The sequence below is a fragment of the Phyllostomus discolor genome, chromosome 5 (assembly GCF_004126475.2).
Source record: "Phyllostomus discolor isolate MPI-MPIP mPhyDis1 chromosome 5, mPhyDis1.pri.v3, whole genome shotgun sequence".
In the NCBI taxonomy this organism is placed as follows: domain Eukaryota; kingdom Metazoa; phylum Chordata; class Mammalia; order Chiroptera; family Phyllostomidae; genus Phyllostomus; species Phyllostomus discolor.
In genome coordinates this window covers 99,401,196-99,473,284 of record NC_040907.2, presented here as the reverse complement: position 1 = coordinate 99,473,284, position 72,089 = coordinate 99,401,196, and the positions used below count along the sequence as shown (strand labels likewise).

The 72,089-nt window shown below is 38.9% G+C and overlaps 1 pseudogene; it reads right to left on the bottom strand.

The window, feature by feature from the left end:
• Positions 1-17,331: 17,331 nt before the first annotated feature.
• Positions 17,332-52,939, bottom strand: LOC114496997 (annotated as a pseudogene).
• Positions 52,940-72,089: the final 19,150 nt, after the last annotated feature.

The following is a 72,089-nucleotide window of genomic DNA, read 5'->3' as shown; positions in this document are numbered from 1 at the left end:
CACAGTGAAAGTACTTAAGTAAGAATTGCACATTTAAGAGTAAGACCAGGCCCACAAAAATGTGGGTACTAAATAACCTAGTAATGTAGAAATGAGACAACTGATAACATTAACATGACAAAGAGGAAAGAAATTGACAAAAAATACTATCTTACTTGAAATAGTTGGAGTCAAAGGACACATTTTAAAACTGACATATTTAGTAATAAATGTGTAATACTGAAAAAGATATAAAAACACATGTGGAAAATTTAAGAAAGAATAGTGAAGAAGACTAAAATAGAAGAGCAATGAGCAAGAATTACTGTTTATAGGCATGAAATGAATATAAACAGATAAAATAGTATGGCATTGTTGTACATCTAGAGACAGAAAAATGGAAAACAGAGAAAATAAAGAGTAGTCCAGAAACTGATCCTAATTCAAATTTTGCATATAATAAATAAGGAACGACAACATATTAAACAATTAGGGATATTATTATTGTGCAGGAATGTAGAAAAAAACTGAAGTTAAATCCAATATCAGAAATACAGTTTTGGTTTTACTGCAGTAAAAAGAATCCTAAAATCTCAGTGGCTTCATTTAATTTAATACAGGTTTATTTCTCATTAATGTTACTATTTATTATGGGAAGGTTTATGTTCTGTTTCAGTAATTATCACTCTCACTTTGGCATCCCAGCCTCTATCTGATACATTGCTGCTGCCTTGCTGAAGATAAGAGAGGCTAGAGCAAAGTATGCACCATCTCTTAATGCTCCTGTTCAGAAGTAATATATACCACTTCAGCTCTCATTTCATTGGCCAAAGCAGGTCACATGGTCAAAGCTGATGTCAAGAGGGTGGGGAAGTATGATTTTCTTTAAACAAAGCATCAAATATTGTGAAAGTGTTATATAGTCTACAGTAGATCATTCACTCCAAGCTCAAGGATACATCCCAAACAGACCCAAGAGTTAAACATAAAAATGAAACAAAATAAAAGATTCATGGTGTTACTGGAAAGGGGCCTGGCCTGGAGCCTGTCTGCCTAGGGTAGGCCAGTAGTGTGTTGGATTCTTGACTTCAGGCTGGAACGATTTCACAACACTAGTTCAAGTGATTTGGGGAGGACATTTATTAAATCTGAGGACAGTGAAACAAAGAAGGGTGTAGGATAGAAGAAGCAACAGGGCAGCCTAGGCAGGGTGGCTTAGGCTCACTAGATATGTTACTAGAATGAAATGAGCCAAAGTGGAACTGCTTTGGTTCACTGGGAAGTTAGAGTAAAGGGGACCTTGGGGACAGGTTCAGGAGGTTAGCCTAGGGCAAGCTGTTGTTGTTCACTGCTCCTCTGGTTTCAGGTCTTGTGGAGTCCCACAGGGTTTAGGAGATGCGTACTTGTGGGGAAAGGAAAACAAGGGAAAATTGCAGCTGTGCTCCTGGGAAGGAGAGTGTGTGCTGGGACCTTCATTTTGAGGGTTTTTAAAGGCTGGGAATTTAGGGAGGTCCTAGGGGAGGACCTCAATCAGCTAGTCATCAGCTTTTCCAGGTATGCCCTTTCAGGGTTGTGGTCTCCATTGATTGGTCAGAGCCAGGACAGGGGGGTCATTAGTAATTGCAGCTGGTCCAGCAGTGCTCGCCTGGTTTTGCTGCTTTTCTGGGCCTGGAGCTGAAATACAATTTAAGCCTAGATGTTATCTCTAGTGAGGTGACCTGCATGTTGCTGTAAATTGCTCTGCCATTTTGTTTAGCTATCTGCCTCAATTTCCCCATTCTACTTGCCTAAAAATTTTCCTAGCTTCTTATTATTCTGACTCAGTGGACTGATACTTTCATGACTCTGTAGAAAAAAAGTTTCATCTACCTATAAACCATAACCCAAAGTCATTGTAGAAAAGAACATATTTTACAATATATAAAAACTATAAAAACTTTCTCTTGGAAAAAATAATGAATTCTGTCAAAAGACAAACTGAAGCATAGTTAGAAAATATTTGCAATTTGCAAATATATTTTCTCATATGGTTGGATCCCTTTTAATTTTGCTGATGTTTTCTCTAGCCATGCAGAGCTTTTCATTTTGATGAGATCCCATTTGTTTATTCTTTCCTTTATGTCCCTTGCTATACATTGGTGAAAATATCACTACATGGAATGCCTGAGATTTTCCTGCCTATGTTTTTCTCTAGGACTTTTGTGGTGTCATGACTGATGTTTAAGTCTTTTATCCACCTTGAATTTATTTTTCTGTATGGTGTAAATTGGTGATGGAGTTTCATAATTTTGCATGTAGCTGTTCAGCTCTCTCAACACCATTTGTTAAAGAGGTTATTTTTACTCCATTTTATGCTGCTGCCCCCTCTGTCAAATATTAATTGACCATAGAGACTTGGGTTTATTTCTGAGCCCTCTATTCTGTTCTATTGGTCTATGTGTCTGTTCTTATGCCACTACATACATACTGTTTTGATTACAGTGGTCTTGTAATACTTAGGACAAGGGTTTGATATCCAAAATATATAAAGAACTCACTTGACTCCACTCCAGGAAGACAAACAATTCAATTAAAAAATGGACAAAGGACCTGAACAGACACCTCTCCAAGGAGGACATACAGAGGACCCAGAGACATATGATGGCTAGCATCACCAGCCATCAGAGAGATACAAATTAAAATCACAATGAGATACTTCACACTGATCAGAATGGCCATCATAAACAAAGCAACAAACAAATGCTGGTGAGGTTGTGGAGAAAAGGGAACCCTAGTACACTGTTGATGGGAATGCAGACTAGTGCAGCCACTGTGGAGAACAGTATGAAATTTCCTCAGAAAACTAAAAATGGAACTGCCTTTTGATCTGCAATTCCATTGCTGGGATTATATCCTAAGAACCCTGAAACATCAATTCAAAAGAACCTATGCACCCCAATGTTTATAGCAGCACAATTTAAAATAGCCAAGTGCTGGAAGCGACCTAAGTGCCCATTGTAAGTGAATGGATCAAAAAAACACGGTACATTTACAGAATGTAATACTATGCAGCAAAAAGAAAGAAGGAGCTCCTATCCTTTGTGACAGCATGGATGGATCTGGAGAGCATTATACTAAGTGAATTAAGCCAGGCTGTGAAAGAAAAATACCACGTGATCTCACCTATAAGTGGAACCTAATCAACAAAACAAATAAGCAAGCAAAATATAACCAGAGACATCGAAACTAAGAACAATCTAACAGTAACCAGAGGGACGGTGGGTGGAGATAATGGGGACAAAAGGGGAAGAGTTGTCAGGAACTCATATAAAGGACACACGGACAAGCCAAAGGTGGGTAGGATCAAGGATGGGAAGTAGGGATGGCTGGGGTGGGGGAAAAATGGAGACAACTGTACTTGAACAACAATAAAAAATGTGAAAAGAAGGAAAAAAATACTTGAAATTTATACTATAGTCAATTTCTTAACTCCCTAACATATAAAGTTTTAGCTTCCAGTCAAGATGGTGGCATAGGTTAACAAGATTCTCACATCTGCCCACAATCACATCAAAGTTACAACTGAACTACAGAACAAGCTTCATTCAGAAATGCCTGGGATCTCACAAAATAGAAGTTCTACCACTAGGGGAGTAAAGTAGGAACCATGTGGAGACTGGTGGGAGGGCAGGAGATGTGGAACTGGGCAGGTTAAGAACCCAGGTGTGGCAGTTAAAAATCAGGAGGGACATCTTGGCTGCTGAGGTTTCCCTTGAAGAGTGAAGAGTCCCAGCTACATACCTGGATCCCCAACCCAGGGTTACAGTGCCAAGAAGAGAAGTCCCCATAACTCCTGGCTGTAAAAAACAGCAGAGTGTGGCTGAATAAGAGAGAGGGGAGAGGGCTGCTGAAGTCTCAGGTGTTCATATTCAAGAGTCCGCTACAGACATACACACTAATAAACTCCATTGCTCTGAGGTCCAGCCCTGCAGCAGCAGCTCAAAAGGTGCCAGGGATAGAAGGGGAGGAACTAAATTGTCTGGCATCAGGGTGAGAGCTGAGGGTCAGCTTTCTCCCAGACAGAAGTGTTGGCAGAGTCCAGTTTTCCTTATCTGAGATACCCCTGCCAACAGAGCAGGCAGGCAGACAGCACATCTGAGTCTCCATCAACCTGGCTTATACTTTTTGCCCTTCCCTGGTGGTTCCCTGAGACCCCATCACACCCAACTTGTGGGCCTACCCAAGCCATTTCCAGTGACTTTTCCACACAAACTGCCTGATGCTGTAGCCTTTCCTAAGGTCTCTCAAAGGTTGTTCACAAGCTTTTGGCCTCACCATGTTCCATAAGTCTTGCTAAGTGGGCCCAAGCCACACTAACAGCAGCAGGACTCAGTTTTCATCTTGGCCTAGCCTGGTATAGGGTAAGTGGAGGCAGTATGGCTTCTTCACTCAGGTGTCTAAGGGAAGCAGTGTTTCCATAGCCTTGAATTGTCCTGATAAGTAGTGTTCTCATAGCCTTGAGACTGGATCCGATAAATTTCCCACAAAATGAAGCGAGTTTGTATATGCAGAATTATGCTGTCATACAATTTTATGGCCTTTTGCTGGCTTTGTTCACCTCTAGTGCTTAAGGTGTAGGGGCTTCTTGCTAGAGATATGCTGCTTGCAGCATGCTTGGCTCACCCACCTGTGAATCAAGGCATGCCAAGCATCCCCATGGCACTGTGCATTTTCTTCCATCTCCCCAAAGCTAGAGTGGACGTGCCAGTCCTTGATGGGCTGCAACACAATTGGTGTAGTTGGCAGATTCACACTGTATGGAAATAGAGGAGCCCACAGGATATTCCAAGGGAAGTCTCAATGGGTGGGCTGATGCCATGGGGCTGTGGCAACCAGTGACGAGCCTTCTGGCCTCATGGACCCCACCAAAGGAGTGGCCCAATGTCAGGGGCACATCTAACACTGTGGAGAAAGCCCTACAGGAGGTTGGGGAGACCCTGGAGTGGCCCAGTGCCCATGCGGTCCTGGGGGCTGTGGGGTGGGTGTTTCTTCCAGCTTTATGCAATCAGATGGAGACCATGCTCCATGATGCAGCAAAACTATGCAAGTTCCAAGGACAAGAAGAAGCCCTGGAAGCCAGAGTCAGTTTTCTGGAAGAAGATCTGCAAGTAACACTACAGCAATGCAGATTCCCATCTCCTGCTGCAGTGGACTAGTCAAGTCAGAGGAAGATGAAGTCCATGCAGAACCACATTCCCAGAAGGCCCACCCTGTAGTGATACAAAAAATGAAATCCCAGTGGCCCATGGTGCCTTGGGAGGGACCCTGTGTGTCCTGTGCCGATGATAGAACATACCACTTATAGACCTTACACACAAGTGGAGCTGGTTGATCTCACGAATCAGTTTTGCCAGTGACCTGGGAAGCCCTTAGCTACGTGGCTTTTGCAACTTTGGGACCTAGGTGTGGATGGTATCATGTGTTCTGACTCTGAGATGGAAAAGTTAGCATCCATTATAATACACCCACCCTGCACCAGCAGCTGCAGAATAGTCTGAAGCAAGGTGGGGGGCAGGGCTCACATTCCTTGATGGAATGGGTAATGGTGTATCTGTCTGGGCAAATGTATGGTAAGTAAGTAGCAATCCTTTACAGATTTAGTGCAAATCTTGCGGAAATTGGGCATGTGCCAGGCTATGTTCATTCCCAATACACAGGGCACTGATGATGAATGCTTTACAGCTGGAGTGAGGGATCTTGTACTCCAGCATGCTTGCGCACCTGCCCCCTCCCCAGCTTTGGCTCGTTGATTGTGATTCTCATGCCATTTGTCGACCATTACATAAATGACACACCAACAATGGTGGCTAGTCTGGGAGAGGTGGAGTCTCGCTGCCAACAGAAATCTGTGTGCATTGTCTCTCAGAGTCCCTCTGTTCCCCTGCCGAAGAGAGACCCTGCTTGGGTGACTAGAACACACATGTTGTCAGATCTTTTAGGGGCTGAAGTCGATTGCACTAAGATTGACAGGAAGCCGAACACATATCTGTTAGAGCTCTAGAAAGAGCTATAAGCTGACCAACACTTCCTGTGGCCCTAGAAGAAGATAGTGATGAGAAAAGCAAGGGGTATGCACCAAGGGCCCTGAAAAGTTCGTTTGGTCTGGCTGGAAGATCATCTGGCTGTGTCAACCTCCCAGGAGGAAGGAGAAGATATCCTTTGGGCCTTTGGCTAGGGACAAGATTGAAGGACCTGTCTTCAGGGGGCAAGCAGGGACTGAGGCTGCATGTTGAACTGGCTATTCACTGCTCCCCTGCAAATGTCCAGCTAGTGTTAGCTTTTATGGATACAGGAGCTGAATGTACTTTTTTACATGGAAACCCTAAGAAGTTCCTGGGGCCTGAGGTCTCTATTGATGGTTGTAAGGGACAAAATGTAAGGGTGAAGGCTGTGCAGCTCTCTCTGGGTATCAGGCATTTGCCCCACTGTGAATACACTATCTATGTCTCCCCCATTCCTGATTATATCCTGGGTATTGACATACTGCAGTGTTTGTGGCTACACATGACTGCAGGAGAGTTTTGCCTGTGGGTGTGAGTGGTAAAAGCCATTTTGTGGGGACATGCTAATTACCCTCCTATACAATTGCCACCCCTGCAATAGGTAACAGCAGTCGGTGAAATAATATCAGCTGCCTGGAGGACATGAGGAAATCACAGCAACAATAGATGAATTGAAGAAGGTGGGCATAATCAGGGCCACACACAGTCCTTTTAACTCCATGATAGTTAGGACCATATATCCCATTGCAGTGTGGGTCCAGGGCTGGGTGGCCAAGCCTTGTAGTGGGACAGCTCAGGTGCCCACATTAACTAAATAGTGGGCTTATATGCACCAAAGGTATACTCTGTCCACTTGCCCCTATGGAAGGAGCCACAGGAAGTGTTCAGTCCAATTATTTATGTAGATGAGAAATCTACTGTTCCTGTCCCTATAAAAAAGGTGAAGCTAGCCCCTTCCATGAAGGGCCAGCATCTATTCCCTCAAATGCATGCTACACTGGTGGGTCTAGCAGGGGCCAGTCTGCTGTGTGGACCTCCATAGCAATTCAATCAGAGACAGACATGATCTAGTTTGACACTGGTGTGCGGCAGAGCAGCCAGTTGGTGGAACTCCAAGTCATATGGTTAGGAGAGGCCTATGAGGCACTGTCCTTGACTATTTGAACACATAGTTGGGCAGTGTACCTGGGACTAACATTATGGATTCTACATGGCATAAAAATAAATGGATGGTCATGCATAGACCATTGTAAGGACAAGCTTTGTGGCAAGACTTTTGGAAGTTAGGCCACCTGAAACAAATCACTGTATATCATGTTACTGTACATGGACTTCTTGCTTCCCTTGGGAATGATGAGGCTGATATTCTAGCCAAGGTGTGGTGGCTAGAAACAGTGCCTGCCAGTCCCTCAGGAAGGGAAGTAGCCCAGTGGCTACATCATTACCTCTTATGTGTTGGTCAAAAGACCATGTAGTCTACCATCAAAACTTGGGTGTTACCTGTTACATTGGAAGAGGCACAAGAATCTTGTAAGACCTATGTTGTCTACTTGTGAGAGCATTCCTAAAGGCCTGTGGGGACTACTGGACAGGTAGTGCAGGGGTGGATACAGCTGACCCAGTGGCAGGTAGATGTAATTGGACCCCTATCTAGTTCAGAGGGATATAAGTATGCTATCACAGGTGTGGACATGGCCACAGGACTTTTAGCTGCTTATCCTGCATAGCACCTAGATCAGAAAGCAGTGATTGCTGCATTGGAGCAGTTATGTGCTGCTTATGGATGATCCTTAACCATTGAAAGTGTTCAGGGGACACATTTTATGGGGGCTGTGGTATAACAACGGGCTCAAGACTTGCAAATTGACTGGATATTTCATGTAGCCTATCATCCCTAAGCTGCCAGAATGATCAAATGGTTTACCAGTACAATAGTCTATTAAAGCAGTACCTGCCAGCTGCAGCTGCCATCCCTACACTGAGGAATTGGATGAAACCCTTATGGACTATCCTCTGGACTCTAAATAAGAGGAGTCAGAGTGGGGGCCCAGCTCTGGTGGAAACACTGCTCCATTGAACTGCTACTCCTATTCAGCAGCAGGTACAGACTAAGGATGTCTTGATGAAACCAGGCATGGGAAAACAGGGGAATATTCTCCTGCCTGCTCCAGAGGACCTAGATTGAGGGCAAACAGCTACTTGGACATGGCCTTGGGAAATCAAAGGCCCCCACATGCACTGGGTGGCTCTTGTTGCCCCTTGGGGGCAAGGGGTGGAGAGAGATTTACAAATAGTGCCCTAGGTGATTGGGACATGGCCCCCAGTCTTAAAGGTGACATATTCAGGGCCAGGAGACCACAAAATGCTTCTTCGTGGCACCTTTGTGATCTCCCTATGGGCCATTATAAGTTTTCCTGTTATTACAAGTAGATGCTAAGCTCCCAGTGTCACGAAAGGCTTGGTATTCATGCCCAGGAAGACTCCCTCTGCCAGCCACTGTCTTATCAGCTGACCAGAAGCTGGCTTGTATATTGCCTGAGGGTCGTGACTTTCCTTTCCTGGTGCCCATAACTGCTCTGTCTTTTTGCCCTTAGAGTGCAAAGTAACACCTTAGTGGACTGGGTACATGCCTATGCCTCAGTGCCTAACCAATCAGCATGGTGGGTCTGCACTGAACTTCCCCTGAACATGTCAGACAGCCTCCCATGATGCAGCTCTCTTGCTTCTGTCTCAAATTGGACTTGACTTCAGAACCAGTAGAACAGCGAACATCCCTTGTGGAATGCTACCTGGACTGACATCTATGCTGGGGCAAAGCAGTGATGTGACCAGCCCAAGCCATTAAGTGGCTACTTAGTATGGGATGGCTCAGGGTGGCTCACAGCTAAGGCCGTGGAGCTGGCTGGACCAGCTCACCTTTGCATTGAAAACTCCAAAGGGCAAGCCCATGTGGGCTGGACTCTTACAGGTCTTTGTCAGACTCAGACTTTAGAGCATTTCTAGGAGGCACAGGATGATGCATGGGCTGCAGTTCCTACTGTAGCCCTCTGGGTGTGTGGCTCACATGGGTGGCCTCACCTGCCTGAAAATTGGACTGGCCGCTGTACTTGGGGATGGCCCTATTTGCCTGCTTGACTTCACAAAACTCTTATAAAAGCCCTGGCTGGCGTAGCTCAGTGGATTGAGCTTGGGCTGCGAACCTAAGTGTCACAGGTTTGATTCCCAGTCAGGGTACATGCCTGGGTTGCAGGCCATGACCCCCAGCAACCGCACATTGATGTTTCTCTCTCTCTATCTCCCTCCCTTCCCTCTCTAAAAATAAATAAATAAAATCTTAAAAAAAAAGAAAACTCTTATAAGCCAGCCAACAAATTGGGAAGCCTTTGAAGCATGACACTGGGTAAAGTGTACTCCCTGGTCGTATTATCCATTAGCTGTTTTTTCTCTTCAAACTGCTTCCATAGTCACTGAAATTGAGATAACTGCTTTGGCTTTGCATACCGCTCATGCATGGAATACAACATATGATTCCTCAAACCTGTTAAATGAGGAAGTGTGTCAATTATGAAAAGTAGCCTTGCAAAATTATATGGTTTTAAATATGCTTACTGCATCCCAAGGTGGGTTATGTGCCCTAGTAGGGGCAGAATGTTGTGTATATGATCCTGATGTGTACTACAATGTTAGTCAAGCTTTATGAGCATTAGTCTTTGTGGCCCGTGCCATTGAATGTTTGATAGGAGATCCTTTGTAGGAACGGTGGGCACCCCTAACCACAGAATAGCGGTGGGTTCTTGCTGTCCTGGGAAGCAGCACATTTGTTTTGCTTGTTGCTGTAGCCTATACTGCTGTTGTGGGTTAGGGCTACAGGGCTTTGCCCTTCTTGCCAAGGGAACCTTGAAGAAGACATCCTCACATAGATTGTGTATTGAGGAACCCAGAAGGGGTGGATTGTAGGGTAAGTGGAGGCATTCTGGCTTCCTCACCCAGGTGTTTTGTAACTAAGGGATGAAGTGTTCCCATAAGCTTGAATGGTCCTGATAAGTAGTGTTCACATAGCCTTGAGACTGGGTCCAATAAACTGTTCCCATAACATGAAGTGGGCTCGCATACACAGAATTATGTTATGTTATATAATTTTCAGACATTTTATGGGCTTTGTTCACCTCTAGTACTTAAAGAAGTAGAGGCTTCTCACTAGAGGCACAAAGCTTGCAGTATGCTTGGCTTGTCCACCGATGAATAAAGGCATGTCAAGCATCCCCACGGCTCTGCACATCTTCTTCTGTGTCCCCAAAGCTAGAGTGGACCTGCCAGGCCTTGACAGGCTGTGACACATTTGGGAACCTCCAACCCCAACACAGTAGCAGCCATCTGTAGATTGTTCTATAGGTCATGCTGAGCGGCCTTAGACAGGGCTCAGGTGGTTGCTGACCTTGGCATACACCTTCCAGGAGGCTCCAGAGTCAGTACACCTGGTGGACAGCTTCAGACCATGCCCTCAGCATCACTCATCCGCCTCCATGAGAGGACTTATGGGGCACCACAGCCCCACTGAAGTGAATACTGCTCTGTGGAGTGGTCCTCTATAGCAGCTCCTCTGTAGCCAAGACACCTATACTGCAGATAAATACATGCACTTGTGAAGCAGAGGAGCTGTATGATAGACATACTTGTACTCTTAGGGAAGTGCCTTTGAGAGGAACTCCCCTACCCTGCACTGAAAGCCTATCGGTAGAGATGCAGAAACCTTTGGGTAAATAGAGAACAGAAAGCAAAATGATCATATGGGCTGAAAACATACAAACTACAGACACCTTAATAGTTTATGCCCTCCTATGCCTACCCCAAACACTAAGCTTTGTATGATATATTTGATGATTCTTTTCTGAAGGAATTGGGTTGGCACTCTGGACGAAATTCTGATATTGGTGGGGGAGTAGTGCTCATATTTAGAGGTTTTACCTTGTAACAGCCACCTGCTCCTGAAGCATAAAATTAAGCCTGAAGGTGGGAAGCCTTGCCACATACAAAGAGCTCTTAGGTAGTCTTTCTATTATCATGATCTAAATATGAGCTGAATTTGTGAAAGAGTCATTAATGCTAAAATTACACCAAAACCTAGAATAAGATCCTGTAAACACAGAAGTAACCAAGTAACAAAGAAAACCTTTAAACACTTATTTACTATCTTTATAAACATTTAAGGAAATTGTACTGATAAAATGAGAAATAAGAACTGAATGCTGTGAAAGAAGAACAGATAGTGTATTAATTAGAAGGCTGGAAAGATAAGGATAAGGGAATCTCTTTGACTCTAGAACAAAAAGACACAAAAATGAAAAAGCTTTGAAAGTCAAGAATATCAATCCAAAAGGCTTTCCAACAAAGAAGAGCTCCATAAAGAATAAATAAAGAACATGTAGGGATAATATTTATCAAATATGTTAAATAAAATCTTTCCTAGAGGTGAAAAGAGATATACATTTAAGACTACAGGCACATGTAACAGGTAGTCAAAACACAGCTCTGGGATCTCCTATATTGTTCCTGCCTTCTAAATGAAATTGAAAATATCTAAGTGTATACATTATCTGCATCACTTCAAAGTGAACCAGAATGAAGAGATAAGGAGAGAGATATTAGCCAAAATTAAAATTCCAGAAAATTAGGAAGTTATCAAAAACAAAACAAAACATCTCATAAGGATGGTGGCATGCCAGAGTAACACAGGAGTTAACTGAAAGAGCTGGCAATGGCCAAAGTTGAAATAATTGAACAAGAAAATAAATAAGTATTGTATTATAACTCAAAATATAAAAGAAATATCCATGTGTCCATGTTAATGTTAATGGATGGGAGAGAAGAGACAAATATCCCATGCAGAGTATTTCAAATAATTTATATAGAAACTTCTTCAAGGAGTAAGAGCCTAACTCCACACCCTTAAGTGTGGGCTACACATAGGGACTTCCTTTCAAAGATTATAGTTTTAGTATGAAAAGGGAAAGTTTTAGTGTGAAAAAGAGAAGCTTTATAGTGGAGAAATCTGACAAACACTACTTTGGTTAATAGCACAGTTAACATCAATGGTGATCAAGCAGGTTGACAGCACATATTCTTGACATGATATGAAGAGAAGAGTAGTTCCTTTTACCATCTCCCCTCAAAACTCATAATCCTAGTTCCAAGCATTGGGAAAAAACACTTCTTGGCTTTTTTGGCTAACATTAAGTGCAATATCTGCTTTTATTCTTATCCATTTAATATCTGCTACATCCACTATCTGTGGATAAAAACAAACAAAGAAAAATTAGATAAACTCCAACTGAGGGATGTTCTACAAAATACTTGACGAGCACTCTACAAAAACTGTCAGGTCATCAAAAACAAGGAAAAGTCTGAGAAACTGTCACAGTCAGAAGGAGCCTAAGGGAGACATGGAGTAAATATAATGTAGTTTTCTGGATGGGGTTGTAGAAAAGAAAAAGGACATTAAGTAAAAACTAAGGAAATTTAAATAAAGTTTGGATTTTAGTTAATAAAGTGTTGATGTTGGACCATTAATTGTGATAAATGTACCATGATAATGTATGATGTTAGCAATAGGGAAACTGGGTGTGGGAATGTGGGAAATCTCTGGGCTATCTTTGTAGCTTATGTAAATCTGAAACTATTTTAAAATAATAAAAGTTCATCAAGAAAATTCATACCCCATATTCTACCCTGAGGAGCTGCCTTCTCTGAAGTGGGGGAGGAGCCACATAGTCTGGTGAGACAGGTCTTGTGAGCTCAACTCAACTTGGGCAGACATCATTCCATGTTCTGATTCCTGCACAGGGATCAGCAGGAAATTTAAGGGCATTAGGATTAGGTGCATTTTTTAATTTATTACTCTTGCTAGATTCTGAAGGCTTTCCTGAAATCCCTAGATACCTAATTATTTATTCCTAACCTGGTATCAGCCAGCCTTTTACTTCCTGGAACTGTAATCACTGAGTTCCTGGCCTCCACTTTGGTCTCTTTTCTGTCTCTCACAATTTGATTTATTTCTAAAGAAAAATCAAAACCTGTTAGACCACAGAGTAATTTTTTTGAGTTAATGTATATAATGGAACAGATACAGAAAAAAAATGGAGGTTTCACTGTTATCTTAACCTCATGGGCAAACTGATCCCTGCAGACCAGGATTCAAGGTGGCTCTTGGCCCCTTCTTGGCCAACAGGGCAATCCTGATAGCAGATCTGCTTTAGTTTTCATGTGGTATGTATACACACAAAACCATAAATGTGGGCATGTGTGGGAGTGTGTGCATGTGTGTGTACATGTGAGGTTTTAGTCCAAAACCTATTTGGATCTTATTCTTTCTTCTTTTACCATACAATATTTTCTCTGAAGGGAAAATTTGACCAGGTTAGAGGAGCAACTATTGGCTAAAAAGACATACTCCTGATTTTTTTAAAATATTAAACTATTTTTGAAAAATTTTGGAGTAGATGTAAGATAAAATATTTTTCCAGGTTCTTATAACTGGGCCAATAAAGCCTCTAAAATTCTTTTTAGAAGAAAAGAAAACCTATGTCTGATCCATTAATTAATGCAGCAGAATGTAAAAATAGAATTAATTTTAACTTTAAACCTTGGTCTATATTTGCCTTTAGAAAAAAAGGTCAGATTTTTCTTTACAAAAATGAAATTGAGAATATTATGCATTTGAATGAATTGTTGACCAAGTTAAGTGACCCTCATTTGGGTGATTTGGTAAAATTTGTAGAAGCAATGTCCAAGAAAGCAATCTAAATTTAGAACTGTGCTTTGGGTAAGACGTTGTATGCTCTCAAGAAAATATATTTACTCTAGAGCTTGTGAAAATTATCCCCTGGTGATTCCAACAAAACTAATAAAAATGAGGACTTTTTGAAAACATACTATTGGTACAGAAGCATAGAATTTTTGCCTCTTCTGACTGGTCATATATCTGAAAATATCCATGCTGGCAATATGTTATTTTTTTCCTTTTCAAAAATCATTTTAGACTTTTTAGGCAGAAAGAAAAGAACTCAATTAGCTACTTCCTGAAACAATCCACCAAATCTAAGGATGGATTTTATTTATTTATTTTTTTAGTACAAAGAGGTTTTTATTGACATTATAAGAAACATTGTTCTTGGTCTTTGTTACAAAAGGACTAAGTGGTTCTGAAAGAAAAAGTCTAGTCCATCTGTGATGACTCGACCCTGGGCTGGAGGTGGGCATGGGGCATCACTCCAGCTGCAGGAAGATGCAAGGAGGGCCTGGGGCCAGACACTATGCCTACAATACCTAAATGTATTTACATGTATTTTTTTAAAAAAGGGATTACACATTTTATTTTTTAAAAATCTAAAAAAGTGAAAAAATGAACTTGTATTTTATCTTACATGTTTGCAGGATACATAACAGTAACTTGTCAGAAGAGGACATCCACCTATCAGTTAAAAACAACATGGGAGATGAGGTTACAAGATAGCTCAGACTCTGCTACACTCATTTGCTCTCACCTGGCTGGGAAGCACACAGCGGTGAGCTCCAGTTGGGTAACACCAAATGGTCCCTTGCATTGACACAGTTAACATAAAATAAGGTACATACATCATAAGCATCAAAACTGTGGCTCAAGAGGATAAGCCAATGTATGAGGAGTAGGGCCAGTCTAATTAGTTCTTTAGAAAATAAGACAAAATGGTTTGACATATGAAAACATTAAACAAAGATGTAAAACAGGAATACAATGTATGAGCCTACATTATAAAGTAGGATGTGACACCAGTGAATCAGTGAAGAGAAGGCTGGAAGAGGCTTGGGGAGGGAGAGAGTGCATCATGCCATAGGAAATGCCAAGCCTACAGAGATCCATGTCCAAACAAGACACTTTCAGATGGCCCCGAAAGACCTTTCTACCACTGACTGTCACAACAGATCCATCCTCCTGAGATTTCCAGATTGACAGAAGCTACATATTGAGTTGAAATATGAGCATCTCCTGCAAGTCTAAAGGCAGTAGCAGGGGAAACCAGCTTGAAAAGAAAAAAGGGTTTAAGAAACCCTTTTAAACCCTGTTTAAGAAACAGGGCAACCCAGAAAATCATCTGAAACCAAAGGAAAAAGCAGAGGCACAAGATGACAACAGTGCTTATCCCAATAGCTGTCCATCCTTCCATGTGAGGCAAAGATGATATAAGAAGTTAGGATTATTGAGAAATGCAGGTCAAATCCAGGAATAATCAGGAGAAAAGAACTCAGAGAAGTACAGGGATTGGGCCAAACCACAAGAACATGAAAGGTAAGACTAGTCCCTGTGGATTTTGAAGTTCTTGGAAAAAAAGATTTAGGGAACAGAACACTGATTTTGTGACTTGATCATGACCTGTTTGAGTAATCCATAAAAAGCCTTGCTTTTCCCACTGAAAAGTGGTAGAGACTTGACTCTACTGAATTCAGATCAGTAGTTGCTTTTTGCTTCTGGGGTCTGTTCCAAAGCAGATGCATCCATTGATTTAAAAGAAGGTGCTGCATGTGGGAGGATGGCAGGATGTGAAGGAGAAATCTCAGCAGCCCTCTACTAATTTCAGGAACATCCATTCAGTTGAAGACAAACCGAATTGTCTTAGCCACAAAGTCCCAAAGGGAAGTTTACCTCCACGCTAAGATACTTGATCTGAGAGAACATAGACATCAGAAAAATGGGTTGGTCCTAATGTTCTATTATCTAATAATATTTTATTATATTTGATTGTCTTTCCAATGCTAAGTTAAATGGAAGTAATAAGTGGAAAAAGCCACACAACTGAACCATGAGTCACTTTGGATAAATCCAGTTCCAAGATCAATGGGGAGAGTCCAGTAAGTAGTCTCAGGTATTACTATTTTAATAGTTTGTATATTAAAAAGTAAAATGGTAGATAATCCATGTACTCTGTGCACACATAGTATATTTTTATGTGTACTTACAGCACATGGGAAGTAGCTGCACTATTAAAATATTTAACTGTGTTAATCTAAAACAAAGAACAGATTAAACCCACATTAAGGACTAACTGCAGAGAACATTTAACTTCTTAAGTGGATGCAGAACTTAATAGATAGGGTATAAAGGGGCATCCATACAGCTACTAAACATCTTACCTGGTCTCTGAAATATCAAAAATGGTTGAAGCAATTTATTCTAATTATCATTGTATGTGAGTTCTTTCTGTTACAACTAAATTTTAGAAATTCCTGAAAATAGCATGTTTAGAATAGTAGTCCTTCACTATAGTGGAGTTAACATATGTTAATGACAGACAGCTGTGGGGTTGTTTAAATACTTATGTACTTAGAATTACATATAATCAATTCTCAGTTATCTACGATAATGATAGACATGGAACTAATCAACAATACAGCAAACCCATAAATATACCTCAAACTAATTCTACCCAACAGCTTCTATCTATAATCTACCTAATTTACGAGATCAGATGAAAGAAGCAACCTGTTTGAGTGTTATCAAGTGGCTTCCTCTCTCTCCCTGCAATGCTGAATGGCATTTAACTCTCATGAACAGAGGGAGAGGAGGCAAAGTAGATAACTGAGAACCGACCATAGAGATGTAGACTCCCCCATCCCAATGTACACTATGGACAGGAAGAATTTTAAACCCAAACTGTGAGCAAATGATTTAATTTCAAGAGCCCCAAATTTCTACTTGTGGTAAATGTCAAAAGTATGCCCTGAAATGAGTTAAGGATGGGAGCATATCAAAAATCTAGGATCTAGGCTACAGTTCACCCACAAAAGGTTCTTATAGTCACTAACCATTCTTGTGCCCAATGTGGGAATTAGAAAAATAAAAAACAAAGCAAACATTGAGCATATGTAAAGGAAAATTTTAAAAAGTAGACATTTACTCTCTTGGTTAAAGGCATACCAACACCTATTTCCTTTGAGTAACAGAGAAACATGTCAAATCCTTTTATCTGACCTGCCTTCAAAAAGAAAGAAGAACATGCACATCACACATTTACAGTGGTTTACTAATAAAGGGGACAGACTAACAGTTTTTTAAAAAAGACAGTGGTTGGAGTGTAACAACACTGACCCAAACTGAAATGGAAGACAGCTTCTCCCTAGAATACTTTAGGGTTTTTCAGAGTCCTTTTCCATAAAAGGAATATACTTGAAACACATCCCAGTTAGTTGAGATGAGATTGCTAAAAATACATACAGAACTAAAAAAAAAAACACAAACCAGCCCAAATGACCAAATTTAATCTTCTCAACTCCTAAACGTTCATGTTTGTTGGCAGTCCTTTTTTCCTAGTGCCTGCTGTATAATTGTAAGGAATTTGCTTTCCTCTGCAAGGAAGGTCAACAGAGAACTCATGTCCCCATTGGCCACGTTGGTGGTGCTCACAGACAGTGCTGGCAATGGGAGGGATGTTCATGGCATCATGAGGTGGAAGGAGCTATGGGAAAGATTCTGAAGGATACTTGGGCTCAGGGCCCCTGACATTAGGCTGGTGCCACATCATTTATGATGGTGTCAAAATCAATCTGCACCCCTTCCAGGTCATGGCTGTTGAAACTATGCTCATTACCTGGTTAGCACTTGGGGAAAGTAATTCAGAGCTGTCGGTGATGGCCCCTTGTAGCAGGCAGTTGGCTTCTGAAATAGAGAATGAACAAGTTTTTATGTCTTGCTGACTGCAGCCAATGGTTTGGTCATAGAACTGACCAGAGTAACTCCACACATTAGAACAGAGTTGATGGGGCTGCACTTGCATCTCCATCTTGATGCCGTTGACCATGCAGGTCTGATGTGTCACTTTGCTGCAGGGTGAGGTTGCCCATTGGCATAGCCTGGTGCCTGCTGTTTCTGTAACCAGCACAGGGCAGGTAGCTCCTGACAGCTGCCAAACTTGACAGCTGGCCCCCAAAGCTGGGGGGCCCTGGCAGGCTGCTCTCTGGCCCTTGATATGCATTGATATGTGAAGTAGTGCTAACATGCCCTGGCATCTGCTACTTTAGGCAGCCTGCCCCCGGGTAGCGCATGCTGTCGATGAATAGCTGATGAGTCAAGTTCCCCTGTTCCACTGGATATTGGATTGGCATGCCATTCACTGTGCTGACAGCTGATTCATTAGGCACCACCAACAGGCCAAAGTCTGGCTGGCTCCCATTCCCTTGCATGGTGGTGCTTCTCAGCTTTGCCACTTGAATCCCAGAAGCACAGGCATTGTTGAGTGAGCCGGGGACCCTGGGCTGCCTGTTGAGGCAGTTCCCATACTGCTGGACTTTATAGGGTTGTTCATGGAAGTCATTTCTCTTGGTGCCAGTCCCACCATTGTGGCCCACCAGGTGCTCTGGCCCACCATAAGTGCTGCACTGCTCCCCAATGGACTGATAGATCCCCGCTGGGCCAGTCCCTTTCCCCAAGGGATTCTGTGGGTGGGAACCCATGTTGTTGTACAACCCAAAGGCTCCAGCTGGCTGAGCTGTGGATCGCTGGCCACATTTCAGCCTAGAGGAGGACAGGTAGGCACTGCTGGAGCTGACCTTGTTTCACTGAATGGGCACATCAGCTTTGCTGGCTTCAGGGCAGGGCTGCTCCAGCTCACCATACTGCTGGTTGGCATGGCTGTCTGGCAATCCAGGTTGGTCAAAGTCACCATGCCCACTCCCCAAGTTGGGCTTGTGGAGCATTTTGCTGTCATCAGAGAGAGCACTCTGAAAGTGCTGTTCATACTCAGCTTGGTTCTGAGAATTTAAGTACCGCACCATGTCATCAGGTAAGAAATCCTCATCAATCAGGTTGGTCAGGTTCATATCAGCCTCCATGGTCTGGGACTCCAGCGTGACATTATCAGTAATTCACGGAGAACAAGGAAGCAAGTGGAAGTGGTGGGACTGGCCACCCTCAGGCAGTGTGTAATTCTGAAGCACTAAGTTACGCTTTTCCAGGGATGGAGGTAAAATGGGGAGGTTGAAGCTATTTAGGCTGTTGAAACGCTGTACCCCGGGGAAGTGAGACGCTCTCTGAGACCATCCTCACTGGGTCACTGGCTCTTTTCACACCATGGCCCAGTGAGTCCTGGGGCAGGAGAGGGCTCGGGCTGTAATTGTGGGCTCTGTCATTGCTACATCTCCATGGTGGGTGGACAGGGACAGGATCTCCATGAACTTTCTACTGTCCCCAAGCAGGGCCATAAGGATGGGTTTGAGAAGTGAGAAAAATATTTGGAATTTGAATATATTATATTGTACAAAAAATTTTGGGGTGCCTTTAAAAAGTACTATTTTTGAATGCTTTTCAGTACTCAAAGGAAAATCATGCTTGATGTTTATTATAACTTCCATTAAAGCATTTTAACAGGAATATGATCACTCAAATTTCAAGGAAAATCACATTTGAATCTCCCAGCTCATTTTTATTTCTTTTGATTTTCAGCATTGAGAAAAGTCAAAAGCATGGATGAATCTCACAAATATAACATTGATCTAAATGAGCCAAACACAGGATATATCACATAATTCTATTTGTGTAAAGCTTAGAACAAGGCAGAACTAGTAATCTGTGGAGTCAGGGTACAGTTGCCATTGTGGGCTAGTGACTGGGAGGAACACAAAGGTGCCTTGTGGTTCTTATAATATTCTGTTTCTTGATCTAGGTGTTGGTTACATGGGTGTGCTATTTTGTGGAAAATTAATTAAGCTGATTACATATACTATGGGTGCTTCTCTCTATCTGAGTACAACACGCTTCAACAAAAAGTTTATTTAAGGCCCTGGACAGATAACTCGGTTAGAGTGTCATCCCCATAAGCCAAGGCTATGATTTCAGTCCCTGGTCAGGACACATACAAGAAGCAATTAATAAATGTGTGGAACAACAAATTGCTGTTTCTCTTTCTGTCTCTCTTACTCTTTTGAAAAAATCAATAAAATAAGTTTACTTAAGACAATCAGTCTGATGTTCTTTGCCTCAAGACAGGTTACTTTTAGCCTATGATTCCTGGTAGAGCCAATCTTCATTTAATTAAAAAAAAAAACCCTGAAATTATAATTATAAACCCACTGAAAGTTTTTCCTGAATTTTAAGATTGGTCTTTCAGAAATGACTAGAGTTTTTGCTAGGCAGTGATCTGAGGAAGCCACTTGCTCCAAATTCCAGCAGGTCTAAGCATCTCACTGCATTTTTCCCCCTAATGCTGAGGGTCAGAGAATTATAGATGTACTGAAGTCAAGGGTATTTTGCATAAAATTCAGAGAACTGAATCTTGATTGTCTAGAAATGCTGCTGTAGTATGGGTATTATTCATTCATATTTCAACAAAAATAAAAAAATGAATCAAATATATATAGCAAGTGGAGGTCAAAATCATTGAGTGTGATTTTACTATGCTAATTTCTTAGCCCCTATCCAACTCCAGGCATTAACATCACCTCAGAAAGAAGATGCTGTCATCTAGGGGGCAATATACTTTATCATTAATTGAGTCCAATCTTCCTTAAAACAAATAGGCAGAGCTGCACAGAGAATGGAAGTTCTGATTTGTCTTGCTAGTGAATAAAACTGGTATTAGCACAAATGGCTATGTAGAACTAAAAATAATTTGGCTTGTCTGTCATTTCAATTTTTTAAAAGAAAGGCATTGAAAATTGTTCTTGAAATACAGCATTTTGTACTCAATGAAAAAGAAGCAGAAAGTCTGAACAGACCAATAACAACAAAAGAAATTGAAGCAGTAATCAAAAAACTCCCAACACACAAAAGCCCGGGACCAGATGGTTTCACAGGAGAATTCTACAAAGCATTTAAGGAAGAGTTAATCCCTATCCTTCACAGGCTATTCCAAAAAATCCAAAAAGATGGGAGTTTCCCAAACTCTTTTTATGAGGCCAACATCATCCTAATTCCAAAACGAGATAAAGACACAACAAAGAAAAAAAACTTCAGGCCAATATCACTGATGAACATTGACGCTAAAATCCTCAACAAAATACTGGCAAACCGCATCCAACAATACATTAAAAAGATCATACACCATGACCAAGTGGGATTCATTCCAGGGATGCAAGGATGGTTCAATATTCGCAAGTCAGTGAATGTAATACATCACATAAACAAAAGCAAAGATAAAAACCACATGATCATATCAATTGATGCAGAAAAAGCATTTGACAAGATACAGCACCCATTCATGATAAAAACACTCAGCAAAGTGGGAATAGAGGGAGCATTCCTCAACACATTAAAGGCCATATATGAGAGACCTAGAGCCAACATCATACTCAATGGGCAAAAATTAAAATCTTTTCCACTAAGATCAGGAACAAGGCAAGGCTGTCCACTTTCACCACTTCTGTTCAATATAGTACTGGAAGTTTTAGCCACAGCAATCAGACAAGAAAAAGAAATAAAAGGCATTCAAATCGGAAAGGAGGAAACAAAACTGTCACTGTTCGCAGATCACATGATAGTATACATAGAAAATCCTATAGACTCTACCAAAAAACTGCTTGACCTAATAAATGAATTTGGCAAAACAGCAGGGTACAAAGTCAATATCCAGAAATCAAAGGCATTTCTGTACACCAACAATGAAACAGCAGAAACAGAGATCAAAGAAAAAATCCCATTTGAAATAGCAAAAAGAAAAATAAAATACCTAGGAATAAACCTAACCAAAGAAGTAAAAGACGTGTATTCAGTAAACTACACAACACTGAAGAAAGAAATCAAGGAAGACACAAACAAATGGAAACGTATACCGTGTTCATGGATTGGAAGAATTAATATCATTAAAATGTCCATACTACCCAAAGCAATTTACACATTCAATGCAATTCCTATTAAAGTACCAATGGCATATTTCACAGATATAGAACAAACACTTCAAAAATTTATATGGAATTATAAATGACCCCGAATAGCTGCTGCAATTTTGAGAAAGAAGAGTAAAGTAGGAGGGGTCACAATACCTGACACTAAACTATACTACAAGACCACTGTAATCAAAACAGCCTGGTACTGGCATAAAAACAGGCACATAGACCAATGGAACAGAACAGAGAGCCCAGAAATAACCCCAAGTCCCTATGGTCAATTAATATTTGACAAAGGAGGCAGCAACATTAAATGGGATAAAAATAGCCTCTTCAACAAATGGTGTTGGGAGAACTGGACAGCCACATGCAAAAAAATGAAACTTGAGCACCAACTTACACCATATACAAAAATAAATTCAAGGTGGATAAAAGACTTAAATATAAAATGTGACACCATTAAAGTTCTACAGGAGAACGTAGGTAGGAAAATCTCAGATATTTCATGAAGAAACTTTTTTACTGATGTGTCCCCTAGAGCAAGGGACATAAAGGAAAGAATAAACAAATGGGACCTCATCAAAATTAAAAGCTTCTGCACAGCTAAAGAAAACAGTATCAAAATTAAAAGAGAACCAACTGTATGGGAAAACATATTTGCCAATGATACCTCAGACAAGGGTTTAATCTCCAAAATATATAAAGAACTTACACGACTGCACTCTAAGACGACAAGAAATCCAATTAAAAAGTGGGCAAAGGACTTGAACAGACACTTCTCCAAGGAGGACATACAGAAAATCCAAAAACACATGAAATGATGTTCAATATTGCTAGCTATCAGAGAGATGCAAATTAAAACGACAATGAGATACCACTTCACACCAGTCAGAATGGCCATCATAAACAAAGCAACAAACAACAAGTGTTGGAGAGGTTGTGGAGAAAAGGGGACCCTAGTGCACTGCTGGTGGGACTGCAGACTGGTACAACCACTATGGAAAGCAGTATGGAACTTCCTCAGAAAACTAAAAATGGATCTGCCTTTTGACCCAGCAATTCCATTGCTGGGACTCTATCCTAAGAATACTAAAACACCAATTCAAAAGAACCTATGCATCCCAATGTTCATAGCAGCACAATTTACAATAGCTAGATGCTGGAAGCAACCAAGATGCCCATCAGTAAATGAATGGATCAAAAAACTATGGTACATTTACACAATGGAATTCTATGCAGCAGAAAGAAAGAAGGAGCTCCTACCCTTTGCAACAGCGTGGATGGAGCTGGAAAACATTATGCTTAGCGAAACAATCCAGGCAGTGAAAGACAAATACCATATGATCTCACCTTTAACAGGAACCTAAATAACAAAACAAAGAAGCAAGCAAAATATAACCAAAGACACTGAAATAGAGGACAGGCTCACGGTGACGGGAGGGGAGAGAAGAGGGAATTTAAGGGGTCAGTGGGAAGGGCTCACAGGAACAAACTTAAAGGGCACATGGCCATAAACTAAGGGGAGGGTGGTAATGGGAGGGAAGTGGGGAGGGTGGGAGGGGGCAAAGGATTGGGATTAAAAAGGAGAAAACTGTATTTGAACAATGATTAAAAGATAATAATAAAAAAAAGAAATACAGCATTTTGTATTATTACACAGTGCATATATTTTAACAGATTTGAAAATACTTAGTATATATCCTGGAAGCTGTTGTCACAGTAGACCACTACACATTTAAAAAATCTGTCCATCATTTAGTGGTTGCTATAACAACAGCCTAGTTCCAACTGGAGAGAACTAGGATTACTTGTGCTGGCTCATAAGGAACTATAAGCTTGCTTTCCTCCATGTGCAGCTATAAACTGCCATATAGTGTGTGTGTGTGTGTGTGTGTGTGTGTAGGGATGGGTGGATAACATCATACCAGAAAATAAGTTTCTGGTGGCTGTGAATGAAGGACACATCTATTTTGCTGTTTCTTGTTTATTTACTTATAAATGATGTAATGATGCCTTCCCAGGTAGACATCTTATAATTACTTCTGATGCTTTGGTTTTTTATCAGAAAGCAATTTTGTTTAAAGGGCAATTTTGCATAATTTAAATATAATTTTCTCTCTTTGTTTGCTGCTAGAAATCTTGTTACCATCTGGTGTCATGGCCATTTATGGCTGTAGGGGGTGTGTGATGCTATTAATGGAAGTGCCTGCTAATGCTCTCCAGATAGGAGTGTGGATGGTGGTCAGGAAGAGGTTCTCCATGATCATCTGATCCCAGCCTGCTATTGTCACATGTTTCAACATGTGGATTTAATTCTGAGTGGGAACACTAGAAGCATGGCTATCCAGCATCCTACATAGGAGAGCAGGGTCATGCACTTGAATTAACTCAGGGGGTATTGCAAGTTTCTCCTTTAGATCTACATAACTTTCTGCCTTTAAGTGTATTAATTTTGAAATATTCATAAAAAGCAAAACACTAAAAGTGTGTTTTTTTTGTATGATGAATCTGTGGGTTGTGATATTTTTCTTTTTTCCTTTTCAATTTTCTACAACCATAGTATTTTCATTTAATAACTTTATAATTATATCTAATTACTTAAATTACCCTATTTTTTGGGTCTTCATCTTGAATTGATTTCAAATGCACAGAAATTTGACAAGTAGAACAAAGAATTCCTGAATTTGTTCATCAAATGTCATCAAATGTTAATACTTTATATAACTACAGAATAATTATAGAAAGCTAATTTTAAAATTGGAATTCAGCAGTAAGGAAGAGATTTTCCTCTTTATCTATCTATCATCTATCTATATATCATCTATCTATTTATTATCTATCTATGATGCATCTTTATATCAAAATGAATTCATGAATGTTTTTCAGTCTATGAAATACAATCCACTTCTATAATTATTTTATTGCTCAATTTGCCCAGATGTGGCAGTTGGGAGCCCTTTCAAGATGCCTCCTAAGTTCTTTGCCACAATAGCATCCTCTTTGATCACAGCCTTACCCCCCAGCATCTGGAGCTTATTTATAGCTTGTCAGGGAAGGCAGTGTAGAAAAGGCAGCTTTTTATCTGAGCTGTGGAAAGGGCTAGGATTAGGACTAGCAAAAACAAAATGAGAATGGACAGTGGGCAATGCACTATGTCCATATGTAATGTTTATGGGGTTAAGAACAAAAACAAAACAAAACAAAACAAAACAAAAAACCCCAATCGTGTGCAAAGTAAAAATTTAAGAAAAAGATGTTTAAAGTTCATCTCCACTTTCCCCTGCCTCAGTGCTATAATTCAATCACTACTTCTGAAAATCCCTGGCTTCTTTTATTGGACACTAGTAATTGAAAAACAAAATCAGAGTGCTGAGTGAATTATAGTTTATTTTTTATCTTGAAGAAAATTTTATTAGTTCACCATTTTCTTTTGCTGTTAATATAAGTTATGCTTTAAACTAGAATTTTATCTACAAACTATATTTCTAATACAAAGTATCCTATTTTTGAAATAAAGTTTTTCCTTTCTGATTACAAAGGTAATATACATGTACTGTGGAAAAAAATTAAATAGAGAAAGGTGGATAATGTTTGGGTCAAGTGTCAGTTAATCCTTATCAGCTTGTATATAAACTAACTAAGCTTTGGCAGGAAGGTTCAGAGATCTATTCATTTTCCTGTCATTTGGGACAGCTTTAATTATGTCTCTTTACAACTTTGAGTTGAAAAAAGATTGAGAAGATGATTTTTTTTATCATCTGTAGACTCTGGGAGCTGGGAATGGCTATTTAATGGGATGTGTACAGTGATACAGCTGTGAAGCAAAAAAGGAGTCTTGGACTATAGACATTCAAAAGATTTGGATCCAAGATGTAGGAGGAGTAAGTGGAAGCTATACTAACCTCCTCCTCCCAGGACCAATATGGAATTACAACTAAATCATAGAGAAATCATCTAGAATAACCAACTAAACACTAGCTGGAGAGAAGCCTTACAACCAAGGGCAGACAGAACAAACCACTTCACCACCACATGACTGGTAGGGAATGTAGAGGAGACATGAGAGAGGGCTGGCTGGATTGGCAGAAGCTGAAGTGCTGGAGTGATATTTCAGTGGCTGGGGGTTCCCCTTGAGAAGTGTGGGGTATAAACCCCCAGCTGGGTTCCCCAGCTTATAGCTTCAGAGCCAGAAAGAACCCAAATACCATCTAGCTATGAAAAGCAGTAGAGATTCTGTCCTCTGGAGATGCAGAGAGCCTATTAAAAGGTCAAAACACAAAATTTCATTTGCAGCTACTTACTCTGGGTGCCAGCAAAGGGAGGGCAGAGTGGATTAGAGACACTTGAGGAGTGTGTTGTTGGTGTCTCTGGGAAGAGAACTGAAGGAATAGCCACCAGGATCCATGTACTGTGTCATTTCTCATACTGCAGGGACCATTACTCTCTCACTGAGTACTCTGCTCTGAATTATATCAGCCTGAGGGGAAGTAATACCCCCACCTACAGGGATTACTCTGTTCCACCCTGTGGTGCTTAAACCAGGCTGTAGATCACAACTTGAACAACATTGCTTCAACAGCTGATTAGTATTAACAGCTAAGGCAGAAAGTACAAAGCAGTCAAAATGAGAAGACAAAGAAACAGACCTCAATTGAAAGAACAAGTGAGATTTTCAGAAGAACTAAATGAAATATAATGGAGGCAAGCAATTTATTAAAAAGAGAGTTTAGAGCAGGGGTGTCAAACTCATTTTTACCAGGGGGCCACATCAGCCTTGCAGTTGCCTTCAAAGGGCCAAAATGATTTTAGGACTGTATAACTGTAACTATTCCTTCACTGTTAAGGAGTTGAAATTACATTCGGCCCTTTGAAGGCAACCACGAGCATGATGTGGTCCCTGGTGAAAATGAGTTTGAAACCTCTGGTTTAGAGTAATGATTATAAGGGGAATGTCAGGGGAAAAGGGTAAGGGTTTACAGGAATAAGTATAAAGGACACATTGATAAAAACTAGGGGGGGTGGAAATGGGAGGGAGGAGAGGAGAGCTGGGTGGGTGGGTTGGGATGGGAGTAAAGGATAGAAAATTGTACTGCAACAAAAATTAAAATAAAATTTTAAAAAAGAGGTTTACAGAGAAAAAAACAAAACCCCCAAAATAGAGTAATGACTATAGGGATACTAACATCATGAAAAATCACATAGAAACAATAAAAAAGGACCAGTATTCCAGGATATTGCAAAAATAAAGAATGCAATATCTGAAATAAATAATACACTGGAAGAAATAAACAGTAGGTTAGATGAAGCAGAGGATAGAACCAGTGTTTTGAAAGATAAGGTAGAAAAAAAAAACACCCAGGTAGAGTGGCAAAAGGAAAAAAGAAATTTTAAAAATGAGTACTTAAGAAACATTTTGGACAACAAGAAACATAACAACAGCTACATCATAGAAATATCAGAAGAAGAAAAGAGTGAGCAAGAGAATGAGAATGGATTTGGAGAAGTAATGATAGAAACCTTCCTTAATCTGGTGAAGGAAAAAGACACACAAGTCTGGGAAGCTCAGAGAGTCACAAACAAGTTGGACCCAAAGAAGCCTACAGAGGGACACAGGGATCATAATTAAAATGACAAGGCTTAAAGACAAGGAGAGAATCGTAAAAACTGCAAGAGAAAGGCAGGGAGTTACCTACAAGAGAGCTCCAGTTAGACTGGCATCTGATTACTCAACAGGAGCATTTCAGGCCAGAAAGGAATGGCCTGAAATATTCAAGGTGATGTTAACCAAGGACCTACAACCAAGGCTACTTTACCCAGCAAGGCTACCATTTAAAATCAAATGAGAAATAAGGATCTCCCCAGATAAGAAAAAGCTAAAGAAGTGTGTTAGCATCACACCAGTACTACAACAGATGTTAAAGGGCTTGCTTGAAGCAGAAGAAGAAGGGGAAGAAGAAGAAGGGGCGGGGGAGGAGGAGGAAGAGAACAGTCTAACAATTAAATGGCACTACATATGTATTTATCAGTAGTTACCTAAAATGTAAATGGCTTAAATGCTCCAACCAAAAGACAGAGGGTAGCCGAATGGATAAGAAAACACCCATATAAATGCTGCCTCTAGGAGACCCATCTCAGATCAAAAGATTACACAGACTAAAAGTAAAGGGTTGAAAAAATGTGTTTCATGCAAATGGAAAAGAAAAAAAAGGTGAGTTAGCAGTACTTATATAAAAAATAAACTTTAAAACCAAGACTGCAGTAAGAGACAAAGAAGGACACTACATAATACTAAAGGGAAAAATCCAACAAGAGGATATAACCCTAGTAAACATTTATGTACCCAACACAAGAATATCTAAATATGTAAAGCAAATCTTGATGAACATAAAGGGAGAGACCAACAGAAATATAGTTGTAGTTGGGGATTTTAACACCCCATTTATGTTGGGGACCACTCTGTGTGGTTTTGGAGAGCAAGCCCTGAAAGGGCTAGTAAGTCTCCCTGGAAAACTAGGTAATGTAGGTGGCAGGCATGACCTGACTCTAACACTAAGGGTTTCCATGGGAATCAGGCTTGAATTGTATATTTTATCCTTGAAGCTTGCTCTGTCTAGCATAGCCCTGTTGATATAAACCAGATATTTAAGTTCAAGGCATAAACAGTAAACTCCTTATCTTATGAAACATGTCTTAAGACCATCTGGCATCAGCATGACAGACCCTGACTATGACAACTGTCTGTGTTCCTTTAATTGGTATTTATAGATAATACCTGTTTTTGTATGACTATAGACTTTTGACATGGATTGATGAGCTATGCATGTATGCTGTATACCCCTACACATACCATTCCCAATACAAGCCATTTGGGAGAAGGGCTCAGAGTATTCCTCACTAGGGGGAATCACCACCCCCTTTCCCACCAGAAGAACAGGATTATGTCTGGGACAACTCATTTAAGGAGACGGTGGTCTTAAACAACAAACGAAATCAGATAGATTTAATTGATATTTTTAGAACATTTCACCTCAAAGTAGAAGAATATACATACTTTTCAAGTGCATATGGAATTATTTCTAGAATAGACCACATGTTAAGACACACAAAAAAACTCTCAATAAATTTAAGAAGACTGAAATATCAAACAGCTTCTCTGACCACAATACTATGAAAGTAGAAATCAATAACAAGAACACTGAAAATCATTCAAAGACATGGAAGCTAAATAACATGTTATTAAACAATGAATGGTTTAATAATGAGATCAAAGATGAAATCAAAAGATACCTTGAAACAAATGAAAATGAGGACACAACAACCCAAAATTTGTGGGACACAGAAATCAATCTTAAGATGGAAATTCATAGAATTACAGTTAAAAAAAAACAAATAAAGCTCAAATAAACAATCTACTTCACACTTAAAGGAACTTGAAAAAGAACAACAAAGCCAAAAGAGTAGAAGGAATGAAATAATAAAGATTAAAGCAGAAATAAATGAACCATAGTTTAAAAAGTGATACAAAAGATCAATGAATCCAAGACTGGTTCTTTGAAAAGATAAACAAGATTGACAAACCTTTAACCAGACTCACCAAGGGAAAAAAAGAAGTGACACAAATCAACAAAATCAGAAATGAAAGAGGAGAAGTAACACAGGACACCAAGGAAATACAAAAGATTATAAGAAAATATTATGAACAACCTATGCCAACAAACTGGGCAACCTGGATGAAATGGATAAATTCCTAGAAGCATACAATCTTCCAATACTAAATCAGGAAGAATAAGAGAATCTGAGTAGACAGATTATACCTAATGAAATTGAAGAAGTAATAAAAAAAATCCCAAAAAACAAAGCCCTGGACCAGATAACTTCACAGGTGAATTTTTCCAAATATTTCAAAAAGAACTAGCACTCCTCCTCAAACGATTTCATAAAATTCAAGAGGAGGGAAGGCTCCCGAACTCATTTTACAAGGCCAGCATTATCCTAATTCCAAAACCAGATAAAGGCACTACAAAGAAAGAAAATTATAGGCCAATATCCCTGATGAATATAAACACTAAAAACCTCAACAAAATATCAGCAAACCAAATACAGCAATGCATCAAAAAGATCATACACCATGATCAAGTTGGATTTATTACAGGAATGCAAGGTTGGAACAAAATTTACAAATCAATAAATGTGATTCACCACATAAACAAAGCAAAGGATAAAAACCACATGATCCTATCAATAGATGCAGAAAAAGCTTTTGATAAAATCCAGCACCCATTTATAATAAAAATTCAGCAAAAATGGGAGTGGTGGAACATAGCTGAACATAATAAAGGACATATATGACAAACTCACTGCCAGCATCATATTCAATGGGCAAAAACTACAAGTGTTCCCCTTAAGATTAGGAACAAGACAGAGATGTTTGCTTTCACTTCTGTTAATCAACATAGTACTGGAATTCTTCTTGTCTGATTGCCACGGACAAGAAGTAATAAAAGGCATCTATATTGGAAGGAAGAAGTAAAATTGTCTTCATTTGCAGATGACATGATACTGTACATTAGAACCCCAAAGATTCCACCAAGAAACTACTAGACCTGATAAATAGATTCAGCAAAGTAGCAGGATACAAAATTAATATATAGGAATCAGTTGCATTTTTCTATGCCATTAACATATTAACAGAAAGAGAGATTAAGAAAACAACCCCAAATATTTTAAAAAGAATAAAATACCTAAGAATAAACCTAACCAAGGATGTAAAAGACCTGTACTCAGAAAATTATACGACATTGAAGAAAGAAACTGAAGAAGATAAAATAAATGGAAACACGTGAAGTGTTTACGGATAGGAAGAATTAACACCATTAAAATGTCGATACTACCCAAAGCAATCTATAGATTCAATGTAATTCCTATCAAGATTCCAATCATTCATTTCACAGAACTAGAACAAATATTTAAAAAGTTTATATGGAACCACAAATGGCCCTGCATAGCAACAGCAATTTTGAAAAAGAAGAAGAAGGTTGGTGGAATTACACTACTAATATCACACTATGCTACAAGTACATAGTAATCAAAAGAGCATGGTACTGGCATAAAATCAGACATATAAGTCAATGTAACAGAATAGAGAAACCAGAAATAAACCCACACTTTTATAGCCAATTGATATCTGTCAGAGAAAGCAAGCACCTACAATAGACTAAAGATAGTTTATTCAATAAATGGTGTTGGGAAAATTGAACAGGTATGTGCAGAAGAATGAAACTAGACCACCTCCTTACACCACATGCAAGCATAAATTCAAAATGAATCAAAGACTTAAATGTTAGACCCAAAACCATAAAAATCCTGGAAGAAAACAGAGGCAGCCAAATTTCAGACATTGCTCAGATATATATATATTTTTTTTATCAGACGTATCTCCCCAGGCAAGGGAAACAAAAGAAAAACAAATGGAACTTCATCAAACTAAAAAGTTTTTACACAACAAAGAAAATTGCCAACAAAATAAAAAGACAACCCACAGAATTAGAGAACATATTCACCAATACATCTGTTAAGGGGTTAATATACAAAATTTATAAAGTACTTACAAGACTCAACACCAAGAATGCAAATATCCCAATTAAAAAATGTGTGAAGGACCTGAATAGACATGTCTCCAGGAAGGACATACAGATGACCAATAAACATATGAAAAGATCATCACAGAAATTTAAATTAAAACTATAATGAGGGCCCTGGCTGGCATAGCTCAGTGGATTGAGCTCAGGCTGCAAACCAAAGCATCGCAGGTTTGATTCCCAGTTAGACAACATGCCTGGATTGCAGGCCATGGCGCCCAGCAACCGCACATTGATGTTTCTCTCTCTCTTTCTCTTTCTCCCTCCCTTCCCTCTCTAAAAATAAATAAATAAATAAAATCTTAAAAAAAAAAGAAAATCAGAAAACAAAATTGAGATTATAGAAGAAATACCTTTAAAAAACTACAATGAGATACCATCTCAAACCTGTCAGAATGGCTATTATTGATAAAGCACCAAGCAACAAGTGCTGGCAAAGATGTGAAGAAAGGGGAACTCTTTTGCACTATTGGTGGAAATGCAGATTGGTTCAGCCACTGTGAAAGCAGTATGGAGATACCTCAGACAATTAAAAGTGGATCTTCCTTTTGACCCAGTGATCCCACTTCTGGGAATATAACTGAAGGAACCCAAAACATTAATTTGAAAGAGCATATGCATTCTTATGTTCCTTTAAGCATTGTTTACAATCATGAAAATATGGAAGCAGCCCAAGTATCCATCAATAGATGAGTGGATAAAAAATCTTTAGGGCATTTACAAAATGGAATTCTACTGGGCCATTACAACAAGGAAAATTTCACCCTTTGCAACAGTGTGGATGTACCTGGAGAACATTATGCTAAATGAAATAAGCCAGTCAGAGAAAGACAAATACCATATGATTTCACTCATATGTGGAATCTAATGAACAAACTGAACTAACAAGCAAAATAGAGACAGACTCTTAGATGAAGAGCAGGTGACAGCAAGTCAGGGATGGTAGTCAAGGGTTGGAGGGAATGAGCAAAAAAGGAAAAAGAACTCATGGACATGAACAACAGTCTGGCGATTGCTGGGGAGAAGGGAGTATAACAGGACTAAATGGTAATGAAAAAATACAATAATGATTAAATAAAAAAAATAGATAAAGGTAAAATAAGGAAGTACAACAACTTAGTTCTAATTTCCAAGTGTTATTCATAGTTAACACTTTAAATATTTATCTTGTTTCTTTAGATTATTATATATTTTCATAAATAAAAAGCATTGCTGTACATAATGCTGTTATATACTTATACAAATTTAACAGCATTTTTAAACATTTACCATGTTACTACAAATTCTCCTAAAATGTTCTTTTTTAAATGTATAATATTGCATTGTATGGACTCTTTCTTGGAAATTTATGATGTTTTACGGGTTTTAGTACACCAACAAATACTGTTATGCATGAATCTTTGACTCATCTGTTTATTGCAGACAACACTTTAAAATAAAAGCACATTTATTTCCTTATTTTCCATAAACTGGGTTTTATAAGTATTATGGTTAAATAACATAATACTGACAGTGTGAGATTGGTGACTGACAGTGTGAGAAGTAGAAGCTGATCTGGAGATTCCAAAAACTACTGTGTCCAATTTGGACAGAGGATCTTGGCATCAAATGTATCATGGCAAAATTTGTTCCATTTGTTAACAGAGCAGAAGGAATATCATTCTACAGTTGCTAATCAATTGATTCAAACCACTACCTACCAATAAACCAGATTTACTCAAGGTCATAACTAGAATGAATGGTGGGTCTATGGCTATTATTTGGAAGTGAAGGCCTAGTTGTCCTAGTGGAAGTCTCCTGGTTCTCCCATCCCAAGGAAGGTACAGCAAAGTCACAGCAAGACAAGACCATTTTGACTGTGTTTTTTGATTGGAAGGTGTTGCCCATCACAAGTACACCCCTCCAGGCCAAGCAATTAATAAGGAGCACTACCTCAATGTTCTTCGTGGGTTGAGAGATGCAATACCAGGAAAATGGCTGCAGCTATGGGCAACTGGGGAAGGGCAGCTTCATCATGACAATACATCTGCTCATGCAGAGTGTTTTGGTGAAACATCAAATCACTCATGTGACTCAACGCGCCCCCCCCCCCCACCGCCCCGCCCTGCCAGCCCATTTGGTGCCCTGTGACTTTTGGCTTTTCCCAAAACTAAAATCACCTTTGAAAGGTAAGAGATTTGAGACCATCAGTGAAATTCAGGAAAATATGATGGGGTAGCTAATAGCTATTTCAACAAATTATTTTGCAGGGTGTTTTGAACAGTGGAAGAGACCCTGAAAGAATTGTGTGAAGTCCCAAGGTGCTTACTTTGAAGGGGGCTGAGGCATCATTGTCTTGTGTATAATGTTTCTTGTTTCTTCTTCAATCAATGTCTCTATTTTTTATATTACATGGTTGGATACATTCTGGACAGACTCCATACAAATGGGTCTGGCTGATAGTACCCATGCTTGAAACTACATTATACAATTTAACATTTAAACTTTATGAACTTTACATACTATGGAAATTTTAAAGAAAAAGAGTGGTATATAAATTGCATATTCCTGGATGGTTCCCAGGAGGCAGTTGAATGTATGTCATTTCTGTGGGACAGCTCATCTTTACTAGGGAAATACTTATATCATCACAGTATGTATTAAGCAGAAAAGGAGTCAGGAAGAAGATTTTATGACAGGGAAAGAGCAAGAGTTTCTCACATGATTTTGCTGGTAAAATCTTTTTTCTACAATCTCTAAATACTCTTACTTTTATCTGAAGAGCTTTTTCTGAACATGGCTAAGCCAGAACCAAATGTCAAATTCTGAGCCTAAGACAAACTTTTCTTTATTTTTCTAACAGTGAAAAATCAATAAGAAAAACTTGGATTATTAAGAGACTACATATCATGTATTGTCATAAAATTTTGCAATGTGATTGCTTATGTAGATGCTATCAAGAGTATATCTCAGTCAATTTGTATGGTAAGTTAATAGTCACTTTGTTCCCATATTATTGGGAGGAAAACATCTAAAATATTTTAAGTGACATTATTAATGTTGTGTAAAAATTGACACATGAAATTGATAATAGCCTGTGAAACTCAGTGATCATGCACCTAAATATATTCACTGGACAAATATTGCTGAGGCAAAAATGAATGCAGGCCAAGAGATAGAAGTCCTGTGTCACACTAGAGTGCTCTCATTTTCCCACCTTACCCCCAAAATGGGTCTCAGCCTTGTCTTCATATAGTCATATGGTGAATTGGTGAAGACACCATCTTTTCCTACACTCATGATAAAGTCAAAACTCACTTGGCATGAAGAACCTCAAAAAACTGAAAATGCCACTTAATTCTCAGAGCTTGGAATTCTGTTTCTTTGTGTCCAAGGTGGGGCAACTTCTGAAGTTGATGAAGCCCCTTGAAAACATATACATTTTTTTTTCATTTTTTATTTTATTGTTGTTCAAGTACAGTTGCTTGCCTTTTCCTCCTCACCTCTCCCTTACAACCCAACCAACCCCACCTCCCTCCACTGATTCAACCCCCCTTGGTTTTTTCCATGTGTCCTTTATAGTTGTTCCTGAAACCCCTTCACACTTCCCCATTTTATCCTTTCCCATCTCCCCTCTGATTACTATCTATATGTTCTTAATTTCAATGTCCCTGGTTATATTTTGCTTGTTTATTTGTTTTGTTGATTAGGTTCCAATTAAAGGTGAGATCATATGGCATTTGTCTTTTACTGCCTAGCTTATTTCACTTAACATAATGCTTTCCAGTTTCATCCATGCTATTTCAAAGGGTAGGAGCTCCTTCTTTATTTCTGGGGTGTAGTATTCCATTGTGTAAATGGACCATAGTTTTCTGATATATTCATTTACTGATGGGCACTTAGGTTGCTTCCAGCACTTGGCTATTGTAAATTTTGCTGCTATAAACATTGGGGTGCATAGGTTCTTTTGGATTGGTGTTTCAGGGTTCTTAGGACATAATCCTAGAAGTGTAATTGCCAGGTCAAAAGGCAGTTCCATTTTTAGTTTTCTGAGGAAATTTTATACTGTTTTCCATAGTGGCTGCATCAGTCTGCAATCCCAGCAACAGTGCTCTAGGGTTCCCTTTTCTCCACATCCTTTCCAAAGCTTGTTGCTTTGTTTATGATGGCCATTCTGACCAGTGTGAAGTGGTATCTCATTGTGGTTTTAATTTGCATCTCTCTGGTGGCTAACAATGCTGAGCATCCTTTCATATATCTCTGGGTTCTCTGTATGTCCTCCTTGGAGAAGTGTCTGTTCAAGTCCTTTGCCCATTTTTTAATTGGGTTGTTTGTCTTCCTAGAGTAGAGTTATGTGAGTTCTTTATACATATTTTGGAGATTAAACCCTTACCTGAGGTGTCAATGGCAAATATGTTTTTCTATACAGTTGGTTCTCTTCATTTTAATGCTGTTTTATTTAGCCATGCAGAAGCTTTTTATTTTGGTGAAGTCCCATGAGTTTATTCTTTCCTTTATGTCCCTTGATTTATAGGACATATCAATGAAGATGTTGTTGTGCAAAGTATCTGAAATTTTCATTCCTGTGTTCTCTGGGACTTTTATGGTGTCACAACTTATATTTAAGCCTTTTATTTGCCTTGAATTTATTTTTGTGTATGGTGTAAGTTGAAGGTGGAATTTCATTTTTTTTTTGCATGCAGTTGTCCAGCTCTCCCAACACCATTTGGTGAAGAGGCTATTTTTACTCCATTTTATGCTTCTTCCCCCTTTGTCAAATATTAATTGACCATAGAGACTTGGGTTTATTTCTGGGCTCTCTCTATTCTATTCCATTGGTCTATTTGTCTGTTCTTATGCCAGTACCAGGCTGTTTTAATTTTAGTGGCCTTGTAAAACAGTTTTATATCAGGTGTTGTGATCCCTTCTACTTTCTCAAAATTGCTGCAGCTATTCAGGGTTGTTTATGGTTCCATATAAATTTTTGAAATGTTTGTTCTATGTCTGTGAAATATGCCATTGGTACTTTAATAGGGATTGAATTGAATCTATAAATTGTTTTGGGTAAGAACATTTTGATGATGTTAATTCTTTCAATCCATGAAGATGGTATATGCTTCCATTTGTTTGTGTCTTCCTTAATTTCTTTCTTGAGTGTTGTGTAGTTTTGTGAGTGCATGTCTTTTACCTCCTTTGTAAGGTATATTCCTAGGTATTTTATTTTTCTTGTTGCTATATCATATGGGATTTTTTTCCTGATTTCTATTTATGATATTTCATTGTTGGTATACAAAAATGCCTTTGATTTCTGAATATTACTTTGTATCCCCCTATCTTGCCAAATTAATTTATTAGGTTGAGCAGTTTTTTGGTGGTGTCTATAGGATTTTCTATGTACGCTATAATGTCATCTACAACAGTCACAATTTTGCTTCCTCCTTTCCAATTTGGATGCCTTTTATTTCTTTTTCTTGTCTGATTGCTGTGGCTAGGACTTCTAATACTATGTTGAATTGAAGTGGTGAAAGTGGACAATCTTTTCCTGTTCCTGATCTTAGTGGGAAAAAGCTTAGTTTTTGCCCATTGAGCATGATGTTTGCAGTAGGTTTCTTGTGTATGGCCCTCATTATGTTGAGGAATGTTCCTTTTTTTCCATTTTGCTGAATGTTTTAATCATAAATGGGTGCCAAACCTTATGAAATGCTTTTCTGCATCTATTGATATGATCATGTGACTTTTGTGTTTACTTTTGTTTATATGATATGTTATGTTTATCTGCAAATGCTGTGCCACCCTTGAATCCCTGGGATGTAGCCTACTTGATTAAGGCATATGAACCTCTTCATGTGTTGCTGGATGCAGTTTGAAAATATTTTGTTGAGGATTTTAGTGTCTATGTTCATTAGTGATATTGGCCTATAGTTTTCTTTCTTTGTTATGTCTTTATCTGGTTTTGGGATTAGGATGATGCTGGCTTTATAAAAAGAGTTTAGGAGTCTTCCATTTTCTTGGATTTTTTGGAATAGTCTGTGAAGGATATTGCTTAGCTCTTCCTTAATTTCTTTGTAGAATTTTTGTACAAAACTATACAGTCTAGGACTTTTGTGTCAGGAGTTTTTTTATTTCTGCTTCAATTTTGTTAGCTGTTATTGGTTTGTTTAGGATTTCTGCTTCTTCTTCATTCAGTTTCAGAAGATGGTTTTTCTGGAAATTTATCCATTTTACTTAGGTTTTCAAATTTCTTGGCATATAGTTCTTTACAGTAATCACTTACAATCTTTTGTATTCCTGTGGTATCAGTTGTAATTTCTCATCTTTCATTTCTGACTGTTTATTTGGGTCCTCTCTCCTTTTTTCTTGATCAATATGCTTAAAGTCTTGTTGATTTTGTTTATCTTTTCAAAGAACCAGCTCATGGATTCATTGATCATTAGAGTTGTTCTTTTGGTCTCTGTGTCATTTAATTCTGCTATGATCTTTGTTATTTCCTTACTTGTAATTGCTCTGGGATGTCTTTGTTATTGTTCCTACAGATCTTGCAGGTGTAGGGTTAGGTGGTTTACTTGAAATGTATTTATCTTTTTTAGGTAGACCTGTATCTCTATGAACTTCCCTCTCAGGACTGCCTTCGATGTGTCCCATAAGTTTTGTATTATTGTGAGTTCATTTTCATTTGTTTCCAGAAACCTTTTGATTTCTTCCTTGATCTTATTCTTGACCATTTATTGTTTAATAGCATGTTATTCAATTTCCATGTATTTGGGTGGTTTTTTTTTTTTCCTTGAGGTTGGTTTCTAGTTTCAGTCCCTTGTGGTCAGAGAAAATGCACAATATGATTTCAACTTTCTTGAATTTGTCGAGGCTTCTTTTGTGTCCTGTCACGTGGTTGTCTTTGAAAATATTCCACGTGCATTTGAAAAGAATGTATATTTTGCTTCTTTGGGATGATAGGTCTATGTCAGTTATGAGAGTCTATATCAATTATGTCCATTTGATTTGGGACATTGTTTAATGCAGCAATATCTTTGTTGATATTTTGTTTGGAAGATCTATCCATTTTTGATAGAGAGGTGTTAAAATCCTCTACTATATTTGTGTTGTTGTCATTGTTTTTCTTGAAGTCCTCCAAGATTTCTTTATGTATTTGGGTGCTCTTATGTTGGGTGCATATATATTTATAATGTTTATGTCCTGTAGATGGATTCTTCCCTTGAGTATTATGAAGTGACCTTCTGGGTCTCTTTTTATGGCCATTGTTTTGAAGTCTATTTTGTCTGATATGAGTATTGCTATCTCGGCTTTTCTTCCCTGTTCATTTGCCTGAAATATTTTTTTCCAACCCTTCGCTTTCAGTATGTGTAGGTCTTTTGTTCTGAGGTTGGTCTCTTGTAGGCAGCATATGTGTGGGTCATGTTTTCTTATCCATTCAGCTACTCTATGTCTTTTGATTGGAGCATTTAATCCATTTACATTTAAGGTTATTATTGATAGGTATTTGTTCATTTCTAACCCTTTGTACCTGTGTTCCTTTATTTTTCACTCCTTTCCTTTCTTGTCTTACAGTAGTCCCTTTAGTAAATCTTGTAGGGCTTATTTGGTGGAGATGTGTTTTTCCAGCCTTCTTTGTCTGGGAAACTCCTTATTTCACCTTCCATTTTAATTGAGGGCCTCACTTGGTAGAGTAGTCTGATTTTAGTCCTTTGCTTTTCATTACTTGGAATATTTTTTGCCATCCTCTCTTGGCCTGAAGTATGTCTGTTGAGAAATCAGCTTGTAGCCTTATTGGAGCCCCTGTGTATGTTACTTCTTTTTTCTCCCTTGCTGCTTTTAAGATTTGCTATTTGTCTTTAATACTTGGCCTTGTAATTATGATATATGCCTTGGAATTGACCTCTTTGGGTTTATCTTGATTGGGACTCTGTGCCTCCTGAACTTGCATGTTTTTTTTCCTCCTCCAGGTTCAGAAAGTTTTGCCATTATTTTTCCACAATGGGTTTCTATTCCTTCTTTTTTTTCTTCTCCTTCATGTATTCCTATGATTTGAATGTTATTGAGTTTCATGTTATCTTGCTTTCCCTGAAGCTAGCTTCATATTTTTTTTTCCATGCAACTTTTGTACCTGGGCATTTCTTTCAACCTTATCTTCCAGCTCACTAATTCAACCTCTGCTTCATCTAGTCTGCTTGTAATTACTTGTAGTGTGTTTTTTATTTCCAAAATTTTATTGTTCATTTCTCCCTGGTTTTTGTTTATAATTTTTATTTCCTTTTTGATACTGTTGTAGTTCTCTCTCAGTTCCTTGTAGTTGTCTGTGAGCTCCTTGAGCATCCTTTTAACCATTGCATTGAATTCTATGTCTGATAGTTTGCTTGCCTCCACTTCATTTAGCTCTTTTAGTGGGCAGTCTTCCATTCATTTTTATTGCATGTTCTCTTTTTGTCTCCCCATTTTAGGTGATTGTTTTTGTTTGCTTATGCCCTTCCTGATGTTTTGCTTTGCTAGCTGCCTTTGTAAGGGGAATTTGTATGGTAGGAATTCTATGGGGTTCAGTGGTGTAGTCTCTTTGATGTCCTTGTCTGGATGCTCTAGGTTTGTCTTTTCTTCCATTTGTGTGGGTTCTCTTGTTGTACTGTTTTTTACCTTCTGGTAGTTCCTTTGTTGGTGGTTTCTCTCTTCCAGCAGGTATACTGATGCTCGCAGCTTCCACCTGTTCTTGTATGTGATCAGTGACAGAGTGTAGGCAAAATGAATTAAGACAGTGGGAGAGTATTTTATGGGATTTAAAGTACCAGCAAGTAGAGAGGAGACAGGAAATTCTTTGGACATGTATATCATTAACTGTGATATTTCACCCAACTAGCCACTTTTTATAAAAGGTGAAAGAGAGATAAGACTCTTGTTAGAGGAGAGGATGATTGTGAGCTGAATCCAGAAAACAGAGTGCTTGTGCAAGGTTAGATGATGATATAGAGTAAGGGTAAAGGATGGAAAGTAGGTGTAGTGTGTGAGAGAATTGTTAACCACAACAGTAATAAAGCTTAGGAATGAAATGAAATGGGCTAAGATCAGGGAGGGGTGCTGTGTAGTATTTGCAATTGTATGGAACAAAAATTATTTACAGTAGTACTGGAACATCAATAATATGACAAGAAATATATGATTTGAATAACAAGAATAGAAAGTACATGATCAAGAGTAGTGTGTTATTGGAACATGAGGGAAGTGAAAGAAGAAAAATTAAAATATAACATGAAAGAGAGAATAAGGAAAACCAGTCAAACAATGCAATTAAATCAAGAAATAAAATGAAGAAAACTAAATGGAAAGAGAAATAAAAAATATTAAAAAAAATTTTTAAAAGATTTTATTTATTTATTTTTAGAGAGGGAAGGGAGGGAGATAGAGAGAGAGAAACATCAATGTGTGGTTGCTGGGGTCATGGCTTGCAACCCAGGCAGGTACCCTGACTTGGAATCGAACCTGCGACACTTTGGTTTGCAGCCCATGCTCAATCCACTGAGGAGAAATAAAAAATATTAATAAAATAAAAGAAGTAAAAATAATGAAAAAGATAATCGAAATACACAATAAAATGCCAGTTCTATGGGATAGCACAGTGAAAATGTCTCAGTTTTTCAGTTTTTCGAGTTAGCCTTTTGCTCCCCCTTTGTATCTGTCTTTGGACCTTTCACAACTCCAGGACTTATTGTCTCACTTGAGGGAAGAAAAAAGAAAAAAAAAAGAGAGAGAGGAAAGAAAACAAAAAAACCCTCCTGTTCATTTTAAACCCATTGAGTGAGTTTTCTGGTCTTTCTGGATGTCACAGGAAGAGGGGAGCTGAGCTTTGCTATTCTCCCTTTTTTTGGTTTTGCGAGGATGGGGGCCATGTCTGGGCCACAATCTTCACAATTGCCCAGCTTCCAACTCAGGTCCTCCATGAGCTATGTGGCCTGTACTGCCCATCTGCACCAAACCTGTGCCTTTAATCCACCAGTTATGCTGAGGCTTATGTGATGTGCCTCCTCCTTGCTCTTTGCTAGTCCAATGTAGCCAGAGCCCACTGCAGGCATGAGGTGCCACTCAGCCTCTGGGCAAGCTGTGTGAGTCAAGCAAGGGCAAATGGTTCAAATCCGCCACTGAGCCTCTGGGCAAGCTGTGTGAGTCAAGCTCTTGTGGGAGGCTCAAATCAGCCTAGGGGGGAGTGGTGCCACAAGCAGCCAGAAGCCAGGCAAGTGGTGCAACTCAGCTGCTGTGCTAGCAGCCTGAGTCCAGCGCAGACAAGTGGCTGGAGTCAGCCTCAGGGTGAGCAGGTTGAATCAGCTGCCTGGCAACCTGCCTGAGTCAATCACAGGCACTAGGCACTAATCTGCTGTGGGTGAGCAGCCGGAGTCAAGCGTTGGCATGCAGCTCAAATTACCCTTGGGGCGAGACAACCACATATCACTAGAGAGTCTAAAGATATTAAAAGATAATAAAAAATCATACAGAAATGTAAAAAAAAAAAAAGAATTCCTTACAAAGTGGCTGTGAACCTTTTCTTTTTTTGAGTAAAAGCCTCTTGTTTAAGTCCTCCATTCTTAACAAGCACCTAGCTTTTCACACAGGCCAACTTTCTAACCAGACTGGAGACTGGTCAGGGTCAGGGTCTGACATGGCCCAACTCTTCTTGCTTCTCCAGGTGTTGCCCAGCTCTCCAGTTTCTCTGGTAATGACCTAGCCAACATCCACAGTTCCAGTGGGTGCATACTGCCTCTGTGTGTCCCCAACTTCATCTCTATTCTCTCCAGCAACTTCCCGCATCTAGGTTTTTCTTGGTGCCAGGCTGCCCTCACTGCTTTGGTAGGGGAGGGAGCTGGTGATCTAACTGTCCTCCAAGTATCCTGCAGCAGGCTCCAGGAGGGAGACCACAGCAGCCTAGGTCTCTGCACAGATCCCAGGGACCTTAGCATCCCAATGCAATCTCCTCACCTTCTGTTTTTCAATGTCCTCTACAATTTTTGGCCTCCAAACTTCATATAAGCTGGGGTTCTGTTGGCTGTTCACTCTGTTCATCAGAAGATTGGCTAGGTATTCCATCTGGGCACTGGGAGAACTGGACTCACCTCCCATTTACTTCGCCGCCATCTTTCATCTCCTTGTATAAAAGTTTTGAAAAGTTCAGCGAGTATGGTGGTAGGGAAGGAAGTCAAACTTGCAATGTTGTATGTGATTCCAAATAGGTGATGAGCCACAGTTTCTACCAATATTATCATGAGGAGAAGATTTGAAGTACAAGGCTGTCATTTTTCTTTACCTAAAGTAAAAATATGTTCCTATTTTCTGAACCATAAATGGAAGAAATAGCAGACACATAGTCTAACAAAAGTACAGTGTTTTTATTTGTTTTAATTGAGGCTCTCTGACAACACCTTGACCATGGTGAATGTGAGGTTCTAACAGAACCCCTTCTTTTCCTCAGGTCTCAGTCTATGGTCCCCTCAAACCCCGGTCCTCAACTCCTGAGCTTAAACTGACAGAATAGAGACCATATCATGGCTTCTGTCCTCTAGGCACTAAAAGTCTAGTGTCAGGAACAGACATAGGAGGTTATCATCTCAATAAAATGTTTGGGTGGAGGACAAATTTTTGAAAACAAAAACATCTTAAAAAACATTTCCTCCTTTATGAGTTATGCCAACTTTATATTTTTTATATTTTATCAGATAAGATGATTACTGAGAATCATATTTCATATTTAAAAGCATTTAAAGATTTTCTATGTAGTATTTCTACTAATATAACCCCTTTTAGCATTATAAGTCCTGGAATAAGTGATTTTAGAGAGTACAATTTTACACAGCAGACATTCAGCTCACACAAGTTTTGTCAGTATAGTAGACAGTCTGTCAAGTGGTAGGCTGGGCTCACATCACATGACAGGGCTTGGATTTAAGGAGAGATTCTGAGCAGCCTTTTAGGTAAATTAGTATAGGAACTCAATGAATGCCAAATAAATAAAAGCTGATGGCTTGATGGATAGGTACACAGATAGGTTTCAAAGGATGGGACTTCTAGAACAGAAGTGTCAGTTTTGATTGGCTCAGAGACAGACAGTGCTGTTTGCAGGCTGAAAGCCCTAGAGGACATGTACTAATTACTATTCTGTTGTTTGCCACTCTGAATAGAAACAAAAGGAAGACTAGAATTCACACTCTGAAACTTCTCTTCCTGAGTAATTAGGTCTTCAGGAAAAGAGTCATATCAGAGCCAGAACATCAATGGCTGAGCCTTTCACACTGGCCTCTTTGTGAAGACCCAGGGAGGACAGCTTCACAGATGATGCATTTGTGACAACAAATAGCACTCTGGTGGAATAGAGAAAGGAATATCAGGGAGCACTGGGTCTGTGAACAAGAAGCTTTGGAAAAGTTAATATGTCATTTAATTCAATAAATGTGTCACTTTTCAGGTGCTTAGGTAACTCTGGTTTGACATTAATCTTCTGTCATGACACTTGGTTGCATGTACTGGAATCAGAGATTTTCTGTTGATATTGAGTTCCCAGTCCTGTGACAAATAGATGCTGTTGTAGAGTCTGTGGTATGTCATCAAGGTTGACTTGTGGTAGCCCTGGCTCAGTCTTTCTCTGTGAATTGTCTCAGTGAAGGAAACTGCCTCATTGCACATGACCTCTCAATTGGAGATGGTAATAGCCTGTTCCCTTTGCCTCAACTGTTACTGCTTTGCAGGATCATTGAGCTCCATAGCTTCCTGTGGGTCCTCTATCTCTACTGTATCACAGCTGAACTCCCTCCTGCTATTCCTACCTCCCTTACCACTCACAGGAATTGTTCCCATGCATACTCCCCAATAAACCTCCTGCATGGTAATCTCAAAGTCTGTACCCAGGGATCCCAACAGCAACAGATGTTCTGGAATCACACTGTTGAAGATGGGAGGCTGCCACTGGTTTTAGATATTGGCACACTTGGCTTTTTTTATTGTAAGGCTGTTCTCTTCCAAGGGTGTCCAAGGGAGTGATTCTCAATCAGGGTGAATTTGTCCTCAAAGGGAAATATGACAGTGTCTGGAGATATTTTTGGTAGCTCAAAAAAATTTGGGGTGGTTTTTACAGGTGGGAGAGGACAGGACACTACTGGTATCTGGTGGATGCAAGTTAAGGTTGTTGCTAACATTTCACAATGTCTGAGAAGCCCAAAATATCAATAGTGCCATAACTGAGAAACCCTGGTGTAAGGAATTCCAATGGCACATTCATAGCAGGGATTTCCTAGAAAAAAAAAAAATCCCCAGCAAAAGCTATTTGCTAGGCCAGTGGTTCTCAAAGTCAAGTGTGCATCAGAATCCTTGAAGTGGTTGTTAATATACACAGTGCTAGGACCACCAGCAGAGTTTCTGAGTCAATAAATCTGGGGACTGTGGTGGGACCTGACAATTTGAAATTTAACAAGTTCCTGGATGATACTGGTGTTTTTGATCTGGGAGCCTCACTTTGAGAACCGCAGTGCTGGGTTCAGCTGCTTTGTACCTAAAGTTGTACCATTGCAGGCACATACCTTTGGGATGATAAGAACAATGCTGTTGCTGTCATTTTGATCAAATGCTCACACCTCATATTGAGCTTTATCTATTAGAAATTCTGGGTTGATTTGTTATTGTCCAACTACATTCCTGAGGCAATGCACTGGTTAGTCACAGTGCAGTTTCTCTTTGCTAGGAGGGAAATATCTAGAGGAAGCCTGATGGGTCCCAGACATCAGCCAGCTGGGCTGCCCAGGTGGGAGATTAGGAGTATCGGTGTCTGTCAGGAAAACAGCAACCATAATTGCAAGACATCAGGACTTCAGGGTTGACAATTATCATTACAGAGTGGGAAATGGCTGGTGAGGTGTCTCTTTCTCTACCAGGTTTCTGGTCAGAGGGCTAAGGCTCTAGAAGATCAGGTGCCACACTGGTCAATTAGTCATTGGCAAGTAGCAGAGTGGGAACTCAAGCTCTGGCTCCTGACACCAAGTCCAGGTATCAAGAAGCTTCAGCAAACACAGGAGGTTGAAAACACAGCAAGAACCACTGCCAAATAATGACTGAGCTAATACTGTCTGGGGGGTTGGGCATACATGCAGTGAAGGCAGAACAGAGCCAGGCCTGGCTCAGGGAGTTTACACATCAGGGAAAATATAGGAAGGAAACAAGACAAAGCAGTGCCAAGTTAAGGAGAGGAATGAAAGCAGGAAAGGGATGTGGAGTTCAGTTGTGAGGAGCTATTGACATTTATATGAAACACTAGGGAGAGCTCACTGAGGTGGCCACTTTAAGTCCTCATGGACTGAGGGACAGCAAGCTCGAAGTCCTTAGGGAGGGACAGTTGTCAATCTGACAGATAGCAAGGAGGCCTCTGTGTCCAGTGTGGAGCCAGTGATGAGGAGAGTGACAGAACAGGTCAGAACAGACCTTGGTAGAGACTTTGGAGTCATAGTGAAGGCTTTAACTTTTACTCTCTGTGAAAGGGGAAGTCATTGTGGGTTTGTGCAGATGGGCATCATGGTCCAATTTATATTTTAACTAAAGTACTCTGAATATAAGCAGAAGGGCACACTGCAAAAGAAAGAGTCATGTGTTGTGGAAAGGCTACTAGAGCAATCACTAGAGGTGATGATAAAGGTTTAGTGGTGAGAGGTGGCAATGAGGGTGGTGAAAAGTGGGCAGACTGTTTTTTTTTAATAACTTCCTTACCTCCCTGAAAGGGTTCTATGGGCTGACTCTGCTTGTTGGCATCCCCTGCTGTCTCCCTGTGAACAAGCTCAAGATTATACAGATTTTCTTATAAGGTACATAGTGTTTCCACAAACTGACAGTCTCGGGTTGGGTTTCCCAGGGGCAGACATTGAGACAAGGGTTCATGTGAAGGTGATTTATTGGGAAGTGTTCCCAGAACATTGTTGTGGTAGAGGAATGAGGAAGTGTAGGGTAAAAAACTGTCCTAGTATGCCCATGACCAAGAAGTTTCCAGAATGTAGAAATTTCAGTGCTAAAACTGGGACAGTCCTGGGCAAACCAGGGTAGTCAGTCACTGTAGCTGAGAGAGGAAGAGAAGACCAATCAAATGTGCCACCAGCAAGGCCCCACAGAAGGTGACTATGACAAAAAGGCTGGGAATAAATGAGTTGTACCAGTTGTCTCTTGGTTAAGGGCTGTTCTCCAGCTTCCTGGGTATTTCCTATTTCCCTTCCACTGGCTAAGTGGGTCTGGTGGACTAAAGAGAGGATGCTCTTAGCTGCAAATATTGACTCACAAATGGTAGAACTTTCTTCTTAACTTACACTTAAAACACAATTGACACAATGTCATGGTCATGACTTTTCCTTGCAACACTCTTAAGGGTACTAATGGTATTTTCAGCCTTTATGGTAATTTATCATCAGGTAACCAGTTTTATAAAAACTGACATGTACGGCTTCCAACAAATGCTTCCATTAATTTGTGTCTTTCTTAATTTCTCTCTTCAGTGTTGTGTAGTTTTCTGGGTACAGGACTTTTACATCCTTGGTTAGACTTTTTCCTAGATACTTGTTTTTATTATTGCTATAGCAAATGGGATTTTTTTCCTGATTTCTGTTTCTGATATTTCATTGTTGGTGCACAGAATGCCTTTGATTTCTGAATATTGACTGTGTATACCACAGTTTTGACAAATCCACTTAGTAGGTAAAGTAGCTTTTTGGTGGAGTCTATAGGATTTTCTGTGTACACTATCATGTCACCTGCAAACAATGAGAGTTTTCCTTCCTCCTTTCCAATTTGGATTCCTTTTATTTCTTTTTCTTGTCTGATTCCTGTGGCTAGGACTTCCAATAATATGGTGAACAGGAGTGGTCAAAGTGGGTATCTTTCTCTTGTTTCTGATCTTAGTGTGGGAAAGTTCTAAGTTTTTGTCCATTGAGTATAATGTTGGCTGTAGTTCTCTCATATATGTTCTTTATTATGTTGAGAAATGCTCCCTCTATTCTCACTTTGCTAAGTGTTTTTATCATAAATGGGTACTGTACTTTGTCAAGTAATTTTTCCTCATCTATTGATATGATCATTTGATTTTTGTCTTTCGTTTTGTTTATGTGATGTATTGATTATGTGATGTATTTATTGATTTGCAAATGCTGTACCACCAGTGGATCCCAGGATGAATCCCACTTGATCATGGTGTATAATCTTTTTAATGTATTGTTGGATGCACTTTGCCAATATTTTGTTGAGGATTTTGGTGTCTGGTTTTGGGATTAGGATGATGTTGGCTTCATAAAAAGAGTTTGGGAGTCTTCCATCTTCTTGAAATTTTTGGAATTATCTGTGAAGGAAAGGGGTTAGCTCTCCCTTAAATGTTTTGTAAAATCTCCTGTGAAACTGTCCAGTCAAGGGCTTTTGTGTGTCAGGAGTTTTTTGATTACTGCTTCAATTTCATCAGCTGTTATTGGTCTGCTCAGGCTTTCTGCTTTTTCTTCATTGAATTTCGGAAGATTATTTTTTGTAGAAATTTTTCCAATTCACTGAGGTTTTCAAATTTCTTTGCATATAGTTCTTTACAGTAATCACTTACAATCTTTTGTATTCCTGTGGTATCAGTTGTACTCTCTCTCCTCTTTCATTTCTGATTGTGGTTATTTGGGCCCTCTCTCTTTTTTTCTTTATCAATATGCTTAAAGTCTTGTTGATTTTGTTTATCTTTTCAAAGAACCAGCTCATGGATTCATTGATCATCAGAGTTGTTCTTTTGGTCTCTGTGTCATTTCTGCTATGATCTTCGTTATTTCCTTACTTGTACTTGCTCTGGGCTGTCTTTGTTATTGTTCCTACAGATCTTGCAGGTGTAGGGTTAGTGGTTTATTTGAAATGTATCTATCTTTTTTAGGTAGACCTGTATCTCTATGAACTTCCCTCTCAGGACTGCCTTCGATGTGTCCCATAAGTTTTGTATTATTGTGAGTTCATTTTCATTTGTTTCCAGAAACCTTTTGATTTCTTCCTTGATCTTATTCTTGACCATTTATTGTTTAATAGCATGTTATTCAATCTCCATATATTTGGGTGTTTTTTTTCCTTGAGGTTGGTTTTTAGTTTCGGTCCCCTGTGGTCAGAGAAAATGCACAATATGATTTCAACTTTCTTGAATTTGTTGAGGCTTCTTTTGTGTCCTGTCATGTGGTCTGTCTTTGAAAATATTCCATGTGCATTTGAAAAGAATGTATATTTTGCTTCTTTGGGATGAAAGGCTCTATATGTATCAGTTAAGTCCATTTGATCTAGGGCATTGTTCAGTGCACAATATCTTTGTTGATATTTTATTTGGACGATCTGTTCATTTTTGACAGTGAGGCATTAAAATCCCCTGCTATAATCATGTTGCTGTCATTTTCTTTCTTAAAGTCCTCCAAGGATTTCTTTATAATTTGGGTGCTCCTATGTTGGGTGTATATATATTTACAATGTTTATGTCTTCTTAATGAATTCTTCCCTTATGTATTATGAAGTGACCCACTGGGTCTCTTTTTATGGCTCTCTGTTTTGATGTTTATTTTGTCTGATATGAATGAGCATTGCAACCCTGACTTTTTTTCCCTGTCCATTTGCCTGGAATATTTGTTTCTAACCCTTCACTTTTAGTCTGTCTAGGTCTTTTGTTCTGATGTGGGTCTCTTCTAGGCAGCATCTGTGTGAGTCATAATTTCTTATCCATTCAGCTGCTCTATGTCTTTGGATTGGAGCATTTAATCCATTTATGTTTAAGGTTATTATTCATAGGTACTTATTCACTGCCATTTTTTCATACCTTTTTTCCTCTGTCAGTGTTTTTCTTCCTGTTCTTAAAGCAGACGCTTCAGCATCTCTTGCAGAACTGGTTTGGAGGAGGTATATTCTTCGAGGTTTCTTTTGCCTGGGAAGATCTTTATTTGACTCTCCATGTTGATTGAAAGCCTTGCTGGATAGAATAGTGTGGGTTGCAGTCTTTTGGTTTTCATTACTTGGAGTATTTCTTGCCACTCTCTTCTGGTTTGGAGCATTTCCATTGAGAGTTCAGCTGCTAGTCTTATTGGGGCTCCTTTGTATGTTACTTCCTGTTTCTCCCTTGCTGCCTTTAAGATTCTCTCTTTGTCTTGAAATTTTTCCATTTTAATTATGATGTGTCTTGAGGTGGGTCTCTTTGGGTTCCTCTTGATTGGGACTCTCTGTGTTTCCTGCATTTGTGTGACTTTTTCTCTCATCAAATTAGGGAAGTTTTCCATTGTTACTTTTTCAAATAGGGTCTCTATCCCTTGCTCTTCTACTTCTCCTTCTGGTGTTCCTATTATATGGATATTATTATGTTTCATGTTTTTCAGCATTTCCCTTAACCCCTTGTCATTCTTTCATAATCTCTTTTCCTTTTCTTGCTCTTTCTGGGTGTTTCTTTCTACCTTGCTCCCCAGCTCGCTGATGCAATCCTCTGCTTTATCTGGCCTATTTTTGATTCCCTCTACTCTGTTCTTCAGTTCAGAAATTGTATTCTTCATTTCCTGTTGGCCCTTGTTGATAGTTTCTATTTCCTTTTTCATATTGATATAGTGTGCTCTGAGTTCTTTGTAGTTTCCCTGTAGTTTTTGGTAATTGTCTGTGAGCTCATTGAGGTTCCTGATGACCATTGCTTTGAACTCAATACCTGATAGTTGACTTGCCTCTATTTCATTTAGCATTATTTCTGTGGCTTCCACCTTTTCTTTCATTTGAGGCTTGTTTCTTTGTCTTCCCACTGTTTGTGAGACTCTTCTTGTTAGCTTCAGCTTCTTAAATTGATCTGTTCTGACTCTCTGGGTTTATGGTGTGAACTTCTATGGTATAAGACCCTGTGAGATTCAGTGGTGCAGTCTCCTAGGTCTCCTCACCTCTCTGGTGTTGGGCTGTCATTTATGTTGGCTCTCTGTATGTCTTTAGGTTTTGATTGTTGTTGAGTCTTTCTCTGGTGGGTCCTTCCCTCCAGCTGGTTAACCGAGGGTCACTCCATCCACCTTGTCTTGTATTCTATTGTGCAGGTGTGGACAGGTTGTGTTAAAGCTGGTTCTTCTGTCTGTGCAAGGTTTTGAGGTTTCTCTCTTACTATTGTTCAGTTGTTTGTTCTGAGTAATTTCTCCACTATATAGTTGTATTTCCAGATCGATCCTGTGTAGGTTAATTTGGCTTCCACTCCCTCCTTCACTTTCTTCCATTTTTATCTGTTGGTGGTTTCTTTGTTGGTTGTTTTCCTCTTCCAGCAAGTATACTGGTGTTCACAGCTCCTACCTACACTTTTTTGTGATCACTTGAATGAGGAAGACAAATTGGTTTAAGAGAGTGGGAGTATATTCTGTGGTATTCAAAGTAACAACCTGTAGAGAAGAGATAGGAGATCTTTGGCATATGTACAGTATTAACCATGATTTTTCACTCAGCTAGCCACTATTTAGAAAGGGTGGAAAAAAGATAAGACTTGTTAGTTGGAGGAAGTTTTGTGAGTTGGATCTAGAAAGCAGTGAGCTTGTGGGAGGTTAGATTATGAATTATACTGAGAGCAAAGGATAGAAAATAGGTGTAGAGAATAGAGCTAGTCACAACAGTAATAAAGTTCAGGAAAAAGTGAAGTGAGCTAAGATTTGGGAGGGGTGCTATGTAGTATTTACAAGTGTATGGAACAACAATCACTTATAATAGTAATTGAGCAACAATCATACGACAGAATCTATGTGGTCGAAGTAACAAGAATAGGAAGTACAAAACCTAGAGTAGTGTGCTATTGGAACACAAGTGAAGTGAAAAATGGAAAATTAAAAATAAACTAATAATTAGAGAACAAGGGAAACCAGTCAAACAATGCAATTTAACAAACTAAGAGAAGAAGACTAAACAGAAAGAACAGAAATAAAAATATTAATAACACAAAAGATGTAAAAATAGTGATAATACTTTCAGTAACTTGCAAGTTCTCTAGAGTAACAAAGTGAAATTTGTCTCACTGTCTCAGTTGTTGGGAGGACCCCTTTTTGGGTCTAACTCTGGTCCTTTCACATTTCCAGATTTTATTGTCTTACTTTTGGGAATAAAAAAAAATAAGGAAGGAAGAAAGAAGGAATAAAAAAAAGGAAGAAGGAATAAAAAAAAGAAAGGAAGGAAGGAAGGAAGAAGGAAGTAAAAAAAAAAAAAGAGACCTCCTGCTGGCTTTAAATAATCCAAGCCAGTTCTGCTGGTGTTCTTGGCTGCAGCAGGCTGAGGGGGTATTGGTTTCACTTTCCCCCCTTCCTGTGGTTGTGCGGGGATGAGGGTCAGGTCTGGGCCACCCTCTTGGCAATTGCCCAGCCTCTGGCCCATTTCCTCAGTTCACTGCCAGGCCCCCAGTGCCCTTCTGCCCACCAGTGCCTGACCTACATCTTCAGTCCACCAGTTGTGTTGTCCTTGAGATGCACTAATTAGGGGCAACTAACACACCACCTTCTTGCTCTTTGCTGTCCCAGATGCTAGGGATTCTAAGAGTCTCTTCAGGGTAGTTCAGCCCCTGGCTGAGTTAAGTCTCTCTGGAGATTGCTGACTCCCTAAACTCTGCAGGGGAGTCTCCACCTTCTTCTTAGACAGCCAGTTGGCCCTGCAGGGTGGGGCCACTACCACGAATGTGACTGCCTCTGGATGTGGGTGTGAGTCTCCTCTGCTGCCTCCCTTTGGGGGTGTGGGGTTAGGCTTGAGGTGCCATTGGACTGCGGGGTCATGTGCACTCTGTCTCAGGGGCTGTGGGTGTGAGCGTCCAGCCTCTGCTGCTGGGTGGGATGGGGTCCCGCTGGGCCACAGGGTTGGGTGTGTGCCATCCTTAGGTCTTTGGTTGAGGGCATTCATGGCTGGGGCAGCGGGGTGAGATTGTTTCCTTCCCCGTGCTGTGTGCATGAGTGCTTGGCCTCTACTGGTGCAGCAGCAGTGCAGTTGCTGGGCAGCAGTGTCAGTTGTGCACTGGCCTCCACTGCTGTAGTGGCAGCCGCATCAGGTGGAGGGCAGTTGGGTTGGTGGTATGCTATTGGGGTCGTATGCATTGTTGGGGAACTTCGCTGCTGCAGCTAGGGGAAGAGGCACAATCGCAGTCCCGGTAGCAGAGGTTGGCCATGGCTGAAGCTGCAGAAGCCACATGTACTGGGGGAGGCAGGGCTGGCTGCTGGAGTAGAGTTTCCTAAGCAGCCGCTGAGTGTCTCTTTTTCTCTTTGAAAAATTCCTCCTATTTAAGCCTGCTGCTCCAAACGAGCGCTTGGCCTCTCACAAAGCACAACTCTCCTAACAGACCAGGGACTGACCTGGTAAGGGTTTGTCATGGCCCAACTCTTCCCAGCCTGTATCCACAGTCACAGTGGGTGCACACTGCCCCTGTGTGTTTGCCACTTCACCCTTACTCCCCCCAGCAACTTCAAGATCTAGGTCCATCCTGGTGCCTCTAAAATCTTGTTTGGCAGGGGAGGGAGCTGTTGACCTTGTTCTTTCCCAAGAATCCTGTGGCAGACCCAGCAGGTACTGGACCTGGTGCTGGAGCCATCCTGGTCCCTGTGCTGGTCCCAGGGACCTTATTGTCCTGAAGCACTCCTTACTGTCTGATTTTTCAATATTCTCTACAGTTTTGACCTCCAGTCTGCATGTATGCTGGGATACCAGTGGAACGTAATCCAAAAAACAAACAAGCAAGCCAACTATAACCAGAGACATTGAAATAAAGAACAAACTGGCAGTAAACAGAGGGGAGGGGGGAAGGAGATAATGGGGAAAAGAAAGGGAGTCAAGGAACTTGTATAAAGGACCCATGGACAAAGCCAAAGGGGAGAAGCATTGAGGGTGGGAAGTGGGGGTGAGTGTGGTGGGGAAAGGTGGTGGTGGGAAAATGGAGGCAACTGAACCTTAATGACAATAAAAAACAGAAATGAGAAAGAATAAAATAAACATTGCAATGACAGATGTTCAAGAGTTTATTGCCTATGTTTTGTTCTAGAATTTTTTATGATTTTGAGTGTAATATTTAAGCCTTTATTTTATATTGAGTTTATTCTTGGGTATGGCATAAGAAGGTTGTCTAGTTTTCTTTTTTTTTTACATGTCTATTCAATTTTTCCAACACCATTTATTAAATAGACTGTCTTTACTTCATCATCAGTTTTTGTCTTCTTTGTCAAATATTAATTGACAATTAAAGCATGGGTTTATTTCTGGGCTCTCTGTTCTTTCCATTGATCTGTATGTGTGTGTGTGTGTGTGTGTGTGTGTGTCCCTCCAGTGCCATGCTGTTTTGATTACTATGGCTTTGGAGCATAGTTTGATATCAGTTCTATCTTTTTTCTTCTTTCTCAGAATTGCTGCAGCTTTTCTGGGTCTTTGTTTTTCCATATAAATTTTTGGAATATAGGTTCTAGTGTTGTGAAATATATCATTGGAATCTTAATAGGAGTTGCATTGAATCCCTAGACTGTTTAAGGTAGTTTGGACACTTTAATGATGTTACTTCGTCCTATCCATGAATGCAGTATATGCTTCCACTTACTTGTATCATTTTTAAATTCTTTCTTCAGTGTCTTACAAATTTCTGCATATAGTTCTTTTGTATCATGATTAAATTTATTCCTACATATTTTATTTTATTTTATTTTTGGAAGGAATCATGAATGTGATTGTTTTCTTAGTTTCCCTTTCTGATAGTTAACTATTGATGTATAAAAATGCAACATTTTTGTTGATGCAACATTTTGATGAATATTCTGAATACTTATTTTGTGTCATTCTACTTTACTGCATTTATTGATCAGGTTTAGTATTTTTGGTGAGACCAATAGGGTTCTCTATGTATGGTATCATGTCATCTGCAAATACAGTTTTATTTCTTCCTTTCCAATTTAGATGACTTATTTTTCTTCTTCTTGTCAGATTTCTGTGGCTGGTACTTACAGTAATATTGGCATGGCCAAAATGTCCATATAATTTTTTCCACAAAAGCCACATTTTTCTTTTTCAATGAAAACTTCATTTTTTTGGATATTTTGAACATGTCAAATACCTCCTGCTATTGGTTTCTAGTGGGTGGAGGCCAGTGTTGCTGCTAAGCATCTTCCAATACATAAGACAGCCCCACAACAAAGGATTATTTTGGCCAAAATATGAATAGTACCGAGAAACTTCACAAACCACTTTGGACATTCTTGATCAGTCACAGCACTTTCTCTATATGCTGCACAAATCTTATTTATTTATTTATTTATTTATTTATTTATTTATTTATTTTGCTTCAGTTGAGTTTTTATCTTTCTTGAAATAACATAGCATAACATGCCAAAATGTTGTGTATTTTTTTCCATTTAATATTAAAATGGCTGCACAATAATTCACCAATTTTGATGAACTTTTAAAAATACATGCTGATACAACAACTGTCACAATACAATCTAACAGAATTTTTTTCAAAGGAACTTAAGAACAACTAAGCATTACTATAGCCATCTTATGGAACAAATCAAAAAAGCTTTTTTGCCAACTCATATGTTGAACAAGAGTGGTGAAAATAAATATTTCTGTCTTGTTCCTGCTCTCAAGGGAATCACTTGTAGTTTTGGCTCACTGAATATGATGTTGGCTTTGGGTTTGTTATATAAAGGCTTTATTATGTTGAGGTATGTTTTCTTGATTCCCACATAGGTGAGAGTTTTTATCATGAAATAAATGATGGATCTTATCAAATAATTTTTCTACATCTACTGATATGAGCATGTGTTTATTAACCTTCACTTTGTTTATGTGGTATATTATTTTATTGATTTGCAACTATTGTAACAACCTTTCACCCCCCCAAATAATCCCACTTGATCATGGTATATGATCTTTTAAATATATTGCTGCATCCAGTTTGCTAATATGTTGTTGAGGATTTGAGCATCTATGTTCATCAGGGATATTGATCTTTAATTTTTTTCTTGGTAGTGTCTTTATCTGGTTTTAAAATTAGGATAATGCTGGCCTTGTAAAATGAGCTTGGGAGTCTTCCCTTCTCTTGCATTTTTTGGAATACTTTGAGAAGCAGAGGTATTAGTTAGTTCCAAAATGTTTGGTGAAATTAATCTATGAATGCATTTGTTCCAGGACTTTTATTTTTTGGGAGTTTTTTGATTACTGCATCAATTTCACTAGTTTAAATTGGTCTACTCAGATTCTCTGATTCTTCTTGATTCAGTTTTGGAAGGTTGTATGTTTCTAGGAACTTATCATTTCACCTAGGTTATTCAATTTGTTGACAAAAAGATGTGATACACACACACACACACACACACGCAATCTTTCTATTTCTTTGATGTCAGTTTTTCCTTCTCTTTCATTTCTGATTTTATTTATTGTGTCTTCTCTCTTTTTTTCCTGATGAGTTTAGTTAAAAGTCTGTTAATCTTGTTTATCTTTTTCAAAGAATCAATTCTTGATTTCATTGATCTTTTGTATTTTATTTAGACTATCTTGGCTCTGATTTTTATTATTTACTTTTTTCTATGCACTTTGGGCTTTGTTTGTTGTTCTTTATTTTTTAAAATAATGTGTTGATTTATTTTAGACAGATGGGAAAAGAAGGAGAAAGAGAGGGAAAGAAACATCAGTGTGGGGTTGCCTCTTACGTGCACCTCACTAGGGGCCCGGCTGCAACTCAGTCATTTGCCCTAAGTGGGAATTGAACCAGTAACCCTTCAGTTCTCAAGGTGGTGCTCAGTCCACCGAACCACACCAGCCAGAGAAAATTTGTTGTTCTTTTTCAATTTTCTTTAAGTATAAAGTTAGACTGTTTATTTGATATTGTCCTATTTTTGAGATAGACATATAATGCTATGAATTTTTCCTTTAGGATTGCCTTTGCTGTGTTCTACTGATTTTTGGTTGTGTTCTCATTTTTCCTTAGTTTAAGGTGTCTTTTGATTTCCTTCTTGATCTCATTCTCAACCTTCATTTTTTAGTAGCATGTTATTTACCTACATATATTTGTGTTTTTGAGTTATTTTCTTGTTTCATACCATTTTAGTTCATACCATTGTGGTCAGAGATGATGCTTGCTATGCTTCACTCATTTTAATTGTACTGAGACTTGTTTTGTGTTCTAATATGTGGTTTACCCTAGAGAAAATGTTTCATGTGCATGTGAGAAAAATGTATATTCTGCTGGTTTTGCTGTGAAATATTCTGAAGGTAAGAATTAAATCCATCCTCTATAGTATGCCATTTAAGAACATCCTTTCCTTTCTGATGGGCTGTTTGGAAGATCTACCCATTTATGTCAATGGGTGTTAAACCCCCTACTATGACTGTATTACTGTCAATCTTGCCCTTTATGTTCATCAATATTTGGCTTTACATATTTAGGTGCTCTTATGTGGGATGTATAAAGTTATAAGATTATATCCATTTTTTTTGAATTGTTCTCTTTTTTTACTATGTAGTGTCTTTGTCTCTTATGATAACCAATATTTTAAAGTCTATTTTGTGATGTATTATTATTGGCTATTCCAGCTTTTTTTCACTTCTATTTGCCATGAAATACCTTTTTCCATCTTTTTACTTTTAGTCTCTGTGTATTTTTTGTTCTCAGGTGAATCTCTTGTAGACATATATATAGGTTTTGTTTTCTTATCCATTCAGCTACCCTATGTCTTTTGATTAGGGCAGTTAAGCCATTTACACTTCAAGTGATTATTGAAAAGTATGCAATTGCCATTTTATTATTTTAACTATGCCCAGGGGATTTCGTCCCTAAGACCCCCCGTTCTTCGATTGTCCCCCTCTCCTCCTCGACGCGCCTCTTGCCGCCCTCCTTCCTCCTTCCTTCCTTCCTTCCTCCTCCTTCCTTTTCTTCCTCCTTCTTTCTCTCATTTTTTTGTATTTAAAACAGGCCCTTTAACATTTATTATAACACTGGGTTGTTGGTAATAAACTCCTTTAGCTTTTAATGTGTAGGAACCTGTTTATTTCTCCTGCAATTTTAAATAACAGCCTTGCTGGGTAAAATGGTCTTTGTTGTAGTTCTTTGCTTTTCATCACTTTGAATTTATGGTATGAAATAGAGTTTTTGAAATGCAGAACTCTATTTTAGAGTCAGTTTCCTTAGATCACCCCTGGCACCAAGTCTTAAGTTTGGAGGTGTAGACTTTTTTTTGTATGGAGGCACTTATTAGGAAGTGTTCTCAGGATCAACATCTACAGGGAAATGAAGCAAGTATGAGTGACTAGAGAGAAGAACTGTAAGGCAAATTCCACAGGAAGCTCTAGACTTGCGGTGATCCTTTAGATCTGTCTGGACTATCGCTTCTGCATTGACTGGTTATTGGATGTGGGCCACTGCTGGAGTTGGTGATTTTGAGTTAAACTGCAGCCTTGGCCCTGGCTGGGGAGGCTCAGTGAGTTGAGTGCTGGCCTGTGAGCCAAAGGGCTGCCAGTTTGATTCCCAGTCTAGGGCACATGCCTGGGTTGTGGGCCAGGACCCCAGTAGGGGCTGTTCAAGAGGGAACTACACGTTGATGTTTCTCTCCATCTCTTTTTTCCTCTTTTCTCCCCTCTAAAAATAAATAAAAAAAAATAAACTTCTGCCTTTGATGGGAGAAAATCCTTAAGGGCCACTCACTTGAGAATCATTAGCTCCCCAAAACTACTAGCAACTAGGGAAATGAGTGCTCAGTTTTGAAGGCAGATCTCGGTAACTCACCACAACATCCACTAAAAGAATTTCAAACTGGAAAATCAACATGATCAAATGCTTTCTTTAGAATAATCATCCTGTCAGAAGTGAGAAGAAAAGATTGAAAAAGTTCATGGAAAACTTGTAATGCTGTACTAATAAATAAAATTATGTATATTTGCATTTATATTCTTATTCCTATTTCTACTTTTATTTCTATTTCCATTTGAGAGACAGGATATTTCTACTATGGAGAAACTCCAAGGTAGAAGTTGAAAGATACATATAGTAAATTACAGTTTATTAATGATAGTAATAATGTGATTCCATTGTTAGTCAATTTTTCATTCATTAAAAGTGCTTTCATCCCAGTGCCACTATGCAGTTGAAGTAGAAGCAGGAATTCTTCCTTAATGATAAGTGAAACAAATTGAGAGTCTTATGTAAGCTTTACGAGCATCAGAATATAGATAAAGTTACCACAATGGATGCAACAGAAATGAGAAATAGACTTGAACTAATGAATGAAAGTGAGCACTTAGTCACTGTTCCATCTATAGCCCTGATGGAAAATAAAGAAGAGGAGAAATAAATTATTTAGAAAGAGGAGCACAATGTTTAAAAATTCTATTCCTTTTTCTTTATAGGATTAATATATAAATATACTCTTTATAAAATGTTTAGGAACTATAAGATTTAAAAATAATCTTTAATCTTATCACCAAGAAATAATTGTTGAGATTTTCATTACTCCTTTTATGAGAATATTTTTTTAAAAATTAGTTATATTATGCATTATGTATTCAATACTAATTTCACTTTGGCCTTACTAGGCCAAGACCTTACTAGGTGGCTCAGTTGGTTGGAGCATTGTCCTATACACCAACAGGTTGTGGGTCCGAGTCTTGGTCAGAGCACATATCTAGGTTGTGGGTTCAATCCCCAGTTGGGGAGCATATGAGAGACAACCAATCAGTGTTTCTCTCTGTGTGGGTGTGTGTCTCTCCTTTCCTCTGTCTCTAAAATCAATAAGAAAATATCTATCTTTGAGTAAGGATTTAAAACCTTTAAAAATGAAAACCTTTGAAAAAAAGACATTTCACTTAATATTATATTTTTTCATCTAAACACATTATCTGAAAACTCTTTTAATTCAACATAGTACTCCATTATGCCAATGTATCAATTCTTTTTATTAAACATTGAGTCTGTCTCACAATTATTTTACTATTTTAATAAATGTTGGGTAGAATATTATCTTATAGAAAGATTTCAAGATAGCGCTTAATAATTCCTGAAGGAAAATTTCTGAAATCAGAGACACTCGGTCAAATTATTTAACTTTTTTTAACATCATTTTTTAAAAGATTTTGTGTATTTATTTTTAGAGAGGGAAGGGAGGGAGAAAGAGAGAGAGAGAAACATTAATGTGCAGTTGCTGGGGGCTGTGGCCTGCAACCCAGGTATGTGGCCTGACTGGGAATCGAACCTGTGACACTTTGGTTCACAGCCCACACTCAATCCACTGAGCTACGCCAGCCAGGGCTAAATTATTTAACTTTTTAAGAGACCTTTTATTAAATCATGAAATAGTTTCCAGAAATGTGGCACCATTCTGATTTCCCTCAGAAATGCATGTATATTTATCTAGCCACATTCTTTTCAGAATGGAGTATCATTTCAACTTTCTGCCAGTATGATAGCAATAAACATGATTTTGTTGTGGTTGTTTTCAATTCATGATTTTTTCAACTACTAAGCTAACTCCTAGATGTTAGATTCAGCTTAAAAATTGTGTTCCCAGAGCCACACCTGGAGGGCAGATTGCTGCCCATAGAACCCTCATCCAGTTTTGAATTTCTGACAAACATTCACTTAACCAGCTTTAGATGTGCCCAGGGAGTTTGCTACTCTAAGATGATACCACATTGAAAACTATATTTCCCAAGGTGCTATGTTTCTATGCATTTAAAAATACAGTGTTACAGAGTGAATTGTCTCCCCCACCTTACCTATATATACATATAATTACATATATATGTTGAAGTTTTAACCTCCCTTATCTCAGAATCTCAGAATCTGATCTTATTTGGAAATAGGATCTTTACCAAAATAATCATACTAAAGTGAGTCTATTAACCCATCACAAAAAGAAAAAGGCAACCCACCTAATGGGAGAAAATATTTATTTATTAAAAAGATTTTATTTATTTATTTTTAGAGAGGGAAGGGAGTGAGGAAGAGAGAGAGAGAGAGAAACATCAATGTGAAGTTGCTGGGGGGTCATGGCCTGCAACCCAGGCATGTACACTGACTGGGAATCGAACCTGTGACACTTTGGTTCTCAGCCCACGCTCAATCCACTGAGCTACGCCAGCCAGGGTGGGAGAAAATATTTATAATTCATGTATGCAATAAAGGGCTCATATCTAAAATATATAAAGAACTGTACAATTTAATTAAAAAAATGTCTGAATAGACATTTTTTTCCAAAGAAGACATACAGGTAGATAACAGGTACATGAAAAGATGCTCAAAATCACTAATCATCATGAAAATGCAAATCAAGACTATGAGATATCACTTCACACTAGTTAGAATGGCTATTATCAAAAAGAAGAAATAACAAGTATTGTAAAGAATGTGAATAGGCCCTGACTGGTGTGGCTCAGTGGGTTGAGCATCCCTCAAACCCAAAGGTCACAGGTTCAATTCCCAGCCAGGTTCCCAGTGGGAGGCACGCAAGAAGCAACTGATCAATGTTTCTTTCCCTCTCTTTCTCCCTTCCTTCCCCTGTCTTTAAACATAAATAAAATCTTTTAAAAAATGTGAATAAAAGAGAAAACTTATGCCCTGTTGGTGAAAATGTAAACTAGTGCTGCAACAAAGGAAAACAGCATGGGAATTTCTCAAAAAATTTAAAATAGAACTACCATGTGATCCAGTAACTCCATTTCTGGGTATAATCCAAAGAAAATGAAAACACTAATTCAGAAAGGTATCTGCACCACTCTGTTTATTTCAGAATTATTTAAAATAGCCAAAATATGAAAACAACCTAAGTGTTCATCAACTGATGGTAAATAAGGAAAAAATACATATATATACGAATATTATTCAGCCATAAAAAAGAAGGAAATCCTACCATTTTGTATTGCAAGGATGGATTTCGTAGGCTTTATGCTAAGACAGAGAAAGACAAATGCTATCATATAATCTCATTTTCATGTAGAGTTGTAAAAAAGAAAAAACAACAAAAAAACCTCACAAATACAGAGCACAGATTGATGATTGCCTGTTACCAACAGCGAGGGGTAGAAAGTGGGGAAAACAGATGAGGGACATCAAAAGGTACAAATTTACAGTGAAAAAATATAAAAGTCATTAGGATTTGATGTAAAGTATAGGGACTATAGTTAATACTGCACTGCATATTTATAAGTTTCTAAAACAATAAATTTTAAAAGTTCTCATAGGAAAAAAATTATAACTATGTTTCATGTTGCATGTTAACTAGACATTGTGGGGGTTCTTTTAAATTATATACAAATGCTAAATGACTATGTTGTTCACCTGAACTAATTTGTTACATTTTAAAAAATGAGTCCATTAGGTTGGGCTCTAATCTAACATGACAATAGTCTTAAATAAAAAGACATTTTATCAAAGAGATATGTATTGAGAATAAAGGCTATGTGAAAAGATCTAAGGAGAAGATGGTCATCCACAAGGCAAAGAGGTCCTTGTCTCATGATCTTCAGAAGAAACCAGTCATGCTGATCCCTGGATTTAGGCTTCCAGTCTCCAGAATTGTGAGAGATTAAATCCCTGTTGTTTAAACCACCCGTGTGTGGTCCTTTGTTGTAAGAGCCCTGGCTGACTGATTACATACACATCTTAGAATCTGATGAGTTTCATCCATCTTTCTACCCATGAACATTGTTTTCTAGAAGATGGAAGTACAGCATTTCCAAGGAGGCTGTTCAGGCCTCTTCCCTGACACATCAAGAGCAGGCCCTAAATGTGTCTGCAACACCTGTCCCTTCCATTGTGGGCCTCATAAACTCTGGACTGCTAAGTCCTTGCTGCCTAGAAATGTAGGAGCAGGACCTAGAGCCAGACTCTGTAAAGCTCTTGGTTCTGGGAGGTCCTGGTGCATCAGACCTCAGGGGTCATCACCATCTGTATATAGGGAGCCAAGTAGAAGAGAAGGGAAATGTAGAAAAAAGCAAAGACAGGCTAGTGTGGCTCCTGAGCCATGAAAACGAAAGTTCATTTGGGAGCTTTACCCGATCAGTTTTAACATGTGAGAGGCTCTGTTTTTCCTTCACTGGATTCCATGGTCTCCATTATTCCTCCTTTACTTCAGTGAGCTTAAGTGGATTTCTTTGTCTTGCAAGTGATCCTAGATTAAGCTTCTGGTTTTGAATCTTCAAGGAGTGGTTCTTGATATCACTGAGGTGGGTGAATGTTGGCAAGGGCTCAGGTAGACTGACACAAGGATGGCTCCGATGTCATGGCACCGGCAGGCCACTCACTTTGGGCTCTACATTCAGTGACATTAAGAAAATTTCAGTGAATCAAGAAAATTTCCCATAGTTTTCTCCTAGGACTCAGTTTTGGGTCTTCAAGAATAGTACAAATTTATGACTTTTCTATGTATTCTTTCTTTTTAAAGATTTTATTTATTTATTTTTAGAGAGGGAAGGGAGGGAGAGAGAGAGAGAGAAACATCAATGTGCTGTTGCTGGGGGTCATGGCCTGCAACCCAGGCATGTACCCTGACTGGGAATCGAACCTGCAACACTTTGGTTCTCAGCCCGCGCTCAATCCACTGAGCTACGCCAGCCAAGGTCATTTGCTTATTTTTCTTATTGAGATATTATATGAGTTACAGGTATACAACATGATGATTATATATATACACATGTGTGTATATATATATATACACACACACATACATATATAGTGACATGATCACCACAATAAGTTTAGTTAACATTTATCACTCTCTTAACTTTATTTTTTTTAATTTAAATTATTTTATTGTTGTTCAGTTACAGTTGTCTGTATTTTCTCCCCACCCTTCCCCACTACCCTCCCTATCCAAATTCACCCTTGCTTCCACCTTCCCCCTTGGGGTTTTGTCCATGTGTCCTTTATAGTAGTTCCTGAAAACCCTTCTCCCCACTGTCCCCTTCCCCTGCCCTCTGACTATTGTTAGATTGTTAATTTCAATGACTTTCATTATATTTTGTTTGATTTTTTCTTTTGTTGATTATGTTCCAGTTAAAGGTGTCACTCTCTTAACTTTAAATGTTCCTCTAAGAAAAGACAAGCTTTTAAAAGTAATTGTTTATTGTCATCAGAAGAAACCAGAAAAGGGACTAAGTTCATCTATGGGCATGTTGTTTACCCATCTCAGATCACTGGGGTCAGGCATTTACATCTAAAAGGATTCAGCTGAAATGTTATTGGTCTATGTGCTGATGTTCCATACATATTGAAATGCACCTGGGAGATAAAGGCTTGGCCTTTTTCTCTGCAGGGAAACCAGAGTGTCTGCTAATTCAAAAAGAAAGTTTTAACTACCCTTAACAGACTTGGAGAGTCCTTAGCACCTAGGACAGCAAATAGCTAGAAGGTGGTGTGTGAGTTGTCCCTAATTGGTGCACCTCAAGGACAGCACAGCTGGTGAATTGAATGCATAGGCCTGGCACAGAAGGGCCCTGGAGGTCCAGCAGCAAATTGAGGAGCTGGGCAGGAGGCTGGGCAACTGTAAGAGTATGGCCCAAACCTGGCCCCCATCCACACAAAACCACAGGAAGGGAGAAAAGAGAACCCAACCCCCTTAGCCTGCTGCAGCCAGGAAGATCTGCAGGACTCACTTGGCCTGTCTAAAGTCAGCAAGAGATTTTTTTTCTTTCTTTCTTTTTTTTTCCTCCCCCCAACCCCCCAAAGTGAGACAATAACACCTGGAAAGACCAGAGTCAGACCCAAAGAGGGATCATCACAATGACTGAGGAACTGAAAAAAATTCCAATTTGCTATTCCAAAGAACTTGCAAGTTATTGTTTATTTGTATTATTATCATTTTTCATTATTTTCACTTCTTTTATTTTATTAGTATTTTTTAAATTTCTGTTTTTTGTTTAGTTTTCTTCATCTTGTTTGTTTAATTGCATTGTTTGACTGGTTTCCCTTGTTCTCTCTTTCATAGTGTATTTTTAATTTTCCTTCTTCACTTCATTTGTGTTCCAATAGTACACTACTCTAGGTTGTGTACTTCCTATTCTAGTTATTCAGATCACATAGATTCTGTCATATGATTGCTGTTCCAGTATTATTGTAAATAATTCTTGCTCCACACAGTTGTAAATATGACACAACACCCAGATCTTAGCCCATTTCACTGTCTTATGGAAATTTCTTACTATTATGGTTAACTCTATTTTCTCATACACTACACCTATTTTCTATCATTTACTTTCACCATATCTCATAATCTGACCTCCCACAATATCACTCTTTTCTGGATCCAACTCACAATCCTTCCCCCTTCTAACAAGTCTTATTTTTTTTTCCACCCTTTCTAAAAAGTGGTTAGTTGGGTGAAATATCATGGTTAATATTATACTTATCCAAAGGACTGCCTATCTCTTCTCTATGGGTTGGATGTTAAATCCCATAGAATATACTCCTGCTCTCTTAATCCATTTTGCCTTCCCCCTCCAACTGAACTCGTCATAGAGTAGGTGGGAGCTGTGAACACCAGTATACCTGCTGGAAGAGAGAAACCACCAATAAAGGAACCACCAACAGATAATAACAAAAGAAGGTGAAGTACTGAGTGGAAGCCATACTAAGCTCCACTCAGGACAAATCTGGATTACAACTAAACAGTGAAGAAATTACCCAGAACAAACTGAACAATAGGGAGAGAGAAACCTCAAAACCTAGGACAGATAAAAGATAACCTGCTTCAACATAGCCTGTCTGCACCTGCACAATAGCATACAAGACGTAGTGGGCAGAGTGACCCTCAGTTAACCAGCTGTAGGGAAGGACCCACCAAAGAAAGACCCCAAAACAATCAAAACCCAAAGATATCCAGATAGCCACATAAACGAGAGCACAAGACCAGCAAGTTCAAGAGATCATGGAGACTGCACCACTGAATCTCACAGGTCTCCCACCATAGAAGTTCACACCATAAACCCAGGGAGTCAGAACAGATCAATTTAAGTAGCTGAGGCTAACAGGAAGAGTCTCACAAACAATGGGAAGACAAATAAACAAGCCCCAAATGAAATGAAAGGATGAAGCCTCAGAAAGAATGCTAATGAAATAGAGGCAAATGAAATATCAGATAGTGAGTTCAAGCAATGATTATCAGGAAGCTGCATGAGCTCACAGAGAATCACCAAAAATTACAGGGAAACTACAATGAACTTATTGCAAACAATGTCAACATGAAAAAAGAAATAGAAACTATAGACAAGGGCCAACGGAAATGAAGAATACAATTTCTGAATTGAAGAACACAATAGAATCAAAAGCAGGTTAGATGAAGCAGAGTATCAAATCAGCGAGTTGGAGGACAAGCAAGAACAAACCCCCCAGAAAGAGCAAGAAAAGGAAAAGTGACTTTGAAAGAATGATGAGGTGGTAAGAGAACTGCAGGATAACATGAAATATAACAATATCCATATAATAGGGATATCAGAAGGAGAAGAAGAAGAGTAAGGGATAGAAACCCTGTTTGAAAAAAGTAATTTTGGAAAACTTCCCTAATTTGATGAGAGAAAAACTCACACATACCCAGGAAACACACATAGTTCCAATGAAGAGGAACCCAAAGAGACCCACTTCAACATATTATAATTAAAATGGCAAAATTCCAAGACAGAGAATCTTGAAGGCAGCAAGGAGGAAACACAAAGTAACATACAAAAGAGCCCTGAAAAGGCTAGCAACTGACATCTCAATGGAAACACTCAAAGCCATAAATGAAAGTAATGAAAACCAAAGACCTACACGTAAGACTATTCTATCTAGCAAGACTCTAAATTAAAATGGAAGGACAAATAAGGAGTTTACCATATTAAAGAAGCCTAAAAGAATGCAGCTCCTACAAACCAGCTCTGCAAGAAATGCTTAAGGGTCTGCTTTAAGAAAAGGAAAAAAAAAGAGTGTGAGAGAGAGGAGCACAGGTATAAAAAATGGCAATAAATAGGTACCTATCAGTAATAATCTTAAATGTAACTGGATTAAATGCTCCAATCAAAAGTCATAGAATAGCTGAATGAAAAAGGAAGCATGACCCCCACATATTCTGCCCACAAGAGAACCACCTCAGAACAAAAGACCTAGATAGACTGAAAGTGAAGGGCTGGAAAATAGTATTCCAAGCAAATGGACTGGAAAAAAAAAGCCAGGGTTGCAATGCTCATATCAGACAAAATACATTTCAAAAAAGGGGCCATAAAAAGAGACTCAGAAGGTCACTTCATAATGCTCAAGTGAAGAATCCGTCAAGAAGACATAATTGTAAATATAAAGGCACCCAACACAGGAGCACCCAAATACATAAAGAAAATCTTGAAAGACTTCAAGAAAGATGTTGACAGCAACACAATTATAGTAGGGGATTTCAACACCTCGCTGTCAAAAAATGGATAGATCTTCTAAACAAAATATCAACAAAGATATTGCTGTATTGAACAATGTCCTAGATCAAATGGAGTTAACTGATGTATAGAAAGCCTTTAATCTCAAAGAAGCAAAATACACATTCTTTTCAAATGCACATGGAAAAATTTCAAAGATAGACCACATGATAAGGTGCAAAACAAGCCTCAACAAATTCAAGAAAACTGAAATCATATCAAGCATTTTCTCTGACCACAGGGGACTGAAAATGGAAACCAACCACAAGGAAAAAAGCTAAAAAATACCCAAACTCATGGAGATTGAATAGCGTACTATTAAATGATGAATGGGTCAAGAATGACATTAAGGAAGAAATAAAAAATTTTCTGGAAACAAATGAAAATAAACTCACAACAATCCAATAGTTATGGAACACAGTGAAGGAAGCCTGTTCATAGTGATGCAGGCCTACCTAAAAAAGATAGAAACATTTCACACAAACAACCTAACCCTACACCTACAAGAACTGAAAGAACAACAACAAAGACAGTGCAGAGAAAGTAGAAGGAAGGAAATAACCAAGATCAGAGCAAAATTAAACAACATACAGACTAAAAGAACAATTCTAAGGATCAATAAACCCAGGAGCTGGATCTTTGAAAAGATAAACAAAATCAACAAGCCTTTAAGTAAACTTATCAAGAAAAAAAGAGAGGACCTAAATAAATAAAAGTAGAAATGAACAAAGATAAATTACAACTGATTCCACAGAAATGCAAAGGATTGTAAGCAATGACTATAAAGAACTATATACTAAGAAATTTGAATACTTAGGTGAAATGGACAAATTTCTGAAAAAATATAATCTCCCAAAACTGAATGGAGAATAAGCAGAAATCCTGAACAGATCAATAAGCCCTCTCCCCAATGTCCTCTCCCCTCTCCCCTCTGACTATTGTTAGATTGGTCTTAACTTCAATGTCTCTGATATATTTTGTTTGTTTTTTTCTTTTGTCGATTATGTTCCAGTTAAAGGTGAGATCATATGGTATTTGTCCCTCACCACCTGGCTTATTTCACTTAGTATAATGCACTCCACTTTCATCCATGCCGTCCCAAAGGGTAGGAGCTCTTTCTTTCTTTCTGCTGTGTACCATTCCATTTTGTAAATGTACCATTGTTTTTTGATCCATTCATTTACTGATGGGCACTTAGGTTGCTTCCAGAACTTGGCTATTGTAAATTGGGTTGCTATGAACATTAGGGTGCATAAGTTCTTTTGAATTGTTAGTTCAAGGTGCTTAGGGTGTAGTCCTAGTAGTGGAACTTCTGGGTCAAAAGGCAGTTCCATTCCTGAGGAAATTCTATACTATTTTCCACAGTTGTTGTACCAGACTGTATTCCCACCAACAGTGCACCAGGGTTCCCTTTTCTCCACAACCTCTCCGACATTTGCTTTTTGTTGATTTGTTATGATGGCCATTCTGACCAGTGGGAAGTGATATCTCACAGTGGTATTAATTTGCATCTCTCTGATGGATAGTGATGCTGAGCATCCTTACATATATCTCAGGGCCCTCTGTATGTCCTCCTTGGGGAAATATCTGTTCAGGTCCTTTACCCATTTTTTAATTGGGTTGTTTGTCTTCCTGGAGTAGAGTCATGTGAGTTCTTTATGTATTTTGTAGATCAAACCCTTGTACCATTTGCAAATATATTTTTCTGTATGTTTGGTTCTCTTTTCGTTTTGCTGATGTTTTATTTACCTGTGCTTTCTATTTTGATGAGTTCCCATTTGTTTATTCTTTCCTTTATGTCCTTTGCTCTAGAGGATATATTGGTGAAAATATGGCTGCGTGGAATAGCTGATATTTATATCCCTATGTTCTTCTCTAGTACTTTTATGGTGTCGTGACTTATATTTAAGTCTTTTTCTATCTTGAGTTTATTTTTGTGTGTGTGTTGTAAGTTGGTGATCAAGTTTCATTTTTTTGCATGTAGGTACTGAGATTTCCTAGCACCATTTGTTGAAGAGGCTATTTTTGGTCCATTTTATGCTGCTTCCCCCTTTGTCAAATATTAACTGACCATAGAGACTTGGGTTCCATTTTTCTTCTTTATTCTAGTCCATTGATCTATGTGTTTGTTTTTATGCCAGTACCAGGCTGTTTTGATTATGATGGCCTTGTAATACAGTTTAATATGAGGTATTGTGATCCCTCCTACTTTATTTTTCTCAAAATTTCTGTGGCTATTTGGGGTCATTTATTTTTTCATATAAATTTTTGAAATGTTTGTTCTACATCTGTGAAATATGTCATTGATATTTTAATAAGGATTGCATTGAATCTATAAGTTGCTTTGGGCACTATGGATATTTTGATGATGTTAATTCTTCAAATCTATGAACATGGTACATGCTTCCATATGTCTGAGTCTTCTTTAATTTCTTTCTTCAGTGTTGCGTAGTTTTCTGAATATAGGTTTTTTGCCTCCTTGGTTAGGTTTATTCTCAGGTATTTTATTTTTCTTGTTGCTATATCAAATGGATTTCTTTTCTTCCTGATTTCTGTTTCTGATATTTCATTGTTGGTGTACAAAAATAGTTTTGATTTCTGAATATTGACTTTGTATCCCGCTATTTTCTCAAATTCACATAGTAGATCAGGTAGATTTTTGGTGCGACCTATAGGGTTTTCTATGTGCACTATCATGTTATCCGCAAAGAATTACAGTTTTGCTTCCTCCTCTCCAATTTGGGTGTCTTTTATTTCTTCTTCTTGTATGATTGCTGTGACTAATACTTCCAATACTGTATTGATAGAAGTGGTGAAAGCTGATATCCTTGTCTTTTTCCTGATATTAGCGGGAAATCTTTTAGTTTTTGCCCTTTGAGTGTGATATTGGGTGGAGGTCTGTGTATACAGTGTTTATTATGTTGAAGTATGTTCCTTCTATTCCCATTTTGTTGAGGTTTTTTTTTTTTATCATAAAAGGGTGCCATACCTTATGAAATGCTTTTTCTACATCTATTGATATGATCATGTGATTTTGTTTTTCCTTTTGTTTATATGGTGTATTGTGCTTATTGATTTGTGTATGTTGTATTATTCTTGGATCTCTGGGATGAATTTCACTTGATCATGGTGTATGATCTTTTTAATGTATTGCTATATTTGGTTTGCCAGTATTTTGTTGAGGATATTGACATCTATGTTAATGAGCAATATTGGTCTGTAGTTTTCTTTGCTGTGTCTTCATCTTGTTTTGGGATTAGGATGATGCTGCCTTCATAACAGTTTGGTAGCCTTCCACCTTCTTGGATTTTTTGTAATAGCCTCTGAAGTATAGGGGTTAGCTCTTCCTTAAATGTTTTGTGAAATTCTCCTGTGAAACTGTCTGATGCAGGGCTTTTGTGTGCCTGGAGTTTTTGATTACTGCTTCAATTTTGTCACTTGTTATCAGTCTGTTCAGACCTTTGAGATTCAGTGGTGCAGTCCCCATGATCTCCTGAACTTGCTGTTCTTGGGTTGTCATTTATGTTGACTGTCTGGTGTAATTGGATTTTGATTGTTGTTTGGTCTTTCTTTGTTGGGTCCTTCCCTCCAGCTGGTTGACTGACAGTCACTCTGCCCACCATGTTTTGTATGCTGTTGTGCAGGTGCTACCAGAACAAAACCATAAAGCCCAGGGAACAAACCCACATCCACAAAAATACCTTTCCCCCACAATCTCAGTATCAATAGCAAATGAACCTGTGTTAATAAGAGTGTAAAGAGTTTAAGACTATCATAAAAAAGGAGGGAAATAAACTTTAGTATAAATTCTACTGATTTAATATGTTCAAATTTGCTGGACAAGAAATGAATGTTAAAAAGCTATGCAGGAAGGAAAATATCACTAATCATGGAGAAGACCACAGTGGATTTTGTCTTGGTAGCCTCTACTATTTACCACCATTTTTTGTTTTTGGATTTGCCTCTGGTGATGTCAGATGTTGACCCCATCTCATCTTAGGCAGCCTGCTCTGAGACTGCCAGGAACCTACTGTCTGTGGTTGCCTCCTTCATTTGTTAATATAGCCACTCTGCACTCAGCATTCATCTTAAGCACCACAGAGTTGGGGCAGAGCCTCTCTTGGGGGTGGAATATTGTTTCCTCTCAAGCTGCTGAGGCTCAGAGAGGAGTGGTTTGCCTGAGCAGGATGGCTGCTGCTGTCTGGGGGATGATTCAGCAACAGGATCTCAGCATCTATTCTCTCAGCTCTCTTCCTAGAGCTTTCATCCCCAGCCTCTCATTAGGTGTCTCCAACCCACTCTGTTCCCACCTTTGCTGGAACCCCGGGTAAGTGACAGTGAGTGAAAATTTGTGTGTTGGCTCTTTAAATGGCTCTTTGCAACTCCAGCCGTCCCTCTCTGGCAAAGGGCAACCCTGCCACTTTTTGTAGCTGGTTGTTATCTGTGTATCTTTTTGGCTGTGGTGCTCTAGGCTGGGGATCCCAGCTTAGGGTTTAGACACTTTTCTTCTCAGGGGGATCCACCTGGCCACTTAAATATCCTTATGGTGCTGCCACCTGTGGGCATCCAGTTAGCCTTCTCTAGTCTCCACAGCACTCCTTACCAGTCAGTTGGTGCTGAAGCTGATTTCTCTCTCTGTCTGAGATTTTAAGGCCTTGTCTCTGTATTGTTCAGTTGTGTGTTCGGGGTGATTTCTCCACAATTTAGTTGTAATCTCAGATTGGTCCTTTGTAGGAGGTTAATATGGCTTTCATTCACTCCTCTGCCATCTTGCCAAGTCTTACATGCATTTATAAAGGACTGCAAAAACAATCTTATGCATTTGACTTGGTTCTTGTCACCTCCATTTTAACTGCAGGTATCTCTCTGGGAAAGTTTTGCATAAGGCAGTATGTATGCTTCCACTCTTTTCTCTACCAAAAGTAATATTAATTGAGAGCAGACTGGTAGGATAAGAAGATGATTCAACCATAGGCTCAACACCTTGCTCCCCCCACTCATGATATGAACTCTTCTTCCAACTGAGAGCTGAACTATCTTTCTAATAATCAAGAGTAGGAGAATTACAGTATTTATCTTCAGTTGAACTATACTAGAGAGGTAAGTTTTTTATTTACTGATTGGGGAGATGAAGACAAAATTGTTTAAAGACAAAATTGTCCTCTTGAATTCAGATTTTGCAGGATGATATCATAGTCTAAATTACTTGAACTCTTGCATATTATGT